Source organism: Peromyscus maniculatus, chromosome 5 (assembly GCF_049852395.1).
Source record: "Peromyscus maniculatus bairdii isolate BWxNUB_F1_BW_parent chromosome 5, HU_Pman_BW_mat_3.1, whole genome shotgun sequence".
In the NCBI taxonomy this organism is placed as follows: Eukaryota; Metazoa; Chordata; class Mammalia; order Rodentia; family Cricetidae; genus Peromyscus; species Peromyscus maniculatus.
This window is the reverse complement of record NC_134856.1, coordinates 83822879-83894967: the sequence shown is the minus strand read 5'-3', so window position 1 is coordinate 83894967 and position 72089 is coordinate 83822879.

Sequence of the window (72089 nt, the reverse complement as noted above, 5' to 3'; positions counted from 1 at the left end):
AGGGCTTCTCTCCAGGTTCCCCAAGCCCCGCAGTCCCACAATCCACTTATAAAATAATCACTCAGACGCTTGTATCACTTATAAACTGTATGGCCGTGGCAGGCTTCTTGCTAACTGTTCTTTTATCTTAAATTAACTCATTTTTATAAATCTATACCTTGCCACGTGGCTGGTGGCTTACCGGTGTCTTTACATGATCTTCTCCTGGCGGTGGCTGCAGTGTCTCTCCCCCCTTCTTCCTGTTTCCCCAATTCTCCTCTCTCTTTGTCCCGCCTATACTTCCTGCCTGGTCACTGGCCATCAGTGTTTTATTTACATAGAGTAATATCCACAGCACTTCCCCTTTTCTTCTTTTTTTAAAAAGGAAGGTTTTAACTTTAACATAGTAAAATTACATATAACAAAACAATTATCAAGCAAGAATTACAGTTACAATATTAAAGAAGATGTCCTATCTATCTTATATTTGTGAGTTTAAGGTTTTATATCTAACTTATCTTTTATCATAACTGAGGAAATTACAACTATCTAGTCTTCAACCACATCAAAGACCTGAGAAGGAACATAATGGTACCTGAGAAATGGTAGATGGATGCAAGCAACTTCGGGAATCTTGTAAGAGTAGACCAAGACAGCTGGCAGCCTGGACAGTCACCTAATGTTTCTTAGCATTGTTGGTGCATTTAAATTGGCTACAGGCCTAGAGTATCTGACAGACCATTTTCAGAAGCAGGATTTCTGAAAGACCATCTTACCCTGTCTTGGCAGAGTACAGTGGTCGCTTTCCTTGTGTCCCGCTTGTCCAGAAAGGACAGCATTGCATTCGTACTGTCAGCCATCAAGGCAAGGGCAGTTCTTTGTCCAGTAGGCCATTTTGTGCCAAGAAGACAAACTTCCAAATGGAAATGTCTTAGAAGCCCAACATTCTCTCGGGATCAAATTGGTGCAGCCAGGAGCAATTGTGTCTCATGTCAACAGAATTCTAAGTTATTTAAATGCCATATTCTCTAGGTCTATGAAGTGTTTGAAGATTACCTATCTATCTGAAATATATCTATGTATACCTAGAAGACTTAACTAACATGGTTACAAATATGATTATCATAAATGACTAATTATTAATCTATTTTTAATTATCCATTACAATTTTAAATGAGTTACATAAACATAATACCTCAAACAAGAATAGAAATATATATATACAGTATAACAAAATTAACTTCAAGTTTGTATCAATAAACTAAAATTTATACCAATGTAAAACATTTTAAGCATAAACTAAAATCTATACCAATGTAAAACATTTTAAACAAGTTGTTCTTTAAAAGTAGGTTGATTAATCTATCCTTTTATCTTATCATCTCTATATCCTCCTATATATCTATATCATATCCCCTTTTCTTTTTTAGAAAGAGATCATATTTATAATCAACCTATTTTAAATAAAAATATTGGTTTTTCTCTGTCCCACACCAGAGGGCTCTTCTGATTTGGGACACAAGAATATCTTAACCATTTTTTTTTTAAAGCAATATGTCTGGGTTTAGAGGGGGAGTGAGCCAATTCCACCTCTAAAGCCAGCTTGGTATATTTGGGAATTTGGGCATAGCATCTCTTACTACTTCCTGCTGGAGGGGGGCGCTGTATCATATGGGGACGCAAAGAAAACTTTAGGCCTATGGGGTAGTCCTTGAGGCTGTATTGTGTGACCCAGTTGCCTTGAAACCACTCTGGATGTTGGATCATCTGGGCCATGGTGTCATCGGAGACCTTTCAGGGGGTCTTAGCTGGTGAAACCTGATGTATCTTAATCTGGAACAAATCCATAGCCTCTGGCTTTCTGTGAAAACAAAAGTAGAACTTCTTTTCCAAAGCAACATATCCTTAAATCTAAATTTTGAAGTCAAGTTACCTTTAAAATATATATATTGGTTTAATTCAACATCTTTTTTGATCAAATGTTTTTTTGCAGTTAAAAATCCCAAAGACAACACAATCCAGATTGTCTGTGTAATATTCATGTTTACGTGGCTTTTTATATTAATTTTTTTGTCTCTTTCAAGCCTATGTATATTTTATACACATTGTAAACGATGTTATCTGTATCAGTCTTTTTGTGAGCCTATTGCTTTAAACTGCATCCTTCTAAGCCTGAAAGAGCGCTGTGGCTGTTGGCTCCACCCACTTCAGCTTCCCAACATGGCGGTGGTACGTTTTTCGCCAGCTCTGGGAATCATTAAGTCTCAGAAATAGTAGGTCTACGCTCTTATCAAAGCAGCGTGTAGCCCAGAAACCTTTTTTTTTTTTTTTTTTTTTTAAATACTAGTAAAGAATAAATCTACCACACAGCGTAATGTGCCGCTGGCAGATGCCTCATTTACGCCATACTGCTGGTCAAACGTACACGCCAGGAACCCGCCGGTGTTCAAACCTGCGTTTTGCAGCGTCTAGCTGCCCGTATGAGACAAGAAGCAGGAACCTGGTTTTGGCTCTGTTTAGAATTGGTTATTAAATATTTCAGGTTTAAGGTGGAAACTTGAGCCGTTGGGCGCCATTTGTTGCTGGAGGGCTTCTCTCCAGGTTCCCCAAGCCCCGCAGTCCCACAATCCACTTATAAAATAATCACTCAGACGCTTGTATCACTTATAAACTGTATGGCCGTGGCAGGCTTCTTGCTAACTGTTCTTTTATCTTAAATTAACCCATTTTTATAAATCTATACCTTGCCACGTGGCTGGTGGCTTACCGGTGTCTTTACATGATCTTCTCCTGGCGGTGGCTGCAGTGTCTCTCCCCCCTTCTTCCTGTTTCCCCAATTCTCCTCTCTCTTTGTCCCGCCTATACTTCCTGCCTGGTCACTGGCCATCAGTGTTTTATTTACATAGAGTAATATCCACAGCAGCTAGTCTTCAAATAATGACTAGTTTTACTTCATAACAAGTAGCAACTATTGAATCCACACAGGTTCATTCTGCTAAGAATTGTATTTTTGGACTAGGGCCAGTTTGTGACTGGGATCTATAATTACTATGTACAAGGTAAGGCACTTGGCCTGAGCTGATGCTGGGACCAAGGTAAGCCCTTCCATACAAGATACACAGATGTGGATTCAGACCCATGACTGTGGGTCACTTTAAAAAGGCTCCTAAACCTCATGCTGCTTCCCTGGAAGGCCAATTAACCAAAATTCTGACTAAGGTCAGTCAAATCCACCATAGGGGCTTGGTAGAACCAGAAATTGCATCCCAAGAACAGATCCATGAGCCAGCAATATAGCAGGCAGCAGCTCAAAGCACAGGCTGGCCATCAGACCGTAGTTCAGAGTACAGGCTGGCCAGCAGGTAGCTGGTCTATTAGCAAGCCAAAGCAAGGGAAGAAAGGCACCCAGGGTGATGGTCATTTCCCAACATCTCTTTCACAGCAGCAGTTATTATAAAAAGAGGATAGACGCCAGGCAAATTTTGACTTGGATGTCAGGATTGATGACACCACACACATATCATGAAGGTATGAAAAGTTTTATTACTTACATAATGAAGGCTTTTGGGTCAGAGCACAGCGGGCTACCAGAACTGGGTAGCAATGAAAGATATAAGAAATGAAAAGAGATAGACTTTGGACTTCTTTATAGAGAGAATGCCTGGCATTGGTTGAGGTGTTTTCCATGTAGATAGGGACTCATGTCTTTGATTTTTCTTGCCAGTGTGAAAATAAAAAGTAGTGAGCTGACTTACTCAAATATATGATAATGAGGGGATGAAACTTCCAAACTGTTAATAGTTATAGCATCAAAAACTAGAATCACACTCAACTGCAGAGATACATGCAAACTTTAAACTGTAAACCCTCCCTAAGAAAAGACAGAGTCTAGGCAGCCTAGCATTGGTGAGCAGCATTTTTGGTAAAGCACCAAAAGCATGAACCACAAAAGACAAAACTGCAGTATTGTGCACTGTTGGAATTTAAAACTTCTACTTTGTGAATGAGCAGGTAAAAGGAGGGAAGGAAAAGCCACTGATCTCTAGACATAAACTCAGTTGGTCAAGCATGGGTTCAAACCTCAACATTAAATAAACCAAGTCTGTACGTGTCTGTCCTTCCATCATTCAAGAGATTGAGGCAGGAGGATGAGAAATTCAATGTTGTTCTCATCAACATAGTAAGTTTGATCCAGTCTGGATTATATGATACCTTGTCTCAAAAAAGAAAATAGGTTTGGGAGGCTGGAGTTAGCTCAGTTAGTTTGCAAACACCAGCACCTCAGAATCCACATGAAAAAGAAAGTGGGCATGGTTGCAGGAGTTTATAACCTCAGCACTGTAGAAGACGAGACAAGGAAATTGGTATGGCACATTGACCAGCTGGCATGTATGGTGATATTTTATTTGTACTGAAATGTGATTTTATTTGTATGTTAATAAATAAAGTTGCCTGGGGGTCAGAGTTAATAGCAAGCCATAGCAGAGCCGGGCGTTGGTGGCGCACACCTTTAATCCCAGCTCTTGGGAGGCAGAGCTAGGCAGATCTCTGTGTGTTCAAGGATACAGCCACCATGGAGACCCACGCCTTTAATCTCAATACCAACTATAGAAGCCCTGGAGGTCTGTACAGATGGGCAGTGACGAGGAGGTCATGTGGTTGGGTTTATAACTAATGAGAAGGCAGAATAGAAAGAAAAAAAAAAGCACAAACACACAGGAAGCAGGTCTCTTTTGGAGAGGTAGGACAACAGCGACAGTGAAGGGTAAGGTTTTTAGCTCTTAGCTATTGCTCTGACCTCTTGGCTTTCATCTCTGTATTAGCTCTGTATTTCTTATTTAATAAGCCGGTTACATCTACAGTCATGGACTCCTTGGTGATTACCAGGCCAATGTAAAGGTGATTACCAGGCCACCTGTCTCAAAGGATAAGGTGAATAGAAGTTAAGAAGCAATAGTCAAAGTGTGCCTTCACACATGTACACATACATCCACATGAATATGCACAAATATCCATTTTATAAATGAGTATAATAAGTTGTCTTTTAAAATGCTTTTAGAGTTTTAACATTTTTATTTATTAATTAGTGGGGATGAAGCATGGTGTTCATGTGGAGATTGAAGAACAATATACAGGGAATGCTTCTTTCCTTCCATCATTGAAGTTCAAGGGATTTAACTCACATTGTTGTTGTCAAGGTTAGCAGCAGGCTGAGCCATCTTGCTAGCTCAGGCATTTTACTGCATTGAAGGTTTGATTTCAAGAAATGCATTGAATTATTTATGTAGTTTACTTGATGAACATATATAATGGCTACTTAAGGGGCACTGAGGTTTTTTTCCTTAACATAAAACTTTGAGATATTTAAGTCCTTATTTTTCTGTGTACTATAAAGCATAGGTCTAGTTTCCAAGATTCTGTCTCTACACTAGTAATAGTTAAGGAGAATTCACATATGTAAAGTTTTGCCTTCTGGTTTCAGGATACAGTTTAGCCTTTTCATTGCCTTTTTTTTTTATCATGTATAAGCTCAGTTTTCTAATCATCTTAAGTCTTGTACATGATGTTGCTGACTCATTCTTATATTTGCTTTTGTATTTTGTAGCATGTTTATAACATGTTTATTGAGCATCTGCTATAAACCAATGAAAAGGAAATATCTCATGCTTTCTCTTGTTTGTGAATCCTAGGTTGTGGCCCATATATATGTGTGTGTATATGTTATATATCACATGTTTACATATATATAGTATTGATGCATTATATCATCAATAAACCATATATATGTAGAAACATGAAAACAGAAGGAAAAGTGGAGAAAGAAACTGGTAGGAGGGGAAAGGAGAATAAGAGAGTGTAAGAAGATGAATATGATCAAGGGAGAGGAGTTATCATTCAGAAAGTCAGTGCATATAGAATGAATATATACTTCATTTTCTTTAAGTAAAATGATCTTGGCTACTCACGCATTTGATAGTATCTGGAAGCAGAGCACAGTTCTATGATTAGATCTGTTAATAAATCTTACCTAGTGGCAGGACAGAGTAAAGTACTAAGGATGTCATTGATCACAATGCAGCAGTTAGTTGCATTAGCCAGCAAGTGGTTTTTACACTGTGGTGTAATGTACACAGTGGCCTTACCCTTATCTCCTAGACAAAATACAAAGTGGTTTTGGTGCTGTTCTCATTTTATCCTCATCACAGGATGGCCTTGTCATGATGTTCTTTGAAAGTGTGTATGTTCTTCACCATGATGTCACCTTCTGTCTGTAGGTGGATTATGAAATATAACTGTACCATATATACATACCCACACATAATGTAAACATTTCACAATGCAGGCATAACAATAAAAACAACTAAACTAAATAGTATGATCACTAAAACAGAACAATGGCAAAGAACCTTTTGGAGCTTGAGCACGCTTTCTTGAGACAACTGATAACATAAACCCCGGCTCATGGGGCCTTCAAAGTAAGAGCTACAGTCTCTTATTTTTATTTGTTCTAAGAAAAAGGGAGCCAATGTTGCAAGTCTACACTGATAAACTGAGAAGACAAAGTAGGAAATCTGCATAGTTTTCTGGAACCAAATAGGGAAAAGTGAAAGCTTTTAATAGGGAGGTGGAAAAAAGAAATTTTTAGCTTATGAAAATGGCTGTGAGGAGGCTGGAGAGATTGCTCAGGATTTTCACAGGTCCTGATCTCCCAGCTTCCATATCAGATGACTCACACCCACCTGTAACTCCACTTCCAGGTATTCTAATACCCTCTTCTGATCAGGTACTGTCTGAAGACAATTTGTCATTGTATCATGTATCATTGTATCCTTATTTCTGTCCAATCATGCAGATTGTAATAGGAAATTATTGAAATATAGAGAGAAACTTCCGGCCAATTCTGACTCATGGATGGAGCCAATAATGGTCCTCCAATGCATGAAATACCTTCTACAATTCACACAGGTCTTCCTCTGGCATTAGTACTCTTTCTTAAACAGATTACCATCCAAACCTGAGTACAACCCTGTCTGAATGGCCATCTTCAAAGGTGCACACTTTCCCTTTTGTGTTTTCTGTGAGTCCCAATGTCTTGTTTATATTTAGCACTTCAAGATAATAAAAATAAATAGACACACTCTTGAATGCCTTTTCTTCCATCAGTTCCTGAAAGTGTTAAATCATCCATACAGCAGTACCATCTAAGATCTTTTCTTGAGCACCACATTACAGGAAACTAGGGATTAAAAAAGGAGCTTTAGTATCTTGGGCCTGACTTCAGAATCTTAGATGGTCAGACTGGAGAAAGGTCAGCATCACTAGCAGAAATTATGGAAAATTCCATAAAGCTCTATGATAAAGTGAAGTTGAATCCATATCTTGTAATGTAATACCCAAAGTAACAAAAGAACAATTGACAATTGACTCATCATGGTGGTATTTTGGAATTTGGCTCCTATAAATGATCATTTGGTAAAATGTGGGAGAGGAAAAGATTTTCAAAAATCTAAAAGATGAAGGCTCATCTGTCATCTGCAAATGTTATTAGTAAAAATCATAGCAGCATTTATGACATGTTGGGCTCTGTAAGAGGATCTTATAATTTTTAGAAGAATCATCCAGAATTTTATAGATGCTAAAAATAAAGTTGAAAGAGGTTAAGTAAATTATGCAGTGTAGCAGTAACATAATTGGTAAGCAATGTTCATAACTGATCTAGGTAAGTATGGAATTTGCTCTAATTTATGCCAGTATATTGCTATTCTGATAGATTTCTTTTAAAATGACTTTTAACTTAATAACTATTTATTGAGCATGAGATGAATGTTTAGTATCAGTTATTAAGAGGTGTGTGTGTGTGTGTGTGTGTGTGTGTGTGCACGTGCGCGCGCATATATGTACATATGTGTTTGTACTCTGGGCAAGTAGGCATGTATTTAGTTTAGTTGTTAGAGGTCAATTGGTGTCTTCCTCAGTCACTATCTATTTTATTTTCTTAAGATATAGTCTCTCATTGAATCTGAGGCTTACTGATTGGCTAGACAAGCTGGCCAGCCAGCCTCAAGGTTCATCCTGTGTCCATCCTCCAGCACTGGGGTTGTTCTATAACAAGTCGCACCACTGTGCTGACATTTTACATGGGTGCTAGGGATTAGAATTCAGGACCTATTGGTTGCATGGTAAGCACTTGATTCACTGAGTAGTTTCCCTAGACCTACAAGGATGATTTTTTAAATTACATGTATAATGCACAAACAGAATGGTTTGAATAAAATTCTGTGACGATTGTGGCAATCATTCTGGCATAACCACTCATGAGAAGGTGCCAGTCATGTGTCAAACCTGGACAAGAGTTTGGAGGACAAGGCTTTCAGGAGTTCTATGCAATATCTATATGCCTATCCATCCTGCACATCAGTTATACAACTGAGAGCAGACACGGTTTATACCCCTGGGAAGTGATCTTTCTGAGATAGTACAAAAAGAAAATGCTCCACAAATAAGCTGCAGTGGTCCCAGGGTACAAAGTGTTAAATTGCTGCATTTTCCCTCCTCTGATTTGCTACACACAAAAATCTTCCCTATTGCTTTCATAAAACCAAAAACAATGTGAATAAAACATACCTATATGCTTGAGAAATTACCAAGCAGAGTTCCTGTGTGCTCACAATTAGATTTCCCCAGCGGCCCATGCACAGATTTGTGAGTAGATAAGGTCTTCTGATAGCCTTTCTTTGAATACTCCCAGTGCTGAAAACCAGTTTTGTGAGTTTCATATATCTGTCTTTCCACATGAATAGCTTTCCTATTTTTGATCACACAGACCTTGGAAGGTAGCTCTCCCAAATCTCAGAGACTGGCTCCCCTATTCTGATATGGCACTTTAAAGATAAAAAGATAGCTTTTCCCTTCCTAGTTTATTTCAAGACTAAGTGTTTGCTTTCTAATCATGAAAGCCTGGAGAACTCTGACCTGGATATTTTCCCTCTGACATGGCTGTCTTTTTATTCCTGGTTTTCATCATCCCTTTCCTTTCTGTGTAACAATAACCAAGTGCTACCTGCTCAGCTCGAAAATAGGAGATTTGAATGACTATGCTCTCAAAACTCTTTAACACTTCTTTCTCTACTTTAATCAATTTAGAAGCTGCAAAAAAATTGAAAGCTTAGACTTTTTTAAAGTGCTACCTTCAAAAACCAATTTCTGACATTAAATGAAAATCATATCTGGCATAATGGCTGACTTAATAAACCTATTATGTTTATAGAAATCTCTATTTTTATATCTAATATCTATTCTTCTTCTGCAAGCACGAAATATACACAGCATTAGAAACAATTCCTAATTCCCAGATTACTAATTCTGAAAGTAAAAATGGTCATTCTACTTTTCACCCAGTTTTATTCATACCTTCTGTAAAAATGGAACTTCAAACACATGCTGACTTGCTGTGGGATGGTCTGTATGTCACATTGCTCTGATTGGTCAATAAATAAAACACTGATTGGCTAGTGGCCAGGCAGGAAGTAGGTGGGACAAGGAGAGAGGAGAATTCTGGGAAGCGGAAGGCGGAGGAGAGAGACACTACCAGCCACTGCCATGACCAGCAGCATGTGAAGACGCCGGTAAGCCACCAGCCACGTGGCAAGGTATAGATTTATGGAAATGGATTAGCAAGAAGCCTGCCACAGCCATACAGTTTGTATGCAATATAAGTCTCTGTGTTTACTTGGTTGGGTCTGAGCGGCTGTGGGACTGGCACGTGACAAAGATTTGTCCTGACTGTGGGCAAGGCAGGAAAACTCTAGCTACACTGACTTTAGCTGTTGATCAAACTATACATATATTGGACTATTCCAATCAGAACACATTTTAGAATTATCGTAATCTTGTTCATAAATGACTATTAAATCAACTTACTTGAGTTGGTTTCTTATTTCCATATTTACATTATTGTTTCGTGTGGCCTTTTTACTAATTTTAGATAACATTGTAATGTTTGCTTCCATTATTTATATTACTAGAATTCCTAAATTTTAGTTTTGATTTACTTTTGATAATTTATTTCATTATTGCCATTCTGCCTAAAATAATGTGCATAATTTAATTTAGTCTAATACACAATTGGTACAAACACTATTCACTCTCTATTAATATATTATAGATAGAAAAACAAGAAATATTTTATACCCTTACAGCATAATTTTGTACCATGTGTGGTATGTATGAGTGATATGATATGCAAATGAACTGGTTATATGTTCCTTAGATTTAACAGTAAAAATTCATGGTTAAATGAGCATATATTATCATTTTGCTATAATTTTTAATATCAATTAAGAAAATATAGTAGTATGTGGGAATAGCTCAGCCAGTAGTGCTTGCCACATAAACCTAAGTTGCTGAATTTGATCCCTAAGACCCAAGTAAAAAGCTAGGCATTGTGGTATGCTCTTTAATTCAGGCTTCAAGAAGGTGATGACAGCAAGATATCTGGACTTGCCCAACAGGCAACTTAGCCTAGTTAGTGATTCCTAGGTCCTAGTGAGAGACCCTTTCTCCAAAACAAGGTAAATGGTTCCTGAGGAGTGACAACTGAAGATGATTGATCTCTGTCTTCTATATACATGTGCGCACACGGACACACACACATAGACGCACACACACTCATGAATTAGAACACAGAAGAAGAAAAGGCAGATGAGGAGTGAAATAGACAGATGGAGGCATGGTATAAACTATAAGAATTTAGAATTCATATAAATGAGTTATTTGGAATAGCACTTACTGCTGACTTGTCTTTTCAGTTAACTGATCACTTCAGACTTTCTGAACTAGCATCTTGAACAAATTTATACTCTTTGACTTAAGATGTCTCATTTGGCATCTATGTCCATAACTGGCTAAAAGCTTTTGTACCTTTATGTGGATAATCCCGGCAGCAGTCCAGACAAGACTTTAGCTTCTTATTAGAGTAGTGTGTTATGGAAAAACCATATCCCCCAAAGACAGAAAAAATACAAATTGTAAAGTAGGACATATAAAATTCTAAAAGTATAAAAATGGACCAAGGTTTCTGGAAGAGAACTGATGAATGTAAGCCAACATTCCCCGAGCCATGTAATTCTGATCATCAGATGCTAATGCTTGGTGCAGATGCATGTCACTAGAGACCAAGAATCAAATATTTCCTGGACTCTGAGAAGAAACAGTCATGCAGCAAAAATATAGACTGCTTCAAGGAAGTGGAAATACAAATTGGAAGTTATGGTCACCAGGGCAGCTAGGTCTTGGAGCACAAAAATTTTGTTGAAAAGTTCAGAGACCTAGCTGTGGATATGGTAGACATCTACAAAAACAATTCATTCATTTTATTCCTAAGACCAAAAAGATACTGAAAATTTGCATAATGATTAAATATTATTATAATTTCACAAGTAAAAAATTTCTGAAGTTTTAGTACAGAAGCTGCTATTAGGATGTGGGTAAGAATCTGGTGAACACTACTAACTCACATTTGAGACTGTGGACTATATTCTGCAAATGGAAATCAGTTAAAGCCTTAGAGGAGACAAAGCGATCATGAGTCAGCTTAGATCTGAATGATGTTCAAGTGATTGATCTTGAATAGGCATGTTGTCACCATTAGAATAAAAACCCTTTTTTAAGGAGGACAATTTATCAAATGACATGTGATATACACTCATCAAATAATTTAACATAACAAGGGCTAGGCATAAAGGAAATCCCAGATAAGAGATATAGGTACACAAAAGATCTAAACACAGAAATTTAAGAGAGAGGCTAAAGAGAGGGCTTGGAGGGTAAAGGCACATGATAATCTTGCAGAGGGCCTCACGTTGGTTCCCATCATCCGCACTGGGTAGCTTACACCCTCCTGTAACTCCAGTTGCAGTGGTCTGATGGAGTTCAAGTGTCTGAGGAGCATCAGAGCTTATGATGTAAGTTAAAATGTGAGTCCAGGTCCAAAGGTAGAAGAAAGCAAATATGCTGTATCAGTTAGTCAGGAAGAAGCTTCACTCATTCATCCTTAGCTCATTCTAGTCTTTGACAGCTTGAAGTTCATCTACAGTGAAGAGGACAATCTATCCTACTCAATCTACCCAATCAAATGGTAACTTCACCTTGAAAAACCCATGTAGGTAAAACGACAAATAACATTTAACCAAACATCTGGGTAACCCATAACCCAGTAAGTTAGTAAAAATATTATCCACCATATTCTTCTATGCCTTTCACTTTAATATCTTTTCAGGAAACTCAGGTATAAACGACCCTAGGCTTCTAAGAACTGCCTTACAACCTTGCCTCATCCCATTAGTGTCTTTATAGGGTATTATATTATGTATATTCATGATAGACACAAAAATGGATAAAATTTTGTTTACTGAGCCTTAAATTGCAACATCTCAGTCAAGCACCCTAAAATACAACCACAGAAAACTTCACCATCTCCTGCTGGTAGATACCAACTGACTCTATTATTTCCTCATTGACAGCATGTTTTTGTAGACCCAGCACGAGAGTCCAGTTTATGCTATGATTTTAACCTGTTTATCAGACTGACATCTAGAACAAAAGCTGGGCAGCTCTGAGGAAACACCCATTGCTTTTCTTATCTTTGAAATATATTCCTTAGAGTCTCTCAGTGTACTGTGTCCATTCCTATCAATGCTAGCCTACCTCTAGATATTCAAATCAGATGGCCTAGGAGATATCTAGTCAACTCATAAGAGATATTCAAGTAAATAGCTTTTTCCCGGTTCTTAGGACCCTAAATTCTTCCTTCCAGGCTCTGTCCTCCATGTAAGAGACCTGCTGTGGCCAAGAATTCAAACAACTCTAGAAATTTTCTCTTGCAATTAAGTCTTCAGCATGTTGTTCCTCTGTTTGTCTACTCAGTACAGGTGGTAAGGACTTTTAAACATATCAAGCAGGCTCTCTGGCCAACACAATTAACCGTCAACAGCTGCCTGTTCCAAACTCCCAATCTCTCATTTTCCTTCCACAGGGAGCCAGCACAATTTGGCAGAGAATAGCTAACGTTGCCTTATTTATAGAGTTTGTTACCACCTACACTTGAAGTATCATATCATGGAGTCCATGCTCCACTGGAGCGATTCTCAAGGCAGTAATGGTGAGATCTTTAATAATGAAGTTCATAGTTTAACCTACATCTACATCCCATCCTGTGTTGGAGCCAGCTCCAGGTATGTACCTTACTTCAGTTTTCTCAGACCATTTTTAGAATTGCTTATGTTAGTTCAGGTCTTCTGAGAAGCAAATGCCAAAACAAGATTAACATACACTTTTGTGGGGAAAATATCTATGCAGGAGAAATAGTGAAGAAACCAAAGAAATTTGAGGACACTGTCATACTAGGATACAATTTTGATCCTGATTCTTAGTCAAGGGGAAAGGCAAAAAGGGAATATAGAAGTGCCCTCGACTACAGCTCATCTCAGGAATGGTGGGCAAAGATGAAGGGAGTTGCCAAGGCATGGCTAGCTTTTATAAGAGTATGATGTCTATCTTAATATTCCTGTGACCCTTGGTCACTAAATTATAGAAGCCAATGAGGTCATGGACTTGTGGCAAATTATGAGCTATATTGAAATTTGATAGTGTAGTAGACTGAGAGAGTCTGACACAGTATGTTGACAGGTATAAGGGACCCATTAAGCAGTTATACTAGGGGTTCATAATAGTTTGGGGCAAAACAGGCCAATAATGTATCCCCTATAAGCATGAAGTACTTGCTCTGTAGAAGGGAAACTGTTTTCATTAGTACTATAGATCAGTTTCTGAAAAAAATTAGAAGACTATGTGGATTAATCTGATGGAACTCTTTGGCACTAACTCTATAATTAAGCATAAACCATATAATTGTAGAATGGATTGAGTAACTGAGAGACAGAACTATACCAAAACCTTTAAATGTGAATTTAAGTGAATGGTGAGTTATTTTCTAGGCATGAAAAGCTTACAAAATCCAAAATATCTAAAGTTATATTTGAAACCATCATACAATAGAGACCACTGATCATTTATAGGGAAAATTACGGAGGGTAAAAGCACTACCACAATTCCATGAATAAAAGCTGTAGAACAGACACACTTGATGTTTCCCAGTGCATTTGCATATGTGAGTACTGACAACACTATGTGGACACATGGTTTCATTAGTCAGCATCCTCTTACTAGTTCATACTGTGCTATCTACTTCACCTTCTAGAGAGATTGTCACCTGCTTCCCCTTGGGGAGAAAATGGCCTTATAAAACTGACAGAATTCCTTTCTATTTTTGTCTTTGTTCTTTTCTTTAAATGCAGTCATTGCATTCATGCAGATTTTTTTTCTGCAGAGCTACTGAACTAACAATGTTTCAATAATATCAACTTCATGGACACTAACTCCCAAGAGTTTGGTTGTGGATTTTTTTAATTTTTTAAACTTTTTCCCCACTTTGCTTTTTATAAAATTTAACAAACCTCTTTTCCATAATTTTATCAATACCTCTAAATAAAATATTCAGTTTCTATCTCACATAAAATTCAGTCTTGTTGTTTCTATAGTAGCTTTGTTTATAGTACTTTGTTCTATAGTAGTTGTTTATAGTACTTTGTTTCTATAGTAGCTTTAAATAAAACATATAATTTGTATTATATATATAAATTGAATACTGGACTAGATGAAAATCAACACTAGTAAATCAAATGAAAATTACCAGGTTCAAGAAAGCTACAATTCACAACAAAATATCTGAACAAAATTTAGAAGAGTAAACCAGAAGTTTTAGAAATTTAAAGTGAATTTTATCACACTAGGATTCTTAGAAATATTATCTATTAAAAGTGGGGAATTCTTTTTCTGACTAAAGAAAATCCAAGTTAAACTTAACACACACCATCCATTCTAAGCAGAGAACTCAAATCCCCATATGTTCCTTTATGGTATTGGTGACTAGGCCAGAGAAAAAAATGCAGATTGATGAAGCCAAAGGGAGAGATTCAGCAAAAGCACAAAGAACGCTTCGATAAGATAACTCATTTTAAAACATCACATCCCATGGTTATGTCAAAGTCCTATTTGTCCCTCCTAACTCTGAAAAATGAAATATTAGTCAGAAAGTTTGGTACTTCAGGACTATTGCCTGATTTAAAGAATTCAATTACTTCATTTCTTGCCTAAAACCAGTATATGTACTCTAGACAATAAAACGGCCACTGTCTTTGGAAATTACATTCTTTATGGCAAACATAGTTTACCAAATTTCATTTGATGAATGAGACTTTACTTGATAAAGGAAAATGGCTAGTAGAATAGTCATTCATTTTATTGATGATTAATAAATACTTTTAAAGACATCTCTGTCACATGCACATGATTGTCCATAGCTGAGTAAAGTTGAGCATTAATAGTGCTTCATCTGAATATTAAATATTAGTATTGAGAATCATATTAGTATACCACAGTATTACTGGACTCATTGTGTTGTTAGCTCATGTTTCATTTATATTTTATATTTGCTACTCATTTCATTGATTTATTATAAGGAAAAACAAACTAATTTTAGACAGATGTTTAAAATGTTTTATTGACCTTTGAGAATATAAAAGGAAATCTCATATTAGTCGTTTATACAACAAGCAGACTGTATTTTCTTACCCAGACTTCCGCATCTTTAAATCATTGTGACTAAGGGGCTAATTAAAACATTATTTTAAAATCCACCATTTGAATAAATTTGCTTCTAGTTATCAGTCTCCCATGAAATGTGTGTTCTCTGAAATCTACCCTCCTTAAATATTTTGAAAAATTTATACCAACAACATGCGGTTTTAATTACAATTTATAGGCTTGTGTTTAAATCGCATTTTAAACTAATTTGGTTTGTTCTTAAAGTTAATTAACTAATCGAGAGAATGTTTCTTGGTGCAATTGAGATAATAGAGCAGATGCAGAGATTTATTGGCATCTCTTGGAAGCATCCCAAACTTAGACATTTTCTTTTGTCATGCTTGACTAACCTTTAAAATCACATGCCTTCTCCAGGAGAAATGTCATTTGTATGGTTTTTAGTGGACACAAAGTGAAAGTCAGGTAGGCTACGTTGAGGTTACTGTCTTCAGATGTTCATGTGTGAGTTAGTGTAAGTAGTACTTCCTACCTGAACTCTGTCATCAGAGGCTAACATCCCACAAATAGGCATGGGAATAGGGGTTCATGCTTTTAACTTAACGACATGAATTGGTTATTTCTTCTGCCCAGATTTACTCTCCTTCAGTTGTTCAATCCTGTTTCCTTCAGGCAATAAAGACCTATTAAAGAAGTTTCCTGATTAAAACAAGGAGCCTCTGGGGAGAAAAAAGCAAGCATTTGGTCCTTTTGCTATTGCACAGCCTTCAAGCTCACACTTTCCTGTTCATTTGCATTCAGTGGCTCAGTGAATGGTGGGGGTGATGTGGGGGGATTGTTCTCATCAGCATGCTCCTCAAGTACTGAAGAAGTAGTCAGTAAATATTTATTATGCCTGAGCTTCATGGCAGTGGTTCCCTGAAGTGCTGCATTGGGATCATCGTGGTTAACTGTCATAACAGCATATTGTCCTAGTTAGTACTCATTTCCTATCTACAGTTGAAGCCAGGGAAGCACAGGAAAGGTAAATAAGCTGTCTAAGAACCCACTGGAAGTAAGTCTTTAACTCAGGATTTAAACTGTGGATGCCGAGTCTCCTCGTTGTAGTAATCCTAGTAGCAGTGGGAGCTGCTGGTGATTTTCATTATGCAAGCATCAGACCTGGAGCCTCAATCCAAGTGATCTTCCACTGAATTTACACCCTACCCAGTCATAAGAAAAAAAAATAATAAGAGACATAAGCTTTCTTAGATATTATACACAATATTTCACAACTGACTATTTTCACTTACAGTGACAATGACATTCAAATTGTTATGTCCACCAGAATGATTCTTCATAGATGTTTACTTCATAGGTTTGGGTTGTAGATCAGCTGGGAAATATGACTATCATATGTAATATCCTGGATTCCAACTCCAGTGCAGAAAAATAAAATTTCAACTGGTTTAAATACCTCAAATTATTATGTAAATTCATTATATTCACCCACAACTACAAGAAAATAGCAGTATTATATCATTTATTTTCATGTGTCTGGGAGAGTATGCATATGTATGAGGATGGATGTATGTAGAGGTCAGAGGACAATCTCAGGTGTTATTCCTTGGGCCCCCTGATATCTTTTGTATGACATAGGGTCTTACATTGGCCTAGAATTTCACCAACTAGCTGACTAGCAAGCTCCAGGGAGTCACCTCTCTCTGCCTCCAGTCTTGCTACAGCTAAGATTACAAGTTCACACCACTGTGCCCACCTTTTTCAAAACTATTTTTTTAGAATCTTTTACATAAATACTGTATTTACATCATTTCCATGCCTCAGTCTTCTGCCTCCACCTTGTGCATTGGCCACTGACTCCCTCTCTAATTTATGACCCCTTCTACAATTATTATTTTTACACACACATACACAAACACACACAATTTAGTCCACTTAGTATTGCTCATATATATGTGCTTAGAGCTGACCACTTGGAATTGGACAGCCTATTTGGGGTTTGTCCCTAAAGAAAACTTATTCTCCCTTCCTCAGCAACAATTGGTTGCCTGTAGCTCTTCAAGTATGGTTGAGACCCTGTGAAATTTCCCCTATTGTCTTGGCATGTCAACTAGTGGTGTCATTGTGGTGGTGTTGCTTAGGCAGCCATATTGTCTGCTGATATTTAATGGCATGATAGCATCTCTGTCATGTCTAGAAGACACTATATAGCAGGAGGCATCCTGGCCCTCTGGCTCTTAACAGTCTCTCTGCTTCTATTCCCTGATGTTTCCTGAACCTTATATGTTGGAGTTGTACTGAAGATATATCAACTGGGGCTGGGCATCCCATGGTCAGATCGTCTCTGAATTTTGAACAAGTAAGGATCTCTGTAATAGCCTCTGTCTTCTGCAAAAAGATTTTTGATGAAGTGTGAGAGCTAGCTACACTTATCTGTGGGTTTATGAATGAGTATTTAGAATAGCAATTGTTAGAACTTATTATGGCCTTAGGAAAACAGAAATAGTAGGTTCTCCTCTAGGGTCTATAACCTCTCCAGCCAAGGATAGTTGGCTAGATTTGCAATACTGAGCATGAATTGCCTCCAACTGAATGGACCTTAACTCCCCCAAGATGAAAGTACCACCATTGGATTATCTTACCATCCAAGTCTTTATGGCTCATAGGGTTTATAGCTAGGTAGGACTATTAATTGCTTTTATACATTGGCAGGTTACATAATACCATCTGATACTATAAATTTGTTCCCAGCTATAAATTTGTTCAGTTCCAGCTCAATTCCTATGGCCAAAGTATGTGATATCTTCAGCAGTAGAGTATCTTCAAGTTCTTGGGGGCAACCAAATGCACCCTCCTTTTTATACAGCTACTAAGGAACCAGCTCAGGTTCTCACACTTGTGGAACAAGTGCTTTATTGATTGAACCATTTCCCCAGCCTAGGACATTATTTATCATATATGTATATGTGTATCTTAATACAAATGAAATGGTTCAATCAGTAAAGGCAATTCATGCATGTCAAATTTTATATGTCTGGCCATGGTTTTTATATTAATCAACTAAAGAGAAAAATAAAGAGTGACCAAGTGACTCATTCACACAGGGGGTAGAAAGCAAAGACAGTACCATTTGCTACAGGATGAGATATTTCGACTCAAATCACTATCACAGAGGCTGGCACTCAATAGTTCAGTTGTTTTGATTTACTGTTTGGTTTTGCTTTTATAAACAGGGTCTTTATAGCCATGGATGCTCATGAACTTCTAATCCTTCTGTTATGATTGATTATTTCAGGAATTATTCTTATAGAATTCAATCCACTAGGAAAAAAAGCACAGTTTTCCATAGGAAGAGTCATATAAGGTTCCCAGACAGTCAGTAGCCCAAGGGACATTTTTTACCACTAATATAGTATGTTTTGGGCATTGGCAACATCGACAAATTGTCTGCATATTTGTTTGCTGAAAGTCTAGGAATTTATAGTATTTTAATGTTGATAATTAAAATCCCTCTATAACATAATAACCTCTTGCAATACTCATACTAGAGAAATAAAATGTTAATACTCATTATAATGCAAATGGACCATATACAGCAGAATATATATATATATATATATATATATATATATATGCATGTGTTATGGGTCAAAGGAAGTAGTTTTATCTTCAGAAAAAGTAAATATATTTTAATTGCCAGGGAATTATTGGTTGTAGTATTAAGGCAACTCCATGTAGTTAAAAGGGAGGTTTTTGTGGGGTAACTTACAAGTAAAGGGATAGGTTACAGGGTCCAGGAAAGGTGTAGCTCAGTCCAGCAGTGTTCTCTGGAAAACTCTGCTCGGTCTACCTCCAGTGTCCAGAATCCAGGAACCAAGAGAGCTGGCACATTTGGATCTTGGGTCTTAAGGGTTCCTGTCTCGGCCCCGCCTTATAAGCGTGACAGTTACTGAAGCCTCAATGAGGGGTAGTACTTCCAGATCAAAGCTGGAACAGCTACCCACTACAGGGAATAGTTGAATATGATTTGGTCTTTGATTTTAAATATACTAACAAGGATATGAAAGTGAAGATATATTGGTTCTACATACAAATCACCAATTCAGAACTGAATATTTTTAGAGTCTAGAACTATAGTTACTGTGTATCTTTGATACCCTCACTTTGGAGGCAAATGCTGGAGGGTAGTAAGCTTGAGACTAGCTGTGCTGTGGGTTTTTGACTAGCGCAGGCTATGTAGAAAGACCCTGTTTCAAACAAAAGCAGCACAATACTTATTAATTCAATAGCATCTTTATTGAAAAGTCATAAAACAGCACATCATTGTTCCCTAAATACAACAATAAAAATATTTAGAATTGACATGTTATTGGGTGTTACAAGTAATATAGACATAATTTTAAGTGTTCTGGGGGATGGTAATAAGAATTATAGGCAAATACTTGAGCATTTTCTGTAAAGGACTTGAACTCCAGCAGCTTTCAGTATCCACAGATGATTCTAGGCTCAATCCCTCATAACCTTGAAGGATGACTCTGCAAGCTGTTTTCTTCCCAGCACTGGCTTTCATCAAGCAAATCTGCTTTCATAACTGACACACAAAAGGATTATTTATAATTGAAGGACTTCATATAGTAAGTATTCTAGGGTATGCTGTAAGTCACCAAACCTAAAACCTTTCGGTTTTGCCTTTTAAAAATCAGTGTCATGGCAGCTTGACCCTTTAGAGGACTTCATTATAAAGATGACTAAATGTTCCACTAAATGTTCTAAAGCTAAGGCATTTAGGTGGTAAATAACCATCATTAACAAATTCCTGAGGGCTGCCAAAAAGCAGGTGCACAAAATAACAAGCCAAAAGGTAAGGTTGTTATGACCATTCAAATAAATGTTCCATTTTAACCCAATACAGCACAATCTGGCTGCCTACCAGACCGCACAGGTGGGGTCAGTGTCTGGAAAGTCACTAGAACTGTGATCCAAGATCAGAGTACATTGGAGTTGGCCTTGGGTTCTGTGATTGTAGTAGAAGCAAGTTTACCAGTTTCCTGGTGAATTTTGAGCTTGTTTTGATAGCCCAGGGCTAGTGCTCTCATTTCATTGGCATACACAAAGCTGACTCCCAGAGACACACATCTTAAGCATTCGTGTGTGTCAGGTTTAGTTCTCACACTGTCATACTCACAGACCCACTAAATGATTGTGCATTGATCCAGAAGCAACTATTCTTATTCTCTGCCAGGGGTGGAGGATTCGGGCATAGTATACTAGGGAATGGATTTTTATTTTGGTAACATTTATGTTCATATTTAAATGTCTGTGTACTCTTTTCCCATCAGCTGACATTTGTTTTTTTTTATGTATCTCAAAAATATCTATTACCAATCACATATGTAGAAAAATAGTGGTATATTACCAAGGTGCACTAAACTTAAATCTAGTAAACCTAGAAAATTTATGGTTATATACACTTTAATTTACTTATAATTGGGCAGAATATTAGTACCTAACATATACTTACCTGAAAAATGAAAAGTATAATACATGTTAAGTATATAATTAATGCTGAGTAAAAGCAATGAAAATAACTAGTAAAAGAGTATTCTCAGATTATCTGTAGAGTAAAGTATTCTTCTCAGGTAATATACATTGCTGAATCTGGTGGAACCCACTCTTTGATTCTAAATGTAATGAAACATAGACCTTGAGATTAACTTTAACTCTAATGAAACATAAAATACACGATTATATAGAATGAGGTAAGTGGACAAGAGAGAGAAAACATACCAAAAGATTTGTGTTAATTTAAATGAAAGATGAGTTGACTGGCTAGATATATGAAAAGCTTACAAAAGCTATGAGACATAAAATGACATTTTGAATCTTCATACAAGAGAGACTACTGATCACTTATGCAGAAAGTTAGTGAGGGAAAAATAGTGCCACAATAATCCCATGAGTAAAAGCTGTAGAACAGACCACACTTGATGCCTTCTAATGGATTTGCATACATGAGTACTGACAATGCTGTCTAAATACATGGTATAATTATTCAGCATCCTTACAGTTTTAACATGAAAGTTCAGTCGACTGCCCCATGAGGGCTACTTATGAGACTTCCTTATGGTGTGATTATGATATAATTTAGCCCTTAAGTACATATCTGAGCCAAAAGGCTCCATTTTATAGACTCATTATTACCAGCTTGAGTAGGAACATCACAATTATCATCTGGGAATTTGAGATGGTATTTGAAAAGTGTAAGTGAGTAATGATAATATATTCATTTTTGTAGCAGAAAATATCGCCAAGCCTTGATTTTTACTCATTTTGAAGATACAGCATTCCATTGAATCTTTTGGTTTATCAATCCTGACAATCCAACAGACTTGGAAGTACTTGGTATTTTGAGAGCAAATAGGTTCAATTATCTCTCATTGCTAATGAGACCATAAAAGAGAAAAATAAAAAGACAAAACACAGGGGGATGAAATGAACACTTTTTCAATGAATTGAAAATCTAGAAACACAATTAATGGGCCTCTGAGATAACTCATTAAAGATAAGAATTGGGCCCTTTTTCACATATTATTGTCAAGTATTCTTACACTGCCCCTGTCCAGAGTTCATTCACAAAAAAAAAAAAAAAACCCACAGACTATTAAATGTTCAGTTGTGTGCTAGAAAGATGCCTTGCAAGCATGAGACTGAGTTTGGATCCCAACAGCCACATCTTAAGTCAGGAGTCCCACAGAGGCCTGTAACTCCAACCCTAAGAGATCTGATGTCCCCTTGTAATGTTAATATACACATGAACATATATTCTCAAATATATATGTGCACATACATTCAAAAATAAATACACGCATACATTCAAATAGATAAGCATATAAACATATGCATAAATATGAAGGAATAATTTGAAAAGGAGTTAAATATTCAATGCATTTCACCTTTTTTTCCTTTAGAAATGGTGCGGGTACTGAGTTTTTAATGACTGCATTATTGTACATTGCCCATAGAAGAAGTTAAATATTAGTCAATATTACAGAGTGCTCTGCCTATGGCAATATCATCTATCAGCTGTGCTCTCAGCTAAGTTGAAGGAATTAATCACCTGCCATGCTACAGCATAAGAAGTATTAGTGGAATTCCTGTAGGAATCAGGAAAATGATATCAGAGAAAAATATAGTCTCGTATAAGGTAATATAAAACAGAAATAGCAACAAAAGACTAAATATACAGTGTTTTTCTTATATAATATGCTTCTGAAAGATAAAATGATAGCTTAAAACAAAACCACAATGTACGATGAATTTTAAGAACTATAATCAGTCTAGGACAACACTAACAAAAATACTAAGTAGGGAAAATTTAAAATATGTGGTCAAAGGGTTTTTATACCTATAAAAACCTATAGGAAGTGATGTAATACCAATTCACATAGGCTTTACTAAGCTAAAGGTACAGATTCTATACATTACATTACAAAAAATAATACAACAATTTCAAAAATAGCAAATGTGCAAAAAATGTTTATTACTAATATAAAACAAAGGAGTTCAAATGGATCAGAACGGGTGAGACAGTCATTTGGCTTGATCTGTTTGGGAGGCAGCTGTGTGTTGGTGCCGGGTCCTGGGCTCGTTGCATGAGTTGGCTGTTTGAATCCTGGGACCTATGCAGGGACGCTTGGCTTGGTCTGGGAGAGGGGGACTGGACCTGGCTGGACTGAGTCTACCAGGTTGATCCCGGTCCTCGGGGGAGACCTTGATCTTGGAGGAGGTGGGAATGGGGGGTGGGGTGGGGGGAGGGGGAGGGGGGGCGAGAGTTGGAGAACAGGGGAATCTGTGGCTATTATGTTGAACTAAATGATGTTAATGATGTTGTAAAATAAATTTACTAAAAAAAATGTAATCTAGTAATAGGAAAGAAAGTAAAATATAATGAAACAAATATAAATGGACAAACAGAAATAAGAGAACAAGGCATAACAAAACTTGATCAGCAGCGACATTAAATGTACACACCTAAAGATACCATGGGCTTAGATTTCATAACAGCATTCAGAGCAGGTGAGATGCTTCAGCAGGCCAAGGTACCTGCCACGGAGCCTGACAGTCTGCATTTGATCCCCGGGAACCATTAGAAGGAAGAAAACAACTCTTATATCAAGTTGTTCTCTGACCTTCACATGTGTACCACTCTACACACAGAATAAATAAATAAATAAATAAATAAATAAATAAATAAATAAATAAATAAATAAATAAATAAATAAAATTTTTAAGCAGCCATAATAATCATGCAGGAGCCCTAGATATACATACACTACAGGGAGACTTATGAAAATCATTCAATAATGCAGAAATTTACTAATGCACTTCCAAATAAGATATGGTTCAAAAATGTTTAAAGAATAGAAGACATTTTTATAATGATAAAAGATAATGATAAAAAGGAAACAAAATTTTGTAACAGTAGATGTAGAAATGTTTAAATAGAATCTTATAACATTAAACACCTATATTAGAAAAATAGGTGAATTCTCAAATCAATTATCACACTTTCTTGATTAATAAATTGCAAAAAAGTATGTAAAGAACAAATGGCCCTGAATAATAATCAAATGAAGAAAATAATAAATCACAGGAAGTAAAGTTAAGTAACACAAAAAGATGATTCTCTAGAAAACATTTCAATCCATGGGCCTCTTGACCGAAGAATGACAATGAAGGAGAAAACACAGATTATTATTGTAAAGAACATGGAGTGATGTGACCAAAGCTTACTCAGAAGACAAAGGGACAAGTAACATAATTAACACATGTCTGTCAGGAAATGCCACCGCAGAGATGCAGTGAATAGACTTTGTAAAGATATCAATTACTTGTTATGGAAATATAATACAAATGAAGCAGCCTTGCTTCTTTCTGTGAAGTTGAATTTACAGGAGGAAAAGAAATGACAGAGAACCTGTAACTCCAACTCCAGGGGCTCTAAAGGGTTTAGCTTCCATGACCACTCATGTATACATATCCCCACACTCCCCTACACACATACCCACCCACAGACAAACACAAACACACTCATACACATACACACATACCCCTCCCACACACACATACTCACCCACATACAAGCACAGACACACACACACATACAAATATAAACACAAACACACAAGAAATAGATGATAGGATAGATAGATAGATAGATAGATAGATAGATAGATAGATAGATAGATGATAGATTCATATATATATATATATATATATATATATATATATATATATATATATATATAAACTAGACCAAACTAGAGGATTTAAAGAAACTGTAGGATTCAAGGAAAATAAGCAGAAACCAGCTGGACTATCTATGGCAATAGCAAATGGCAGAAAGTGAATTTAGTAACGTTACCATTTGGAAGAGCAGATCTCACTACATTTAAATAAAAGTATTATACCACTTGAAACCTGATTTAAGTGGATTTATTTCTCTTTTCATGTGAGATAACTATGAATTATTATTTTAACTGGTAGGAATTCATTTTGAAGAGAAAGTGCTAGGCCGTATTTGGTTTGTCAAGAGAAAGTTTACCAAGCACAAGGTCCTGGGTTCAGACCCAAGCTCCGAACCAAAGAAGAAAAACAAAACAAGAATATGTGTAGCATATTAAGATGATAACACATATAACAGTAGCAAAACTAGTCACCCAAAGCTGATCTGTAAATTGTTCTCCAAACACAAATCCAGACTGGCCAGGTCCTCCAGTCTCAAATGAAATGCATTGTCTGGTTTTGGCTAATTCTGTCTGTTTATATTTGTCCCGGTCTCTCTGCCTCTTCTCCATTTGTTTCCCTTTTTCTTCTTCTCCTCACCTTCTCACGCTCTCTTCCATATCCCTCTGTTTCTTAATGTTTCTTTCTATTGTAATGATTATCTCTCAATCTGTCATTCTTTGTTTCTCTTTTTCTGTTTCTCTATATGTTGTTCTCTGTGTGTTTCTTCTCTTTTCCTCCCTCTGTTCTTCTCTCTCCCCTTCTTCCTATTCCATTATCATCATCATTAATTATTCCCTCTCTTGTGCATCTGTATCTTCAATCTGCTATCTACTGGGACATTTCTATAAACGTAACCATAGTGCTTTCACACATTAATATCTTTATATTGAAAACCTCTCTCCACTCTATTCAACATCTCAGTGCATGCATTCTTGCTTCCCTGACTCCTAATCACTAGCCAGGATTTTGCAGCTATCTACACCCTAAGTTCTTATGAGGATCAACATATTTTCCTGCCTGTTGAATTGAGTCATTCTCCTCTTTGTTTTTCTTTAAAGGTAATTAGCTTTTGTCATTATTGGTCACTTCTTTGTGGACAGAATTGTAAAAGTCCACTTCTAGAAAACATACTTTCTCTTCCTTCCTTTGTCACTGTCCATTACCGTGTTTGATTGATGTCAATCTCTGTCCGGCCTCATATATACATGCACACGCACTCATGAACAAATTGACACATACAAACACACAGACATACTCAGATACACTCAGATACATAGATAGCCACACACACACACACACACACACACACACACACACACACACAAGATGGGAAGCAACTCATGCCATACATTGTCTGCCTGGCTGATGCTGCTTTCAAATGAACAGACCTTCCAAATCTTCTGGAAAGACTGACCAGTAACCTTAGTTGTATCTACAAAGCAGAAGTAGATGAAGGATACCTACTGCTTTGTCTGCCTTCTTTTGTCTTGGTTCTTGGATCTAAGTTCACATCAAAATGAACTCACTTTTGATGACCATCTGAGTTACATTTCTAGGCATTCAGCTACTTCTCGGTAAGCCATACTCTGTGCTCCAGAGTGAGCATAATAAAGAACAGTAGACCTGTGGAATGAGAGCCAAGGAGCCATTCAAAACAGAAAGAAGGAAAAACTCAAGGGATTCTGAGAATAAAAACATGATTGATGTCCAGTGCTGTACATCAAGCACTTGATATGTTTGGATCTGTTTCTGAGTTCTCTCTTCTAGTTAATTACTCCATCCACCCCAGGGACAATGCTCAACTATTTTAATTACCATAGATTTATGGTGAAATGTCTGTTACATAGTAAGCCTTAATCTTTATGGACTTTTATAAACATTTTAGAATCAGTCTTTCAAATTGCAGTAGAGTAAAACTACTTTATGTTAATGGTTCTCACCATATCCTATTTATAAACTGTGAAAAAAATAACAGCTTAATGGAACAGTACCTTTCTATCAAATATGATGCTTCAGAATTTTCAAAATCATTTGAAATATTCAAGTTGTATTTATTCTTCTTGGTTCTGCTATTATTTTGAAGGGTTTTCTTTAACTTCCATTTATTAGTTTGTTATGCAGATAGATTAGAAGTCCTTATATCCATAGCCCCATCTTTACTAATCAAATTTGTGGAATCTACATTATGCCTTCAGTGTTTTATTGTTACTCTTTTGAACTTCCTATCTACATGATCCTCACTGCATAGGAGTCTTTCTTTATGCTCCCTAAGCCTGTCACATCCCCTAAGTTTCTTCTAAATATTCCATTTGAGATTTTCAGCATGGTGTTGAGTGAATGCACTGATGGGAATCATCTTTGCCTTATTTCTCTATTCACTAGATTTGATGACTTCTAATGCTTCACAATTAAAGGTGATTTTAATAAGTACACTGTATCAGGCAAGGCGACTCCTTTTGATTCAGAGTCTGATTTTCATGAATTGATTATTAATTGTATCAAATGATCTTGAATATGTTTACATGATCAAATATTTCCCATTTGGCCTGTTAATGTGATGAATTACATTATTCAGCTTTCTAATATTTGAATGCTTTTCTGTAAGAACTCTACAGTTTCATGGTGAATTAAAGAACATGTTTCTGCTGGAGTCAGTTCTTGAAATTTTTCATCTATTTGAATGTTAACTAGATTCTTTTTATTTGTTTCATCAGGACTCTTATGTACACAAACCTCCAGACTTCTTATTACATCCTGCCTAGTTCTATGCTTGTATGATCTTTATCCATTTATACTGCCATGCACATTCTCAGTGCTTTATTTATATTTATACTGAAGCCCATGATTTTTTTCCCTTTGCTATGGATATCTAATCTTAAAGCAAGCTATCCATTCTGTTAATTACTTTTAGTATATTTTAATTATTTTGACTATTAATTTGACATAGTCTAGAATCACCTAGGAAGAGTGTCTCACTGAGAGATGATATAGATCAGGTTGGTCTGTGAGGATCATCTTGATTGATGTGGGAAGACCCAGCCCACTGTGGGCAGCACCATTCCTTGTATGTAATTTTGGAGTGTATAAACGTGGCGAGGGGCCTGAACAAGAGTGAGCATGTACTTTTTCCCTACTCTTGATTTTGAATGTGACTAGCTGCTTCAAGTTCCTGCCTTCACTTTCCCACAGTGATGGATTATAATCTGGGATTATAATCCAAATAAGCTCCTTTCCCTTTAAATTGCTTTTGTCTGGGTATATTATCACAGAGACAGAACTGAAAATAAAACTCCAGTGTATTTTTAACTTATTTTAATGTTTGACAATATCATATTTATATACAATATATCGTGAGTCCTTTCATCACTCACTACCAACTCTCAACCCCTTCTTAGCCCCACCAGATCTCTTCTTGCCCCTAACTGGTTGCCCTTTACCTGCTTAGGTCCTTAGGTCCTGGTACATATAAACTACACATGTATGAAGCACCATAATGTTTTGATAGTTCTATGCCTAATAGAGCGTTTAAGAGTAAACACATTTATCTCTTCAAACTTGTTAAATCTTAGTCACTGTTTTTATTGCTTTAAATTTTGGTTCACTTTCATACACAATGTTACTTTTTTCTTATTCTTTCATGATGGTTTCTACCCCCTTTTAGATATCTCTGGTAAACTTATCTTATATCTTTCAGACGTCTTATTATTGATTGTTTTGATTATAAAAGTCCGTCATCCCTTATGTCAACTTGTTCTTATTTTTGGTGAATGATTTTTCTAACTTTACAATTTTTATAAGGTTATTTTCAATAAGGAATAAATTCTTGTTTGGGGGTCTGGTGTCTCTAGGCCATTAACATATCTCTTCAGAATACCTTTGAGTTTGTTCTTAGAGTGATTTTTTTCCATGACAAGTTGCAGAGTTGGTTGCTGTTTGACTTCAGATGTCCATGCCAACAAATAATTACAATGTTGTTATTGTTGTGGCCTCCAAACCTGATTTGCCATAGGCTCTAGGTTTTCATATCCACATACTTGATTTATAAAATTGTTAATTCATTTTTATGTTCTGTGTAAGTAGGAATCAAACACTGCCACTTACATTCTGCATTAATAGAATGTATTTTATAGCCACAGATATATGCTGGACTTTTATAGCCAAAACAAACATTTAAGTTTCTATGTAGCGTTTAGTTACAGCTCTCTATCTCCTAAGGCCTTAAGGCTTTTGTGGTAACTATCAGCACTCAAGTCCTTCAACTTATGTTCTATTTACATTCAGTATAGTTTTTACTACTAAGGCAACAATTTCAGTCTGTCACATTGTATTTGAGTTCCCTCCTCATTTATAGTTTAGCATATAATCATTTCTTAGCTGCATGTGTAGTGTCGTCCTAGTCACATTATACTCTGTGTTCATATTGAGAAGAAACAGCTAACTTCATGATTGCCAAAAGCTCTGGTCAAAAGAGCTCATTTTCATGCTTTTCATTTCCACACTTGAGTAAACTGTGTTTGTATCATTTCTTAACTCCCAGTTACTCATGAATGTATCTCTTGCTGCTACAAGGTGATTACTATAGTACTTGGGGTATAAGTACTTAGGCTGGGTTGTTCAAACAAAAGTACCACACACACACTAGATTAAGCCACATAAAATGATATTTCTCTACTATCAAAAGAAAGTCTTAAAGGGCAGAATGTCCTATGCCTTGCTGATTGTCCATGGGCCATTTTTTAAATTTTTTTTTAATTTATCTATTTTTCTTTCATACAATACATGAGGATTGCGGTTTCTTCTCCCTCCCTCCACCCCCTCACAGTTCTCCCCATTTCCCTTCTTCCCCAGATCCACTCCCATTCCCCGCCCCAAGAAAGAAGTAGGCCTCCCAGGGACATAACGAAACACAACACAACAAGATACCATAATACCAAGCCGGGCGTTGGTGGCGCACGCCTTTAATCCCAGCACTCGGGAGGCAGAGGCAGGCGGATCTCTGTGAGTTCGAGGCCAGCCTGGGCTACCAAGTGAGCTCCAGGAAAGGCGCAAAGCTACACAGAGAAACCCTGTCTCGAAAAACCAAAAAAAAAAAAAAAAAAAAAAAAGATACCATAATACCAACCACAAACTCTCATATCAAGGCTGAGCAAGGCAACCCAGTAGGAGGAAAAGGGTCCTCAAGAGCAAGCAAAAACAGTTAGAGAAACCCCCACTTCCACTTTTAGGAGTCACCCCAAAAACATCAAGCCAACAACCATAACATATAAGCAGAGGACCTAGCTCAGACCCATGCAGGATCTTTGATGGCCATTTTAGTCTCTGTGAGACCCCATGAGACCCACTTAGTTGATTCTGAGGTCTATGCTTTCGTGGAATCCTCAACCCCTCTAGCTTCCACAATTCCTCCCCCTTTCGTCCATGGGGGTTCTCCAAGCTCCTAGGGCAGGGACACAGTGAAGACCTCCAACGCTGGTTTTCTTTCCACCTAACATTTAGTTTTGGATCTCTGCATCTGCTCTCATCAGCTGCCAGAGGCAACCTCTCTGATAGTGACTGGACTAGGCATTGATCTATGAGTATAGCAGAACATCATTAGGAATCATTTCACTTATTTATTTATTTATTTATTTATTTTGGCAAGTCTTGTTTGGTTCTACCCTAGGTCTCTGAGCTACACAGCCTCCTGTTCCTGGCCATTCAGGTAGTATCCAGCATGGGCTCTCTCTTTTGGCATGGGCCTCAAATTAAACTAGTCATTGGTTGGCCACTCCTACAAGCTCTGAGCCACCATTTCCCCAGCACATTCAGGCAAAACATATTGTAGATTGAAGGATTTGTGGCTGGGTTGATGTCCCAGTCCCACCACTGGAAGCCTTGCCTGGTTATAGAAGATGGACGGATCTTCTATTACTATGAGTTCTCACTAGGGTCACCTTCATCGATTCCACTACAAATAATGGTACTTTGACTTCTTCCTTTCCAAACTGAATCCCCGTGGTCTCCTTTAGTTGTCTTACTGCTACAGCTAAACTCCAAGAATTATATTGAATAGATGTGGGGAGAGTGAACAGCCTCATCTTGCTCCTGATTTTAGTGGAATTGCATTGAGTTTCTCTCCATTTAATTTGATGTTGGCTATAGGTTGCTGTAAATTGCCTTTATTATGTTAGGTGTATCCCTAATCTCCCCAGGCCTTTTATCATGAAGAGTTGTTGGATTTTGTCAAAGGCTTTTTCTGCATCTAATGAGATCATCATGTAGGTTTTTTTTTTCATTCAGTGTGTTTATGTGGTGCATTATGTTGACTTATTTTCACATGTTGGAACCATCCCTACAACTCTGGGATGAAGCCTTCTTGATCATGGCAGATGATCTTTTTAATGTGTTCTTGGATCTGGTTTGCAAGTATTTAATTAATTAATTTTGCATCCTAACCAGTTTCCCCTCCTTCTTCCCCTCTTCTCCTCCCATTACCTCCCTCCACCCACCTCAATTCATGCCTCCTCTATTTCTATTCAGAAATGGGCAGGCCTCTCATAGGTATCAACAAAGCATAACATATCATGTTACAGTAAGACTAAGCACCTCCCCTTGTATTTTGGCTGGGCAAAGCAATCCAGAAGAATAGGTTCCCAAGACCCAGCCAAAGCATCAGGGACACTCCCTGCTCCCATTTTTATGAGTCCCAAAAGTAGACCTTGCTACACAACTGTTATATGTGTGTAGAGGGCCTAGGTTTGTCCCATGCAGGCTCCCTGGTTGTTGGTTCAGACTCTGTGAGTTCCTATGAGCCAGGTTAGTTGTTTCTGTGGGTTTATTTTTTTCTTGTGATATCCTTGACCCCTCTGATTCCTACAATCCTCCCTTCCTTTCTTCAGCGGGATTCCCTGAGCTCAGCCTAATGTTTGGCTGTGAATCTCTGTATCTGTTTCCATCAGTTACTAGATGAAGGCTTTATGATGACAATTGGGGCAGTAACCAATCTGATCACAGGTGATGGCCAGCTTAGACTGTGTATCCATTATTGCTAGAAGTTTTATCTGGCGTCATCCTTGTGGATTCATGGGTCGTCTCCCATGCATGAGGTTTCTACATGACCCCCAAAAGTCCTTCCATTTCCAGTCATCTCTTTCAGTACTGTTTCCCCTCCATGTACCCCTGAACCCAATCCCTCAAGTTCCAGTCCCCACCTGCTCCTAGTTCACCCAGGAGATCTGTTCTATTTCCTCTTCCCAGGGAGATCCATGCTTTCCCACTTGGGCCATCCTTGTTATCTAGTCTCTCTGGGTCTGTGGTTTGTAAAATGGTCATCCTTTACTTTATGGCAAATATCCATGGTGCATGAATCCTAAATGGTCTTTAATAAAGACCTGGAGCCAGATATTAGGGTAAATGCTGAAAGATCAGAGAGAGAAAGGAACAAGCCACTTCTCACCACTACTGAATCCTCAGGCCGAGTGGAAAGTGAGACCCTATCTGCATGAATCCTCTGACTGAAAGCCTCTGAATCCTCAGCCAAAAAAGCCTCCAGTTCCTGTCTCCTCGTGCCTTATATACCTTGCTCCACCCAGCCATCACCTCCTTTTTAATGCTGGGATTAATGGCATGTGTGATTCCCAAATACTGGCAGCAAAGACATGAGATCTCAAGTGATGGGATTAAAGGTGTGTAATTCTCAAGTACTGGGATTAAAGGTGTGTGCCACCATTGCCTGGCTCTGTTTCTCTCCTAGACTGAATGAATCTCCTGTAGTCCAGGGAGGCCTTGACCTGGATCTCTGCTTCCTGAGTGCTAGGATTAAAGGTGTGTGTCACCACTGCCTGGACTCTATATTTAATCTAGTGGCTGGTTCTGTCCTCTGATACTATGCAAGCTTTATTTGATACACAATGTATCACCACATATCCATTTATGAGTGAGTACACACCATGTTTGTCTTTCTGGGTCAGGGTTGCCTCACTCAGGGTGATTTTTTTTCTTCCAGTTCTATCCATTTGCCTTCAAATTTCCTGATATCATTGTTTTTAACAGCTGAGTATTACACCATTGTGTAATGGTACCACATTTTCTTTATTCTTTAGATGATGGCCATCCAGGTTATTTCCAGGTTCTGGCTATTACAAATAAAGCTACTATGAACAAATAAATCATACTTGTGGTATGACTGAGCATCCTTTGGGTATATATGCTCAAGAGTGGTATCACTAGGTCTTGAGGTAGATTGACTCCCAATTTTCTGAGAAATTGCCATATTAATTTCCAAAGTGGCTGTACAATTTTGCACTACAGAGAGAGTTTATGAGTATTTTATTGATTATTTCTGCATCGATGTTCATGAGGGAAATTCGTCTGTAATTCTTGTTCTTTGTTCAGTCTTTGTGTGTTGTTTGGTGTAAGTTTGACCCTGGCCTCATGAAATGAATTGGGCTATGTTCCTTCTGTTTCTATTTTGTGGCATAATTTGAGGAGCATTGACATTAGTACTTCTTTGAAAGCCTGGTAGAATTCTGAGCTAAAAATGTCTGGTCTGGCCCTGGGCTTTATTTTGGTTGGAAGACTTATAATGATTTCTTCTATTTCCTTAGGGGATATAGGTATTATTTAAATTGTTTATCTGATCTTGAATTAAGTTTGGTCAGTGGTACCTATTAATGAAATTATCTGTTTCTTTTAGATTTTCCAATTTTGTAGACTCTAGGTTTTTAAAATATGACCTAATGATTCCTTGAATTTCCAAGGTGTCTGTTGTTATGCCCCACTTTTATTTCTGATTTTGTTAATTTGGTTATTCTCTCTGTATCTTTTAGTTAGTTTGGATAAAGATTTGTCTATCTTGTTGATTTTCTCAAAGAACCAATTCTTTGCTCTTTTGATTCCTTGAATTGTTCTCTTCATAGCTATGTTATTGATTTCAGCCCTCAGTTTGATTATTTCAAGTCATCTACTCCTTTTGGGTATGCTTACTTCTTTTTGTTCTAGAGCTTTCAGATGTGCTGTTAAGTTGCCAGTATGAGATCTCTCCAGTTTTTTATTTAGGCAGTTACTGTTATGAATTTGGGCTTTTTTTCCTTGAAGTTTTTAATATTCTTTCTCTGTTCTGTATGTTTAGTGTTTAGATTATTATGTGGGGAAGAGATTTCCATTTCTTGTCCAATCTATTTGTTGTCAGTATGCTTCTTGTATCTTTATAAGTATCTCCTTTAGATTAGGAAGATTTTCTTCTATGATTTTTTAAAATACTTTCTGTGCCTTTAATCTGGGTTTCTTTTCCTTGTTCTATTCCTATTATTCTTGGGTTTGGTCTTTTCATAGTATCTCAGATTTCCTGAAGAGCTTGTGTCAGGAGTTTTATAGATTTAACATTTTCTTTGATGAACATATCTATTTCTTCTATTATATCTTCAATCCTGAGGTTTTTCGATCTCTTGCATTCTGTTTGTGAAGCTTGCCTTTGTAGTTCCTGTTCACTTGCCTAGATGTTTCATTTTCACAATTCCTTCAATTTGTGTTTTCTTTGTTGCTTCTATTTCCATTTTCATGTTTTAAACAGTTTTATATGTTTTCTTCAACTGTTTTCTTTTTCCTGGCTTTATTTATGGGATTTATTCATTTCTTCTTTAAGGACCTCTTATAGCTTGAATCCTAATTGGTCTTAATAATAAAAACCTGGAATCAGATATTGGGGTAAATACTGAAAGATCAGAGAAGTAAAGGAGCCAGCCACTAGAAAGATGTTTTTTTTTACCTCTAGGAGTCCACAGACTGAAAGTGGTTGAGCTCCTGTCTCCTCCCTGCCTTATAACTTCCTCTCTCTGCCCAGCCATATCACTTCCTTTATGTTGTTTATACAGACCTACAGACCTCAATGGGTAGATAATCGCTAGTCCCACCCTCTGATCTTCAGGATAGCTCTATTTGTTAGAAAACAAGCAAAATATCACCACAACCTCTATCATCTTCATAGTTTGTTTTAAGGTTTTTTTTCCTTGTATTTCAGCTGTGTTGGAATATTCAGGGCTTGCTGTAGTAGGATAGCTGGTCTCTAGTGGTAACATATTGCCTTAGCTGTTGTTGATTACATTCTTACACTGATGTCTAGGCATCTGGGTTTGGGGTGATTATTGGTCTCGGTGCTGATTCCTAAGTTTATGTTTGTTGGATAGGTGTTTTGATCCTTAGTTTCTGTTTCCTGTCTGGTCTTCTGGCCATATGGCCTGTAGTTGAGCAGGAGGTCTCTACCCAAGTTGCGGGCCAAACTTCTGGTGGCCGGAGTGGCCTCTGGTCAAACAGGCAGTCTCTGCCTGAATTGGAGGCTGGGACATGATGATGATGAGGAGAGGGTTGATTGGTATTGGGAGGCGCTGACAGACCAAGGGCATTCCATTGGCAGGTGGCCTACCTGGATTTTTGTGGCCTTTGCGGCTTCTGGTCAAGCAGGGCATCTCTGCCAGAGTTGGGGCTTAGGATATAGCAATGAGGGAGGTGGGGTGAGGGTATTCTGGGGGTGGGAACTCTGATAGAATCGGGGGAGTCTGTGGGTGGATGGCTTATCTGAACTTCTGGCCCTACACAATCATAGAATAATGAATATTTACACAACAAATAGTGTGTGTATAATTATATATGTGTGTGTGTGTGTGTGTGTGTGTGTGTGTGTGTGTGTATACATGTATATATTTGTGATTAACAGATGAAACAAATCACCTTTTAACTAGAACTGAATAATAAATGGGTCATCAGCAAAGTAGAATGCTATTTATTACTAAAAATAGTTAAGCAGAATTAAGAGTGCCATTTGCAGAAGAAATTCCAAGATCAGTACTTTCCCTTCGTGGTAGGTTCAAAGACATTGCTATTGGGGTTTCTGATATATAATTTTATGGTTCTTTTAATTTTCTTACCAGGGTTTGAATCCAGTTATGTTCCGTAAGCCACTGAACTACATTGCCATCTACCCCATTATATGTCATATATGTGGGGGGGGGGAGGGAGAGAGGGAGAGAGGGAGGAAGAGAGGAGATTTGTATCATGTAACACCTGCCTTGAAAGTAAAGATAGTATCTGTTTTAAAGTCAGTTCTACATCAGTAAACGTTAGAAGAATACACAAAAGATAATAAGTAAGTAATAAGTAAAGGCACACTTGTTGAATAAAGGAATTAATGGCTACTTTAAAAGGTAGTTGGAGGCTGGGAAGATAATACAGTAGTTGATAAGCGCTTGCTTTACATGCTTGAAAACCCAAGATTAATTCCCTGAGCTCACATAAAAAGGTAGACATGCATATGTGCTTATAATGCCAGCAGTGGGGAAGGAGAAATAGTGGTCTCTTTAGGATTGGGTGGCCAAGCAGCCTAATCTAATTGGTGAGTTCTGGGGCTGTGATAAACAATGTCTTAAAAGGGGGAAAAATAAGATAGTTGTCCTCATATTTCCACATACATAAGTATATATGTGCATGTGCACTGACCTGACACACACCCACACACACATACAAATGATTGATGGAAAATGAAAACACTAGGAAATGTTCTTGTAGTTTGTTAGAGAATTTTGGATTGAATTTAATACTTTAAATGATTAGTTTTGCTTTACAGCATATTATACTGCATTGGGAGAGGTATTGCATAAACATGAAACATGAGTATACAATGAGTGTATTTTTGTTATTTCTTACATGCTGACAGTAGTTTCTTCTCTTGGGAGTCACAGAAATGATGGATGTTGTTTCTTGGGTTTTGATTTTCAGTACAAATTCATTCTTGACTCATTGTTACACATAAGTATCCCACACTTGAATTTGAGTCTTTTTCAGTTTATAAATTCTGCTATTTAAATTTAAAATTATTCCAAAGTAAATAACTTAAAATAATGTCAGTGTCCTTAGAGGATAATGTTTCCAGCCTTCCTTGTAAATCTCAGTTTTAGATAATTAATATTCTTTTCATTTCTGAGACTTACATTGGGGATTGTGTAGCAAAGAATAAATATATCACCAATTTAGAGTCCTCTCTCTCACACACACCCAAAGCACTCACACAATCACACAGCATTCTATTCTTCTTCCCCTCCCCTTCTTTCTTTCTTTCCTCTTTCCCTTCCTCTTCTTCATTCCCTCACCCCTACCAACTTCTTGCCATTCATCCTATTTATATGCCCTGTCCACCTCTTTGGCTGTTACATGCATGTTATTGATCCTCCAAGCCTGCTTTTCCCCACTGCTTGTCACTCTTAAGTATAGCCTTCATAGGAGCTAAACAACAACAGCAAAACAAAACCCCATGGATCAGTGATAACAAAACGACACAGAAGCAAAGAGAAGCAACAAGAGTTTATTCTGTATTTAACAACTAGTACTGTCATCCAGAAACAATGCCCCTGCCAGAAAGTTTTTTTCTCTTTCATTTTTTTTATTCCTTTATCCTATCTTTTTTACCCACATTACTTAAGAACATGTGTTAAAATGACAGTTGAGCATATGATGATCTATAATATACTCACATAATAATACATATGTGATTGTTATAGCAGCTATAACTCATGCTCTCTATTAATTCAGGATAGATGAAAACCTGCTTAACTCTGCCATATTGAATGGAAAAAATGCATTCTCTAAACAAGTAATATCAAAAACTCAAACATATCCTGAAGCAACAACTATGGTTTTATAGCAGACTATGAGATTTTTTTAAATGACTTGTCTCTTTCAAAAGAATAAGACCATGCTCATATGAGAGTAATATTGAATTGTTTCTTCAAAGGCCTCTTGAAAAAGAACAGGGGCTGACTTTGCTGTCAGAGCTATTTGAGAAGTAGATGAAATCACAGAGCAGAACCCATCATTCAGTGATCGATGGGAAGGCTACCTATGGCCTAGTGAGTAGAGAAATTGGTTGTGTCATTTCATGTGCACCACTGATGTCCCAAGTCACTGTCCAGAGAACCTCTATTTTTCACCATGCTAACTTGACTGCTGCATTTACTTAACATCACCCCCATCAGAGCAGCACTTGACTCTGATCAGACTCAGCCTATTAATTTGATAATTCTCAAATACATCCATGGTAGAAGCATATATATATATCACCAGGATAGACTCTCATGTATAATCTGCACTAGTTTGTGTCTAAAGGAGTCTTTCTACTCATATGAATACTATATTTTCCTCACCTGTGAATCATCTCCTAAGGCTACTGAACTGGCTTCTCACATCCACCTTACAAATGGCTTGTGTGACCCTGACTAAATTAATTTTCCTGACTCATTATTACTTCTATTAAAAAGATAAAGTTAAAATAGATAATTTCTGTGGATTCTCCTAGATACTCCTTCCCTTAAAAGATTGCCTGTTCCAAGGTGAAGCAAGTCACACATAAAATGAAAAGGAATTTTCAACAATAGAAGTATGTGATTCTTATTCACATTTCCTTCTTAAGAAATAAATGTAATGATAAGACAGAGTGAGATTGTGCACATGGCATACTGCAGTTTGCTGCATCAATAGAGAATAATGAGGATATGTCACATGTGAACTGCAATTTTTTTAACCTTTGGGATAATAATTCTTCAAAACTTGAGCATGATCCATATTAGAATTAAAGGATGGTATATATGTTATCTACCCTCAAGCAATGTAGAATAAAATTCTATAATTAATGATCTATTTTTCAAGCTTTAACTTATTGTTAATTGACAAGGGATAGTTGCTTGTGTTTGGAGGTACAAGGGTATTTTTAAATACACATTTTATAGATTACCAAACATGACTAACTAGCAAGTGTAGCTGAAATTTTTCTGTGTCCCTCCCAGTCCGTAGCCACTCAGACCCAAGTAAACACACAGGGGTTTATATTAATTAAAATTGCTTGGCCATTAGCTCAGGCTTTCCACTGACTTGCTCTTACACTTAAACTCAGCCCATTTCTGTTAATCTACATGTTGCCATATGTTCCATGGCTTTACCTGTGTGCCACTACATGCTGCTCCCTGGATGGCAAGATGGTGTCTCCTGACTCAGTCTTTCTCTTCCCAGCATTCTTTTTGTCTGCTTATCCTGCCTGTACTTCCTGCCTGGTTACTGGCCAATCAACATTTTATTAAACCAGTGTATAATAGCATCATCCCACAGCAAGCAAATATCATCACTTCAAATATTTATTATTCCTTGTGACACCCTTATTGGTTCTTCAGTTTCTTGTTTTATTTTGTTTTTGCTTACTAGGTAGTATCATGTGCTAGGGATTCTTTACAAGAATGGTAATGGGATGTGAAACAGACTGAATTCTTTTTGGCTCGAGAATAGTTTTTGTATTATTTAGGAATTTCCCTTAAATGCATTTTAAAGTCCCAATTGAAAAGATTTCAACCAATACCCAGCATGACAAAATGTGGAACAGACTGACATAAAGGCTGCTGGGAAAACACCAGAATTTCCAGCCTAGCCACACAGCACCAATGATAATCTGGAACAACAGATTATAAGCCATTCCAATTCAAGAGAATACTGAAGGTGAAGGACAGCTCAGCACAGTATACATAACTCAGATTCATAGAATGTGATAGTGACAAGGGTGTGATAGTTTATTTTGAGATGTCTCTAATTTGGAAAACACCCAAAGATCATTTTAGCTATGCCCCTCATCTGTACTTTCTCCAAATCCAAGTAGGCTGCTATAGATATCAGTCACCTAATTTATTTCATACCAAGATTACACTGCATGATTCTTTATAATTCTTTGTCAATTCATCTAAAATTTAGGAAACTAAGGGGCACATACATAAAGGGAATTATAAATTACTCAAGTAATAGTTCCAAATTATGTGTGTTTACCATGTACATGCCAAGGACTCTCAGAGGCCAGAAGTATGTGTCCGATCCCCTAGAACTAGAGTTACACATGGTTCTGATTGCTATCTGGTTGCTGGGAACTTAAACCAAGTTCTCTGTAATATCAGGAAGTACTCTTAACCACAGAGCCATATATCTAATTCTGTGGGTATTTTGTTGTTGTTCTTGATTTTTTTTGAGAAGGAATAAAACAAACCCTTTTTAAAATTATTTACCAAGCACTTAGATATTTCTTTGCAGAGAAGACAGAGTATTCATATAGTTCCTGGGACTGAAAAAAAAAAACAGGTACTTAACTTTTATTTCTAGTCAAGTAGTTTCTTTTCCTGGGAGAATTCTAAAGCTGAATTTCATCTAAAATATCATTAACTTACAAGTTGATTCTATAACTTTCCTAAACAATGTGACTCAGAGCATGTTCTTATGAAAAGTTCTGTGATTTTGGCCAAAGTGGACAAAGTACAGTCATAGAACAGATAAAAAGTTTGCATAATTTGTGAAATGAAAATTATGGCATTAAAAATTACCACGGAAGAATAACCCAATAAATAAAGTAGACAGGGACCACTGGCCATTTTGTATAGAAAATAATATTAACTTCATGTTTTGAAACAGGCAGGAAATACCAACTAATCCTGAATATTAATGGGAAGGTGGCTGGTGACATGGTACATCTGTATAGTTCTTCATTTGTGAGCATTAGGATCAGAGTTCTGATGCCCAGAATCCATGTAAAAGCTGAGTGGGCATGGCAGACTGCCTGCAATCCCAGTGTGCAGGACATGGACAGGGAATTCCTGGAGCAAGTGGCTAGGCAAACTCACTGGCATGGCAAGCTCTGGTTTGGGAGAAAGACCTTCAATAAATATAATCAAGAGTGACCAAGGAAGACATCAGCTTGGAACACACACTCACACAAATATATGTCCACATATCTGCATGCTTACAGACCACACATGTACATAATTTGCATAAATATATAATAAGAAAAACTAGACTATATATGACATTAATTTCATAAGAAAAATTATGTATTATCTTCACTTCTAATAATCAATCCCTAATGATTAGACATTTTTAATGACATTGAAATATAGAAGTCTAGTATGGAAATATGCCGTATATGAGATTATACAAGGAGTAAAATTAAAGGAAATATTTTATAACAAATAAAACAAATATAAATTAATATTGAGAATAGGTATTAAAATGCACAGTGGCTAATTAAATCAGGTCATAAATTAATATGTTAAATAACAGTAGAAAATATGGTTAGCATACATAGTATATATATATATATATAATATGTAAAAGCAAGCAATGAAAATAGCATTCTTAACAATTAATTTTAATGAAATATAAGAAAAGTAAAAATATACACTGACTCAAAATGTAAAGATTTATAAAAACAAGCAATAAATCAAGTGTTGTGGAAATAAATCTACATTAGAAAAGGCCATGTAGCTGTTTTAAAGAAAGTAGTAACACACACCCATGCATGAAAAAGATCCCAAAGGCAAATAGTTTCAGCTCTAGCAGGTCAGATCCAATACATTCTAAGGGGAATACTTTTTCCTACTGCATGCTATATTAGGAATATGAACCAAAAATTCTGGGGCTCAGAGGAATGTTTTATAATGACAGAATGGCCAAAGACATGGCCTTGGAGCAAGTACACAAAATATGAATGACTATTTTACTATTATAAAACGAATGAATAGGACCCCATGGAAGAGTCCAGTCTCGCCAGATTCCGTCTTACTGTTCCTCACTCTTGCCTATCAGCCCCACCAGTTTACCTATATATTGACTCCTCAAGCACCTACTTTAGTAAGGCTGGCTCTTTGATGCTCTCCTGCCTTTTACCAATCCATTTGTTTCCACCTAATACCTGTCCTTTTCTCTATTCAGTTTCTCCCTCCCCATGCCTGGCTAGTGATTCCTCTCTCCTTAGCCAGGGCTGCCCTTTCTCAGAGCAGTTAATGACCTTCATCATCTATAGATTTCTTTAGCTCCCCACACTTCCTTCCTATCGACTGCATTCTGTTTTTTGATATTCAGAATGAAAATGGATTCCAGAAATATACGTCTGCAAAGATAGTCAAACTCTGTGCTAGTTTTCTCATTGTGTTAGACTTGGCAGAATTTCCAGAAGTAACTGGGGTTGGGGATGCTCATTGTAGCTCACAGTTTCAGACACATTTCAGTCTATCACCCTATGATAAGCATGGCACTAGGACTGTCCTGGTGCGGGGAGATGGAGCATGTGGGAACACCTCACATGGTGGAGAAGAGAAGCAGGCTGGAATCAGGAGTGGGTCCTGCTTTTTCTACTGACCTACATCTACCAGCCAAGTACCATATCCTAAAGGACGCACAGCCTTCAAAGTAACACTGGCACTTGGGGTGAAGCAGTCAAAGCATGACTCTGTATGGGATGTTTTAGGCTCAAACCAAAACAAATACTAATAATATAACATTAGTTAAATTCATCAGATTTTTTTTGGTATTTTTCAATGAGCAGATAAGGAATATAAAATACCAATGAAAACTGGAAGACTCCTATGTTACACAAGTTCATTGTGCAAATGACATCATACTAAAATTAGTATAGGTGTGTCATTTACCATATATGTCCCAGTTGTAGATAGATTGACAACATAATGTCACTTTTCCTTCACATATACACATATATTACCTATTTTTCCTTTTTGTGGAACTCCTATTTTTTAGATGATGTATGTATGTATGCATTTGTTTGTTTATTTTAAGAAAGGGGGAAGAAATTAATAGTGTAAAATTAAGAACATGCTGCAGAGCTCCTTGGGCATTACATTTCAAAACTAAAAATGAAACAACCCAAAAATTTCAAGAAAGGAAAACAGAGGTATATACATTTTTTTTAAATCAAGGTGTGAACAAGAAACTACTGAAGTTTTTTTTTTTTTTTTTTTTTTTTTTTTTTTTTTTTAAATAAAAAGCAACACATGAACTATAAACCAAAGGCTGAGGGGCCCCCAACTGGATCAGGCCCTCTGAATGGGTGAGACAGTCATTTGGCTTGATCTGTTTGGGAGGCAGCTGTGCAGTGGTGTCAGGTCCTGGGCTCGTTGCATGAGTTGGCTGTTTGAATCCTGGGACTTATGCAGGGACGCTTGGCTCCGTCTGGGAGGGGGGGACTGGACCTGCCTAGACTGAGTCTATCAGGTCGATCCCGGTCCTTGGGGGAGACCTTGATCTGGAATCTGTGGCTATTATGTGGAACTGAATGGTGTTGTAAAATTAAAATAATAATAATAATAAAATAAATAAATAAATAAATAAATAAGCAAAATAAATGTGATCATCAGTTCATCAGTTAAGTATGCTCATCATATTTCATAATGCATGCAATTTATCTAATATTAATCATCTAGCTTTCCACTGTCTAGTAGAAAGGGAATTTACGCAAGCCAGAGAATTCAGCACTCAAGAGAATAAGGACTACAAACAAGAAAATAAATTAGGAGATTTGTCTTTAAAATAAACGTGAGAGATGTAAAAAGTTAAATACTTTAAAATATTTAACAACTTAAAATTTCAAAAATGAGATAAGTCATGTTTTTGTTTAGAATTAAATACCTGAGGAAAAATCAAAGGAAAGACATAGGCATTAAAGTCCCCTGTACTTAAGGTATAAGAAACACCAACAGAAATGTATCTAAATAGGTCATTTGTTTCAGACATTATAAGTTCCTCTCAGTCATCTTATTTGATTAATCCAGGTCAAGAATTCATTTATTGAGGCATAAATTCAAATTATACAGGTTGGGGCCCTTGTCTCTTAAAGGAATGAATGCAACTTACATTTCTCTATTCCTCCATGCTAATTCCCAGGCCACAGCCACCGATGGCTAAAGCATATCAATGTCTTGACTTGAATATTGAAATTCTGTGTTTAAGGCATATTTCCAAGGAGCTTATTCTTCCTCCCTCAGAAGAGCATTTGTGTTGACTGGATCTAATGGAGGGTTCATGTTTAGTGAACCTGTATATACCTAAATTAATATGTCAGGAGCTGAGATAGCTTTCAGTCCAGATAGAGGTTAGTAAATTAGCAGATTGCTAAACAAATTACCTTTATGATTTAGGGAAAAAAATGAAAAGATCAGCAACTTCAAAGCAGTGATTTGAAAGGGTGATATATTGATTCTGCTGCTGAAGTAGATTTCAATGTACAAAATACAACAGAAATCAATACCTCCTTTCTTTTCAGAGTGTATCTTTAAGAGCATCATTCAGTTCTTCAAAGGTTGGCTATTCCATTCCAGCCATGTAACAGTTGCTGTCTTAGATAATAAAATACAATGCAGGTTGGCAGAAGAGGGTGGGGAGGTGCTGAATCACCAAGGCCTTCTTGCATCCCAAGATCCACTTATGAAGCCCACCCCCAAAGACGAAGGATGAACGAACGAAGACGGCAAACACTGGCATTGTGTCTCAAGTCCAAGTTTAAGCTGTAAAAAAATCAGCCTTTCATCATAAATGAACTTGTTGATTTTTAGCTTCAGTTTCTGGAAGAATGTAGCTCACATATCCATGAAATGAAAAAGTTTTCTTTACAATCCATTTATTAAGAAACCAGAGAGTTTGGTAGGCCCTGCCTCACTAAAGGAATGATCATATTATAAAACAGCTTGCATCCTATCTTCTGTTCTCTGTTAAACAAAGGTACACAGCCTGTCTGGCCTCATGTAATATAACTCTTTCCCTCCTTCTTTCCCCCCTTTCCTCTTCCCTCCTTTTCTTCTTTCTCCCTTCTATTCCTGGGCTACAATTATGTAGACCAGACTGGATTCAAACTCTCTACATAGCCAAGACTGACTTTAAATTCTCCATCCTCCTGCCTCTGCTTCCCACCCAAGACCTTGGATTCTAGTCATAAGCTGCAAGGTCCAGATTTCATGGCCTGCTTTAGGACAAAATCAAAATTATTTTTTCTCTAAAACATCCTTTAAACAAAAATATGTAAAAAAAATTCAATTTGTTCACAGAAGAGTCCCTTAATGTCATTTATAACTGTATTTTGCGTTATCAAAAATACTTATTTTTACCTTTACAATATATCTGAAGTGTGAAGACTACATATCAAATAAAATTGAGAATGTTTATTTCCATTAGTAAGAAATGTAATAAAAATTAATTTAAAAATATTTGCTACAAGTTCCAAAAATGGAAGCTCATGGTTCCTTTATTTTGAAACTCTGATACCTTTACTTACATAATCAAAAAGACATGCTAAACACCCCTGGAAGAAATGTGTTTTATTTTTAGTGACTCTACAATTTAATATTTTTCCCCATTTGTTTTCCTAAAGAAAAGATCCATGAGGTGCTTTAGCTTGTTTCCATGATAACTCAGAGGAGAATAACTAGCTAGAGGCATGAGAATGTTTATGAAGAGAAACGGGGGCCAACCAGATGACTCAGCTGCTTAAGGTTCTGGCTACAAAGCCTGGTGGCCTAAACTCAGTCCCAGGGTACACATAGTAGAAGGAGAGTATCAACTCCTATAAGTTAGTTATCCTTTGACCACTACAGGCATGTTGAATACATGTGTGCAAACACAGCCATATATACACACAAAGAAATGTAAAAGCAAAAATGTTTCAAAGAAGAAGAGGGTAGGGGATGAGGTGCTAGAGAAGTTTCCAGGAGTCCACAAGGATGACCCCAGAAATAGTGGAGATGGTGCCTGACCTGGCTTACCCCAGTAATCAGATCAGTGAATACATTAACTGTCATTATAGAGCCTTCATCCAGTAACTGATGGAGGCAGATGCAGAGATCCACAGCCAAGCACCAGGCTGAGGTCCAGGAGTCCAATCAAAGAGAGAGAAGAGGGATTCTATGAGCAAGGGGCATCAAGATCATGATAAGGAAACCTACAGAGACAACCAAACTTAAATGAGTGGGAACTCATGAACTTTAGCCTAACAGCTGTTGAGCCTCCATGGGACTGGACTAGGCCCTCTGCATAAGTGAAACAGTTATGTAAGTTGATCTGCTTAAGGAACCCCTTGGTGGTAGGATCAGGATCCATTACTGGTCAATGAGCTGGATTTTTGGAAGCCACTACCTATGGGGGGACATCTTGCATAGCTTTGATGCAGAGGGAGGTCTTTGACCTGCCTCATCTGAATGTACCAGGTTCTGTTGACTCCCCATGGGAGGCCTGACCTTGTTGGAGGAGGGGATGGGGGGTGTGTTGGTGGGGAAGGCTGGAGGGGTAAGAGGAGGAAAGAGAGGGGGATCTGTGGTTGATATGTAAAATGAATAAAAAATTTCAATTAAAAAAAGAAGAAAAAGAAGAAGAGGGCTGGAGAGATGGCTCCGGTGAAGCATGCCAACTGTTCTTTCAGTGGACCTGGGCTCCATGTCCAGCACCCACATCAGGCATCTCACAGCCCCTCATAACTCTAGATGCAAAGTGTCTGACACCTCTGGCCTCTACAGCATCTGTACGCAAGTGGTACATGAAAATTGTTTTCAAGCCCACATACATACACATTAGAAATAAATAATATTTTAAAAAGAAAAAATAATAAAACATTAATATTATTTATAATACAAAACTTTACTTTTTAAAAGAATTCCATAGATTGATGGTTATTCATAATTTGTAAAATATTAATCATTTAAACGTTATTTAACAATCTAGGTCAGAGCCATCCTTTACTACAGATGGAGGGGATCTGAAGCCTCCTTCTAACCTCCACGGGTACCAGTCATGCACATGTTGCTCAAACATACATGCAGGTAGAACGCTCATATGCATAAAGTAAAATAAATCCCAAAAATATAAACCTGGCAGGTTACTGTGCTCTACCTGAAAGATCCATGGGTTCAGATGGAGCTGTCTGTTAATCTTTCATTTTCCACTGAGAAAAAAAGTTTTGAGCCTCAGTTTCATTATCTGTAAAGCTGTAAAATTGGTATTAGCTTTGATTTCAGGCTGATATGAATCATTTGGCCCAGTCTATTAGCATTCTTTTCCTAGCTATTACCATAATTGTAGGCTAGAAAGTCCCAACAACCCTACACACACACACACACACACACACACACACACACATTCACATATGCACGTTTGTGAATCCCAGTAATGTATGAGTGATACAGAATTTGTTCGCTATGGCTATACTAGGAAGGATATGGATGCTGGCAATCTTTGCCCTACCTTTAAGTTTCTGACAATAGCTCTAGAGTTATATAAAGGAAAGAGTTTTGGTAATTGTGATAGACATTATACTATCAACATATGAAGGTACCAAGAAGCCTTAGCTATACTGAGGTCAGGGTGATCTGGTTCTATGGCTGGCTGTAGGGACTTCACTATTGTTTGAGAGGATCATGATTCAGTTCCATAAATAAATAATAACTGCCTGCTTGTCTTGCTGTTCTTGGAACTTGAGATAAACTGAGGACTCAAAGAAAGAACAAACTAGCATCAGAATAGGGCCAGTTAGGACAATAACTGACTCCACCCTTAAATCCCAATTAATAAGCAACCCTTGGTATATGTCCTTTAAGTAGCGATAACACAAAGGTTAGTAAAGTAAAAGACAGAAAAATAAAGATGAGCTTTATAGTGTTCCATGGTACCTTGATCTTTTCCGTGTGTGTGTGTGTGTGTGTGTGTGTGTGTGTGTGTGTGTGAGAGAGAGAGAGAGAGAGAGAGAGTTAGAGAGAGACAAAGACAGAGACAGAGACAGAGACAGAGACAGAGGGGGGAACCAGGCTACATACTCAGAAAGAAAGTTGCTGAAGACTGACTGGTTGTTCCATCAACCCTCTTGGTGAAGAACACAATGTCAGTGCCACATAAAGATATCTGAGAAGATTGTGTCACTCAAGGTCATGCTGGCAGGGTATTGTATTGTTAAATCTAGAACCATACAATAAGATTGTAAAAATGGATTTCATTCAGAAACTATTGCAAGAGAGCAAGAACCCCACTAGGAAATGGGGCTTACTTGAATATAACCATTATATATGGGAATTTATAGCCAACAAGCAGATTGGCATCACATGGTAATGGGATCCTGGGGAGAGGTGATATGCAGAGGTGATATGCAGAGGTGCCACTAGTAGACACAGGTTCCCTTTTGCAGGTTCTTGCTCTTCATAATAAAACAATTTAAAAACATATAAGGTACCTCAAGGGGAATTCATTGGAATTCATGAGAGTTTTCTGACCACTGAAGCTAAAGGTTGAAGAGACAGGGGGTAGAAAGTTATACCTTTAACAGAGTAAACATAAAGAGATAAGCCTTATAGGGCATGAAGGGCGTGGGGGCAGGGGAGAAACCAAAGTGCCCAGCACTATTTTTCCTTGTAGTTTGTATTAAAGGGGCATAAAGCAGTCCATTTTCCACAGTGACAAGGGTTTTATGTGTGAATACAGCACTCCATCATTCAGGTCAAACAAAGAGAGCATATTGATGTTAATGGTATGTGTTGTAGCCTTGCAGTGAGCTGAGCTGAGATTGCTAGATGTGGCCTGAAACTCAGCATGTGTCTAAGGGAGGAAAAATGCAAAACTAACTGTGTTTATGGGTATCAGTTCATCGCTTAGCTTTGCGGCCACGACAGAAAAGCTAACACCAGTTCACCTTTTAATTTCGCCTGAATTGAGCTGGGAAGGAATAGCTCACCATGCTTGCTGGCATCACTTTCCCCTTTAGCTTTGCGGCAAATTTAATGCTCTACTGCTGGAAAATCTTTAACCCTGCAATTAGTGGCGAATGGCCTGTAGACCTTCATCCTTTTGCCCAAGGCCAGCACTGCTTTATTTTGAATCTGGCAATGGAAGGCCAGTTGGCAAGGCCCGACTTACAAATGGATTGCTGGTTTTCTTTTTCCATGTTTGAAATCTACCACTTTTTTATTTTATTATTTTTTTTAAATTCTCTTATCTACCAAGGAATCATTAGCCATGGATCATGCCATTTGTCCTAAAGGAGGCTAGCAAGCCGGTTATTCCTATGCCTCCACTGGAAAGGAGATGCCTGTAAAGGGAGGGAGGGTCTATCCACTCCTCTTCCTCCTGTCTGAATGGTCTTAGGTCTGGATTTCAAGGAAGACACTGCAGAAGGCTATCTTTTAGACTAAAGGATGTGTTAGAAGAGTTATTGATGCCACATATGGATCCAGAGACAGCACAATGCCAGGGCTTTAAGAAGAGTTCAGGCTCACAGGGCAGAATAGGGCTCTTAAAGGACTCAAAAAGGGCAAATTTCATGCCATTGTATGGCCTGAGTCAAACTGCCTCTGATTCTGGAGGGCAAGGGCAGGGCAGGGTAAGGGAATTAGGGTCTTGCATTATGAGGAAAGGGGGAAGGATTTGTCAATATGTTACTTAGAGGATATGGAGGAAAAGAGGAGGGAAACAACTAGCTAGGGTCTAACCATTATGCAGGTAGGCCTGTGACATTGGCAGCCCTCTGAGGTCTTGGAGTCTGGGAGGGAGTGCAGATTCATAACCAGGCTTTTGGTAGTGGCTTTATTATTTCCTTCACATGTGCTGTAAGGGAAGCGGGGAAGGAGCCCCTGCAGGTATATGTGGCATATTTAGCACCTAGCCCCAAACCTAACTTTTCCAGGCTTTTTGTTTGTATGCACGAAATAGGGGGTTGAAGTTGAAGAAATGATTTCATAGAAGAGGACACACGAGGGATAACTCAAGAGTAGCTTCTTCCTGCCAAATTTGAGGCATCATAGAATTAGGTTAGGATCTCCTCATCCTGAGAAAATAGCCAAATGCCAGAGATGAAAGGGTCTAAAAGATTTAAGTTCTTCATTTTAAAGGAGATTCTTTGGAGTCATCAGAAAGAACAGATATGTTCTAATAGAGTCATCCTAGATCTCCATAAGATTAATCCCTAATGGGTCACAAGAATGTTAAGTCACATAGAAAGGAGAGTAATTGGTTGGATATTATTCTTAAGGCTAAGATGGACCAAGACATCATTTTTTGCAATGGCCCTATAGCATTCTAACTCTACACTCACAGAAGTCTGTCCTTGAAATTCTAGCAACACATTTGCAGCTAGTTGAAGTTCATCAGACATTTGGCTTTCTTTGGAGGCCTCAGCTTTTAGTATGTAATGGCCCATGTTCCTGGGGCCAGGAGCTTGTGCTAGAATCAGGAAGGCAGGTCTTCAGGAGAAGTACCTGTGTTGTATCATGCCCTTGTCTAATGGTTTGCTTTGTCCTTTGTATCTAATATATTCTGATGTAATAGAAAGACTCTATTCTTAAAATAATAGTAGATAAAGTATGTCTCCAAGAAGCAAATATATCAAATGAAGAGTACCTATTCTAATTTAGACTGGAAGACTTCATCTAAATCTTTGCTTATCCCCAACTAAAGTAAATGGAGTCAAAGATAGAAAAGTATTAGTCTAATTTGTTGGTCTCTTTTAGTGTTTTCCTTCTTTAGAGGGAAAGGTTTGGTTTTGACTCTAAGAGTTTGGTTTTTAAAATATAAGCATCTCCATAAAGAATTTAGTTTGGAATTTTTTAAAAAAAAATCTGTCAGTTTAAAATTAGATCTCTGTTATCTAAACTATAATAAGTAATGAAAAAATCTTTTAAAAGACATTTCAAGTTTTGAACATTATTAAACATGAAGACTTAGTTCAAGCAAGCTAGAGGGTCTGGCTAAGGAAAGAGTTATATCAAAAACGCAATTAAAGAACATGATATCACCTTGTGGCAGCAGGCTAGGGTGTAAAGAAAAAGCAACAAGATTGACATTTGAAGGAGTCAGTTTTGCAGACAACAAGAGAGCCCTTCCTTAACTGCATTTCATCAAAGGAACAGAACATGTTCCAAAATTTGTATTAAAAGAGGAAAGAAAGAAAACCCTGGGGAATATGAGCAGGAGAGATGGGGACTGTGCACTCCCTGGATATTTGGGGGGCTCTTTGCTCAGCTCATACTCCACTCCTGTTCTTGGGAGTACTTTTTCTTCATTAATAAACTCTCTATGTTTCTAATTGTGTCTCTGGTTCAGTCTTTTACCCTGGGGAACAAGATTCAGGATGCCCTCTGTAGTTAGATCTGTGGGTTAGCAGTCCTGAAATACACTCTGGGTCTTCTCTCTGCACTCTTTGGCTATTTAAAAGGCATGATGATTTCTCCATTGGCCCTTCTCCTGACAGCTGCTGTAATTTTCAGCTTGATTTTATTGTTTTTGTTTTTTTCTCTTCTCAAATTCTAATAAAATTATCCCAAGCTTCCTTCTGAGTTCATTTTAAAATTATTTTAATAATGAATCTAAGAACCTAAGGAAAAAAAAAAAACTACAGTTTCCCTGGTAACAATTTTTACCTGTAACCTTACCAAAATCAAAATTAACATTACTTTATCATTTGGGAATGAATCAAGCAAAATTGTAGACACTGCTCAGCTCTGCCTCCAGAAGGATCCTTGCCAAACTGGCTTGATAGGATTCCTGTTGAAGGCAGACCCAAGGGAGGATGTGGGGAAGGAACTGGGCCAGATGGTCCTGGTTTCACTCTAACTGACAGAGAAAGAATGACTGGAAAGCTCAGAAAGGAATGGCCAAAGTCAATGCATAGTCAAAGACATAACTTGAAGGGGTCAGACAAAGTTTGTACAAACAAAAGGCCACACAGAGAAACAAGAATGACAGAGCCACCGACTGCAGTGAGGACAATGGAGCATCAGATGGAAATTGTTTATGAACAGAAAAGAAATCCTTACACAAATATGTGGATCTATTAGCAATTATCCACAGCCAAGGCAGAGTTGTACATGGTAGTTGCCTTTTATCCAGTGGGAAAAATTCAGTTGTAAGCTTTATAACTGTTAAATTATACACATTTAAACAGATGCCCTCATTAAAAATTCAGATTCTAGAAGCTCTTTCTACAAAGAACAAGACCAGTGCCCATTTCAATATTTCACAGACATAAAAATGTGACTATGATTTCCTTGTCTAGGTGGAATGTTCAATAGAGAAATGAGAGAGTAACTTATTCAATGAAAGTGTTAAATATTCTCTACCATCTAAGATAGCAACTTCTCGGCATGGGTTGAGCTGAATTTCAAAACCATTGTCATTCCAAGACAACCTGTAGTTTTAAATGACTAGGCTGTCAGCCTCTAAGTTCTCTGCTGTTGCCTTTTCTGCTTTACTGAATAGTAACAATTACATTGCAAACAGCATGTTATTTCCAACTGTTTTTTTGACAGAAATCTTTGTGTTACAAAGATCGCAAACTTGAGTTCCTTTGCATGATTCATTTTTTATGTAAATCTAAAGGGTGGAGTGTTTTTTTAAAGGTTTCTATAAATTTGTCCTTGAAAATAGTAGACTTATCTTTCTCTCACATAGAAAAATACTTGCTGAGCAGAATGGTGAGGATTTGTGTAGACGTGGACACCGTTTTTAACATACTATTGTTAGCTTCATATAGCAAGGACTTTTTTTAATGGTTAACCTGAACTGATTTAGGGAACTTGATGCCATTTGGCAAAAGGAACCAGGTAATTGTGTGTGTGTGTGTGTGTGTGTGTGTGTGTGTGTGTGTGTGTGTGTGTGTTCCCTCTCTAAAGAACTTGCTCCATTTAAGAACTGAGCGCTAACCAGTTGTGCCACTGGAGCTCCAAAAATGTGTATCCCAGGCTGTTCTCGAACTCCAGATCCACCTGTCTCTGCCTCCTTCAGCAAATCCTACTGGCCCGCGCCACCAGAACCGGCACTGTTAGGAAGGGTAGCCAACAAATCTCCCATTGGATTTCAGATCTATTCTATGGAAAATAATCTACATCTAACTTTAATTGTGCTTCCAAGACAAACAATGTTATTCTTCTTCGAGTTGAAACAGTCCAGGACTAAACTTCAAAGCTGGATATATATAATATTGCTAATAGTAAGTCATAATGTACTGTAGCAGGGTCCTATGCTGTTGTTCCCTTTAGGGGAGGGGGCCAAGTAGGCCCAGAGTCAAACTACACAGACTCTGGGAGAATGTTGAAACAACAAGCTCAGTTTATTCAGGAAGAGGCAAGCATTATATACCCTACACCTCACCCTGGCGGGGGGGGGGGGGGGTGTCTGATGAATACGCCTCTGCTGGTGTAACATGGCTACATGGCTGCTCTCATTGGTTCAGGTCATCTCCAGATCATGTCTCAGCTGCTGTTGCTAAGGCCCTTAGGCAGACCCAGGTTGGGTCTCAGAAAGTATATTTTTTACTTGTTTGGGTCCGCTGGCCCTCAAGCCTGTTAGGAATGAGTCATCCCACAATATACTTCAAATTGAAATTAATTAATTAAACTATTTGAATATATAAAAAACGAACTTGCTCCAATGTCCTCACTCTGAAAATGAACAAAAAAAAAATTGGTTTGTCTTAGATAGAACACACCAAAAATATCTCTTAAGAAAGAGGAAAAACTTGTGTTAAAAGTATGCTTGGCCAGGGAATGTAATAGGCATGACCCAGACTCTTGAAGATAGTTATATTTGAAACTGATTTAAACTTTCAACATCAGCTGAATGTTTGAATATCTAAGGCAAAACCAGTACAATCCAAGCCTATGTTCTGGTTTTTAAAAATACCTTTATCAGAAACAGGTTTTTTTCTCAGTACCAAAACATCGTTTTAAAATCATATCCAGCATTTTTAATGTACAGTAATTTATTATCTCTATCTACCTATCTATCAATACATCTATTTTCTGAGCATTAAATAGGCATTGTTTTCCCAAAGAGGAACAAGTGAATGGTAGATAGAAATGTCTTAGCTCTAGGCCTATATTCAGCCATGAGTGAGTCAACTGGAGACAGACATTTTCATGCCTCTAGCCCCCTGCTGTCGCTTTTCTTAGAACGTTTACTTTACAAAACTCTTTCTTGTACCTTCTTTCTCTGTTTCTTTGTGATGTAAATCTTCCAGCCACTTTAAGTTTTACAACCCAGAAATGTCTTTTGCAAGAGCTTGGAAAATAGAACCACTGAAAGGTTCTCCCACCTTCCTGGTTCTGTCCCTACTTTTTTTTTTTTTTTTTTTTTTTTTTTTTTTTTTTTTTTTTTTGGTTTTTTGGTTTTTTGTGACAGGGTTTCTCTGTGTAGCTTTGCAACTTTCCTGGGACTCACTTGGTAGACCAGGCTGGCCTCGAACTCACAGAGATCCACCTGGCTCTGCCTCCCAAGTGCTGGGATTAAAGGCGTGTACCACCACTGCCCAGCTCTGTCCCTACTTTGATCAGGGACAATTAGCAAACACTGGTGCTTAATCACATTGGTCACCTTCCTATCTCACATCGTCCATTATTTTTCTATCAGCTGATTCTGAGGTAGATTAGAAAGGCATAAGAAAAAAAATTAAAAAGACTGACTGAACCCTGGGTAGATACTGACTACAGAGTAGTACACTAGCAGTTCATCATATGGCTCCTCAAACAGTGAAGGCAAGAGACCCTCTAGTACCTGCTTCGAGCAATATGACCAAGTGCAATGACTGCTAGCTCTCCCCTGCTGCACAAGAATGGAGTCTCCGTACAATCAGTCTTCCAGAATTGCCAGCTCCCATCATTCACACATGCCTTACCACATTCAAAAAACATATAATAGGACAAAAAAGATTAACCCTACTCTGAATAGTCAATAGCTAAGCAGGAAGTATAGGTGGGACTTCCAGGAACAGAGAGGACTCTGGGAAGAAGAAATGCGGAGACACCAGGAGACAAAGCAAGGGGCAAGCAGGACATTCATAACAGCCACAAGCCACATGGCAGAACGTAGATTAATGTAAATGGGTTCATTTAAGTTATAAGAGCTAGTTAGAAATAAGCCTAAGCTATATGGCTGAACTTTCACAATTTATAATAAATCTCCATGTCGTTTTTTTCTGTGGGCTGGCAGCCCCAATGAGAAAGGACTACCTTACTTACATCCTCCTTCAGGGTCTTGTGCCACGAGTTCCCCTGAACTCGCCATCTACTTCTTTTCTGGATGTACTAGATCTATCTTGCATTCGACAACCTAGTCTAGTCCCACAACCAGCCTAGTCTGGGCTTCCCTGCCTGCATCCCTAAGGAGCTCTAGACTACACTGAGACTGCTATCCAGTGTGTTCAATTTCTTGTCACCATTAAAGTAAGAATTTGGAGATAACACAAAATAGGGAATTGGAATTTGTTATAGAGCAAAGATACATACTCAAGGTGTGTGTGTGTGTATGTGTGTGTGTGTGTGTGTGTGTGTGTGTGTGTGAAGTTTTTAAGAGAGAGTTGTATTCCTAGGATATTGGATAACCTGTTACAGAACAAAGATACATACTCAAGGTGTGTGTGTGTGTGTGTGTGTGTGTGTGTGTGTGTGTGTGTGTGTGAAGTTTTTAAGAGAGAGTTGTATTCCTGGGATATTGGATAACCTGTTTTAGTGGCAAATATCAATGCAAGGGATGATTATTCATGACTTAACCAGAGGTAAGGGTGGGAGACTTCAGGGGTGGGAGGATGTAAGTGAGGTAGTCCTTTCTCATTGGGGCTGCCAGCCCACAGAAAAAAACGACATGGAGACTTATTATAAATTGTGAAAGTTCAGCCATATAGCTTAGGCTTATTTCTAACTAGCTCTTATAACTTAAATGAACCCATTTACATTCATCTACATTCTGCCATGTGACTTGTAGCTGTTGCCTCTTCTCCTGCATGTCCTGCTTGCTCTTACTTTGTTTCCTGGTGTCTCCACATTTCTTCTTCCCAGAGTCCTCTCTGTCCCCGGAAGTCCCACCTATACCTCCTGCCTAGCTATTGGCTGTTCAACTTTTTAATACACCAACCACAAACACACATCTTCACAAAGTGTGCAAATATTCCACAACACGTGAGCTTTTTGGGTTCGAAGGGGGATGTTGGAAGATGTTCACAAGAGACCTGTGGGTGGTTGCTGTAGAGGAGTCCTGGCAGAAGTCTAAAGGTTGGCTGTGGCATGGGTGGTGTGGAGGGATGAAGGGGTTGACAGACTAGGCCAAGGCAGAGGATGTGGGAATGGTAGGCTGGGGCAGGGATGTAGGACACACTAGAGGCTGGCTGATGTGAAGGTTGACATTGTCAGATTGATACCAATTGTGGCACCAGGTCTAGGTCTAGAAAGTTGCGGAAATGGTATGGACCAGGAGACTATGAGGAATAAGCAGGCTAGAACCTGGAAAAAGACATGGTAAGTGTGGTTACTGAGTTGGGTGGTAGAAGAAGCACAGAAGGGACCTATGGGGGGTTACAGGTAAGGCAGGTGCTGGCAAAGCCTAGAGGTTGGCTGTACCTAAGCTGGGTGGTCACTAGGCTGGGAGAAGGATCTCGGGCCCAGGCTAGGTGTGACAGGTTGAACAAAATGGGAGGTCATCATGCTCTGGGAACCCATGCTTTTGTTTTGACTTTCTCTAAGAAAAAAGAACTTTTGACATCGTCTCTTTCCAGGTTATTTTAGATGTTTTCTGTGTCCTATATTCTCTACATTATGGGAACTTAATTTAAGATTGCACATGGTAAATTATGCTGTGGCTTTTCTAATCTAGGCAGTTTACCTGATAGAAAGCCATCTTTAAAAGGGGAAATTTACCCTAAGTGCTTTCATGTTTACTTCTTATCTAGATTGAGAAATATAATAGGGATTGACAGATTACAAATTTGAAGAAAATGTTCAAAGGGAATATTTAAAGTTAATCTTGGAAGTTTAACTTAAAAGGGAGCAAATACCCTCCCTATGTTATACAATCACTAAAAGTTAACTGATTTCTTCAGTATGTGAGGATGGAGATATATATTATTTATATATATCATGGGTTTTGCTAGTTAAGGATTGTCCTAATTAGGGTTACTGTTAATGTGATAAAAACAACAACAACAACAACAACAAAAAAAAAAAAACGCCATGAACAAAACAACTTGGGGAAGGAAGAGCTTATTTGGCTTAAACATCCACATAACTGTTCATCATCAAAAGAAGTCAGGACAGGAGCTCAAATGGGGCAGGAACCTGGAGACAGAAGCTGATGCATAAGCCATAGAGGAGTGTTGTTTACTGGCTTGCTCTCTATGGCTTGTTCAGCCTGCTTTCTTATAGAACTTAGGGTCACCTGTACATAATCCCACCCACAACATTCCAGGCCCTCCCAAATCAATTACTAATTAAGAAATTGCACAACAGACCAATATTATGGAAACATTTTCTCCATTGAGGCTCCATGTTCTCCAGTGACTCTAGCTTGTGTCAAGTTGACATAAAACTATTCAGCACAAGGATCCAGCACAAACAAGTTAAAATCATCCAGAGAAAAATACAGAGAGAATTCTGTAAGGTCACAGCATTAAAGAGTCACAAGTGTAGGAGTGGATAATCTGAACAGACTCATTCTTCTTTGTGGTCCCTAATGAAGAAGCAGAAGATATAGGTATCCAAACCTATATCAGTAATGCAACCAATCTGTCAGATTTCTTCTTTTCTCATGGCTATTCATGAGAAGAGTAAGAGCTAGTAGCTCTCCAGAGTGTTCTCTGGAGAGTGAGGAAAAGAAGATATGGAAGACATTTCAGTCTACTTCTTTCTTAAAAGATATATCATTTTAGAGTATATTTCCATTTCTTAGTCTTTTCAGCTCACTCTGTATTTATTCCGATATTTTATAAATCAGAAATAAAAATTTTCACCCAAAACCGCCCTTTCTCTCTTTAAAATATACACTTATTTTGAAATAATTTTTAAGATCAAAGAAAAATCAAGGAGATGATGTTTGGAGTTTCCGTATATCATCTTCCCTCAATATGTATAATTTTCTCATAATCAATCTCTCCTACCACATTAAAATACTAGTCATAAAAGAATCTGGATTAATATATCATAATTATCCACAGTCCACCATTGACAGCAGGGCTCACTCAGTGTTTTACATTTGGACAAATGTGAAAAGGCAGGTATCTATCAGGTATTATCAGACAGGATAGTCCCACTGCCCTTAAATATTCTACATATTTCTCCATTTCTTTTTCCTTTTCCACTGCTCTGTGAGATCCATTCATGATTTTAGCATCTACATAGCTGTATCTTTTCCAAGTGCCAAATAGTTAGAATCACATAAAATGTATCTGTTTCATATTGCCTGAATTTAATTAGTAATTTGCATTTAAGTTTCTATATATGAGGCTGATGCAGATGGCTCATTGGATGTAAGCATTTGTCACCAAATCTGATGACCTGACCTGGGTTGATCCTGACAATCCAATAACTGCATTAGAAAACTGACTCCACAAGTTCTCCTCAGACCTCTACACATACACTCTATGGCAAAGGCCATCACATAAATAAAATATAATTTCTTCTTAAATTCTCTACATGTATGTTCATGACTTGATGGCTCATTTGTTTTTAATATTGCCTTCTCTGAATGTACATACCACAGTTGACCCACTCATCTACTGAAAGATATCTTAATCATATTAGAATTTGAGCATTTGTTAATGCAGCTACTATAAAAATCCTTTTGGAAGCTTCTGTGTGGACATGACTTTCCTATACATTTAGTTGAATACCACCAGAGCATGCTAAGAGTTTGCTTATATTTGAGGGAGGTCTCCAGATTGTATTCCAAAGTGGGTGTTCCATTTTTCAGGCCCAATTGTAATGATGCAAATTTCATATTTTTGACAGTAGTTGGTTTTGTCAATGTAGGTCTGATTCAGCATATAATTATTTTAATTTATAATTTCCTAATGGTAGATAATGTCAGATACCTTTGCATATGATTTTTTTTTCTACATATAGGTCTTGGTGTTATATAAATTTTTTTATCTGGATTTTTTTTTTTAGTTTGTGTTTTCTCCATCTTTTGGTACATTCTGTTTAGGACCACTAAATAATTATAAATATAGTCATTCATGCACCAGTGGATAAGTTTAGTGTCTTCATAATTTTGTATAGATCTACATATTCCTATCATGTAATTCTCTATTTTTGACATGGGATGCGTCCTGTTAGAGTTGGCTTCTTTCACTCAGCCTCTCTGTGTTTAAAGAGCACCCACTTTGCTCTTCATTTCCAAAAAACACTTCCAAAGCCTCTAGGCATCTAAGATGACAGCTTCTTTGTTTTAATCATTCCAGTCTTGAATTTGTTTCCATACTTTTTGACAGGCATTGTTTCTGTTAAAAAGTTGGCTGTCATCCCTATTGCAATGTTATTTTGTTAATTTTTTGTCATTGCTATTTTCTTCATAGAGATTTCTAAAACAGATTATTGTTTTTCCTAGATTTGGAAATTCAAAGCTTTTTTCTTCATATATTTCATTCTAGGACCCTTTTTCCTTTGTGGGTTCTAGTTATGTTGTTTGAAGTATCTGTAATCTATATAGAATTTGTATTTGTATGTGATTTGTGTTATTTTCTCTACACATTTCATTTTGTATGGACATGCTTTCATTGCTATATATTTTTATGTTTACTATTTTCTGTACTTTGCTTTTTTGTTTGTTTGTTTGGTTGGTTGGTTGGTTTTTCGAGACAGGGTTTCTCTGTGTAGCTTTGTGCCTTTCCTGGAACTCACTCTGTAACCCAGGCTGGCCTCAAACTCACAAAGGTCCGCCTGCCTCTGCCTCCCAAGTGCTAGGATTAAAGGCGTGCACCACCACCACCCAGCCTGTACTTTGGTTTTTAATACACTTGTGTGTGTGTGTGTGTGTGTGTGTGTGTGTGCGCACACTACTGCTTTCATCTCTGGAAGATAGAGTTCAATCTTTCCCTCTTTCCTATTGTGACTTTTTTTTTAAACCATTCTTAGTCATCCTTTTTTTTTCTTGGTCTTCTTCCATAGTTATAATTCTATAAATGCCCCTATCTACTTTCTCATATGTGTACATCTTAGTTTTGACAACTTGTTATTTTTGTTAATTTCTCCTCCTTAGCACATCTAATAATTTGTCATTAGATTCCCTCTATATGCTCGATATTTTTATGTTCCTATAAATATTACAAAGTATTTGATTGTGAATTCATCAAATTGCTAGGAAATTTGATCTTTTCAGGTCCTAGTGTTTTAAGTTTGTTAGATGGGACCTAGAAGCAGTGCTCATAGTTCTCCACTTCTGAGGCTAAACTTCTCCAGACGGTATATGTGATAGCCTGTGCATCGTAAAATTTCCCACTTTCACTGTAGAAAAAGGAATTATTCTCAGAAATGCTTGAGCACCAGAAATTGATCTCTCTAATCCTGCCAATATAGTAGTTGTCCCTATCGCAGTTCATGTACACACACACACACACACACACACACACACACACAAACACGCGCGTATTCAGCAAAGGACTTTTTACATACTTTACACCTTGAGCTCTTCTATCTATCTCTGTCTCTCTCTGGTGTTGGTGCTTTCTCTCTGCGTGTGTCTCTAATGCTGGCACCCTTTCTCTAGCTTGCTTACTCAATCTTGTTCTTGTTCTCACTCATTCCAGCTCTCTCATTCTCTCTTGTGAATGGAAACATCTTTCATAACCAGAATTCCCACCTTTCATCTCATCTCAGAGTCCTTGGACACTGTAATACTTCCACTTCATTCTTGTGGCCTGAAAACCCTCACTGAGCAATGAGCTGAGGTTTGAGGAGTGCTGTGCTTCTTGCTTCCTACGAGTTATTGGGGTTTTTTTGTTTGCTTTTTTAATTTCGTATTAGTTCATTTCTTTAAAATGATTGGTAATATATTTTAGCTATTTGTTTGGATTTTGTTTCAGGTACAAAGCTGTATTATGGTCTGTAATTCTTTTTCAAATAATATTTTTATGGGAAAACAATATTTTCAAGAAAAGAAAAAATATTTTTACTATTTCTTTGAGGATTTCCTAGAATATATTTTGCTCATAAATACCCTCTTTCCCCAACTCTTCCCGGATACACCCCTTCCTCATCCAGTTTCTAAGTTTCCTTTCTCTCTTTCTCCTCATCCAGTCCAATCTGTGTTGGCCAGCAGCTACCTTTGGTGTGGGGCTTGGCCTGGAGTACAGTTGATTAAAGAAGTCACACCATTAAATAAAACTGAATCTTCCTTGCCTTTGTGCTGTTACATCCCAATATCTCCTCTGGTAAGGGTGGAACTATGTGTCTTCCTCCACCCTACCCTGGAATTTTGTCTGATTTGAGCCACTATGGAGATAATATACTTTTCCTTCCCAGGATTCCTGTAGGCATGAGAAAGCTGTCCTGAGGCTCTATTAGGTATGCCTGACCCTCCAAATACTGATTCAGAAAGGCATACTTTTTAAAAAATTAATTAAACTTATTCATTTATTTTACATTCCGACTTGAGTTCCCCACCACCACTCTCTTCCCATTCCCTGCCCCTCTCCTTTGCCCCTTCCCCCAAGTCCACCCCTCTTCTGTTTCTGTTCAGAAAGGGACAGGCCTCCCATGGGTGTCATCAAGTTGAGGTAGGACTAAGCTCATCACCTTGTATCAAGGCAGGGCAAGGCAACCCATACTTTTTAACTTCTTCTTTTCTGTCTCTTTAGTAGCTGCCCAGAGTCCGTGTATGTTATGTCTTGTGGGTTTCATTTTTCTTTAGCTCCATCTCTGAAGCTACTTTCCTTTTGCCATGTGGCTGCCTGAGGAGCCTAAACTGCTGAACCCAAAAAGGCACGGATGTCTCTCTTTTTGTCTTCACCATGCCTGCCCTGTGGTTTTTCTTTTAAAGGCTGATAAAAATGTCCTCAACCTCCTCTGTTCTTAAATTCTTTAATTGATGAACTCAAGAACCCTAAGGGAGCTCCTTAGAATTTCTGGTGACAGCATGAAACATTCAGAGAGATGTACACAGGATGCCTTGGTCATCTTCTCAATTGACAGTGCAAGAACTAGTTTTAGATTTCTGCAGGTGTGTTTCTCACAAACATATACTCAATGGACAATTTCCCAGAGCAATTATTTAGCTAGCTGAGGAATAAAATGCCCTCTTTCATGTGACATTTTAAGTAACTAAAAAAAGAAGTAGTTTGAAAAATTGTTTTTACTGAAGTTAGTCAGCTGTATTCCCCCTCTCCACTGTGCTTTGGGATACAAATATGCCTTGATTGTTCCCAGGCCCTTTCACCCCAGTGAGGTGAAAACAAATCTAAGCTCCAGGACTGGCAATTTTACATCTGTAATTACACATTTGCAACCAATCAATTATCAAATGCTAAAATGATCTTTGACAAATGACAAATCTGAAGAATGTCCTCTCTTGAGGAGTGGCTAAGCTAAAACAAACATGTAGATTAGTCAGCCTTAAAATTGGGAAGAGTGTCTATGAGTGAGTGTGATCTTTTTAAAAGGATCTCTAGTCTCAGTTTTTAAAGTTTTAAAGTTTCCATCCACCAAGCAACAGATGCTGTTTATCGTGTCTTTGCCTCTTCCAAATTGATGTTAATTTTAGAAGTCAATGAGAGCCATTAATTCCAAAAGCTGAAATCCTTTGTCAAGTTAAACATGGAACAGTAGATATCAGAATGCTATAAACGTGTATTGGAAATATATATGCCCGTTGGCTTCTGCCTGGCTTCTTCCTGCAGAGATCTATATTTATACATATTCCTTCTTTTCTCCCTTGGAAATCTATAAATTATATCTATATCTGTCAGTCTGACAAATGTTATTACCTTATACACCAAAGGAGAAGTTTATCAGGAGAATTTTAATGGCCTATAGCAATTGAACACCGCTTGTGACAACCATTTCTTCTGTTATTGATCACAGATTTAAATGCTATCAAAACAGCATTCAAGGAAACCAGGACACTGGGTACTGGGTGCACCTTCCTTTAAGATAAGGGGCCATTTGTATAGCAAAAGGGCGTATACTCTCAATTTTAATACTACATTCAAATTGTAGCTAATGAATAACTGTCATATTTTGCCTATTTGCTCCTTTAAAGAAATATTTTAATTTCTTCATTGAGAAAAGATGTCATAAAATTATACTACTTGACAGAATTGAAGAGTGGAGGTGGCACTTATCCCTAACCCTTCACATGCATGAAGTACATGCAGAATTTTGGAGTTTTCTGAAATATTATACTTGATTCTGTTTCCAGTACTTTAATACATACTTTATTCTATATATGCAACATGAGATAGCCAAAATCATCACTGTTTTATGAACAATCATTCAAAGTAATTCAATGATTATATTGACCAGATGTGTACAGTAGACATTTGAACTGTCACCCTTTCATTCTTACTGACTGATTTTTAGGTCAATATAAAAAGGAATGGGTTTCGATATGACATTTTGATGCATATGTATCATTTAATTTCATTCTAATTTGTGATTATCTCTATTTCTGTGTACCCTGCCCTCCTCTGGCTGGCTCTCCTCTTTTCTGAGCTAGAATTTCTCAGCAATAAAATTTATTTTTCAGTTACACTGTATGCTCTCAGCTGAGTTGTTGAATATGAAAATATAAATGAGGACTGTATTTCAGTAAATCAGAAAGAAGAGAAACACAAAGCATTCACAGGTTCCCTGGTAGTCAGTCCCACTTTCTTTCTTTTCTTAGCATTTTTGTTTGTTTGTTCATTTGTTTGTTTTAAAACATTTAAAACAACCATTCAGTGTTGAGGGATAATCTTTTTGTGCACTGTAAAGATGTTTCTCTGCCTAAGGCACCCTCTGATTGGTTTAATAAAGAGCTGAATGGCCAATAGCTAGGCAGGAGAGAACAGGCAGGATTTCCAGGGAGAGAAAGGAACTTAGGATTGGAATCTAGGCATACAGGAGACACCAGTGAGACACTGAGGAAGTCTGACATATGGAATGGAGGAGAAGTAAAAATCCACATGGCAAAATGTAGATTAATAAAAACAGGTTAAGCCGGGTGGTGGTGGCACACACCTTTAATCCTTGCACTCAGGAGGCAGAGACAGGCAGATCTCTGTGAGTTAGAGGCCAGCCTGGTCTACAAAGTGAGTTCCAGGGAAGGCACAAAGCTACACAGAGAAACCCTGTCTTGAAAAATCAAATAAAAAATAAAAAATAAATAAATAAAAACAGGTTCATTTAAGTTATAAGAGCTAGTTGGGAAGAAGCCTAAGCTAAAGGCCAAGTTTTCATAATTAAAAAAAAAATGTCTCTGTGTCATTATTTGGAAGCTGGCAGTGCAAAGAAAGTTTGACAAAAAAGACTAACAGCAATTCTTCTCTTGTATAATACATCCCAACCACAGTTTCCCTTCCTTCCATCCTTTCCAGGTCCCTACCTCCTACGTCCCCTCTCCCCAATACATCTCACATCAGAAAAGAGCAGGCCTCCAAGAGACAACAGCCAAATATAGAAAACCAAAATACAATAAGTCAGTGCAAAAGACCTCACACTGAAGCTAAACAAGGCAACCCAATAGGAGGAAAAGAGTCTGAAGAGCAGGCAAAGGAGTCAGAGATACACCCACTCCCACTGTTAAGAGTCCCATAAAACACCAACCTAAAAGCCATATTATATGCAAAGAGAATCTGGTGCAGACCCATGCTGCTCCCAGACTTGCTACTTCAGTCTCTGTGAGCCCTAAGTTGACTTTGTGGGTCATATTTTCCCAATGTCCTCCATCCCTTCTGACTCCTACAATATTTCCTCTCTCTCTCTCCCAAGGGGTTTCCAATCTCCAAGGGAAAGGATCCAATAGAGACCTCCAATTAAGATATTCTCTACATAATGTCTGGCTGTGGATCTTGGTACCCACTCCCATCTGCTTCCAGAGAAAGTGTCTCTGATGATGACTAGACAAGGCACCAATCTATGAGCATAGCAGAATATCTTTAGAAGTTTTTTCATTGATTTTTCTCCCCAGTCATGTTTGGTTATGCCCTAGGTCTGGACTATCTAATCTCTGGTTATTGGCCACCCAGGCAATGTAAGGACATGGACACTCTTTTGCATGGCCCTCCTGTTAAATTAAACATTGGTTGGTCACCCTAAAAGTTCTTTGCCACCATTGCCCCAGCACATCTTGCAGACAGGACAAATTATAGGTGGATGATTTTATGGCTGGGTTGGTATCCAGGTTTCTCTTTCTATAGCCTGCAAAATACTTTCACACACCAAAGAGACTAGAACATAGGGTAAAAGGCTCCATGCGTGCACCACCTCAACCTCTCCTCTCTACTTCTCCTTTCTACATTCAGTGAGCTATGTAGATATTGTCCTCAGCAAGCCCTCCCCCCACACACACACGCCTCCATCAGTTTTCAGAGAGTGATCCTCTATCCTAGTATCAGCCTGGGTTATTCAGGGATTTCCACAGGACTCCCTCCACCAACAACTCAAAAGAATGTAACCCAGTTCCACTACCGGAAGCCTTGCCTGGCTACAAAAATGACCAGTTCAGACTCCAGATCCTCCATTACTGAAGTCTTCACTAGGGTCACCCTCACAGATTCCATGAAGTTTCCACTACACTAAGTTTCACTACACTATACCCCCCAATTAAAACTGTCTTTCCCCACGTTCTATTCCTCCATGCCCTCATCCCTGCCTGATCCTTCTCACTCCTATCCCCACCAGCCCACAATCTGCCAGTAAAATCTATTCTATTTCTCCTTCCCAGGGAGATCCCTGCATTCTCCCCCAACCGCCCCCCTCTTTTTTGCCTAACCTCTTTGGGACTATAGATTATAGCTTGGTTATCATTTACTTAGCTGCTAATATCCACTTACAAGTGAATATACACCATATTTGTCTTTCTGGGTCTGGGTTACCTCACTCAGGGTGATTTTTTTTCTAGTTCCATCCATTTGCCTGCAAATTTCATGATGCCATTTTTTAACAGCTGAGTAATACTCCATTGTATAAGTGTACCATATTTTCTTTATCTATTCTTCTGTTAAGGTTCTAAGTTTTCTGTCTAGGTTATTTCCAGTTTCTGACTATTACAAATAAGGCTGCAATAAACATAGTTGAGCAAGTGTTTTGGTGATAGGATGGAACATTCCTTGTGTATAGGCCCAAGTCGTACAGCTGGGTCTTGAGGTAGACCTATTCCCAATTTTCTGAGAAATTGCCATATTGACTTCCATAGTGGCTGTACAAGTTTGCATTCCCACTAACAATGGAGGAGTGTTCCCCTTGCTCAACATCCTTGCCAACATGAGCTGTCACTTGTGTTATTGATTTTAGCCATTCTTACAGGTGTAGATTGGATGGCTAAGAATGCTGGACATTTCTTTAAATGTTTCTCAGCCATTTAAGATTCCTCTATTGAGAATTCTCTATTTGGATCTGTACACCATTTTAATATAGGATTACTTGTTTGTTTGTTTTTTGATATCAAGTTTCTTAAGTTCTTTATATACTTTTGATATGAGAACTCTATTAGATGTGGTGTTATTAAACATGTTTTCCCATTCTGCAGGCTGTTGCTTTATCCAATTGACAGTGCTATTTACCTTACAGAAGACTTTCAGTTTCATGAGGTCCCATTTATTAATTGTTAATCTTAGTGCCTGTGCTAGCAATGTTCTGTTCAAGAAGTTGTCTCCTCTGCCAATGTGCTAAAGGCTATTTCCTACTTTCTTTTCTATCAGGTTCAGTGTATTTGGTTTTATGTTGAGGTCTTTGATCCACTTAGTCTTGAGTTTTCTGAAGGATGATAAATGTGGATTTACTTGCATTCTTCTTCAAAAATGCAGACATTTAGTTTGATCAACACCATTTGTTGAAGATGCTTTCTTTTTTCCCAGGGTGCATTTCTTGCTTTATCAAAAATTAAGTGTCCATAGGTATGTGGATTTATGTCTAGGTCTTCATTTAAATTCCATTGATCAGCATGTCTGCTTTTATGCCAATACTATGTGTATATTTTTATTACTATTGTTCTGTAATACAACTTGAAGTTAGGGACAGTGATACCTCCAGCAGTCCTTTTATTGTTCAGAATTGTTATAGCTATCCTGGTTATTTATTTATTTATTTATTTATTTATTTATTTATTTTTTGTATTGTTCGATATGAAGTTGAGAATTGTCCTTTCAAGTTTTGTAAAGAATTATGTTGGAATTTTGATGCAGATTGCTTGAACCTGTAGACTGCTTTTGGTAAGATGACAATTTTCACTATGTTAGTCCTACCAATCCAGGACCATGGAGATCTTTCTATCTTCTGATAACATCTTCAATTTCTTTCTTCAAAGACTTGAAGTTTTTTATCATACCTGTCTTTCACTTGCTTGGTTAGTGTTACTCCAAGGTATTTTATATTACTTGACACCATTATGAAAGGTGTTGTTTCCTTGATTTCTTTCACTGTCAATTTGCATATAGGAGGATTACTGTTTGTTTGTTTTTTGTTTTTTTTTCAGTTATTCTTGTAGGGGCTCCTTTTTGGAAAAGTATTTATCAACTACATGACTTTTCTGATAGAATTTTTAGTATCACCTATGTATACTATCATATCACCTACAAATAACTATTCTTTGACTTCTTCCTTTCCAGTTTGTAACCTTTTGATCTGCTTCAGTTGTCTTATTGCTCTATTTAAGACTTCAAGTACTATATTAAATAAACATGGGGATAGTGGACAATTTTGTCATGTTCCTGAGTTTAGTGGAATTTCTTCAAGTTTCTCTCCAATTAATTAGATATTGGCTATAGGCTTATTGTAAATTGCTTTTATTATGTTTAGGTATGTCCCTTGTATCCCTAATTTCTCCAGGACTTTTATCACGAAGGGGTGTTGGATTTTTGGAAGAGACCTTTTCCATATCTAATGAGATGATCAAGTTTTTTTTCTTTCAGTTTGTTTATATGGTGGATTACATTTACTAATTTTTGTTTATTGAACCATCCTTGTATATCTGGAATGAAACCCACTTGATCATCTTTTAGATGTGTTCTTGGATTTGGTTTCCAAGAATTTTATTGAGTATTTTTGCATCAGGGTATCAGGGCAAAATTGTGGCCTCATAAAAAGAATTTGGAAATGTTCCTTTTGCTTCTTTTAATTTGGTGAAATAATTTGAGGAGTGAGTGTTGTATTTAATTGCTCTTTGAAGGTCTAATAGAATTCTGAATTAAAACCATCTGGACCTGGGCCTTTTTTGGTTGGAAGACTTAACTGCTTCTATTTCACTTGGGGTTATAGATCCATTTAAATTGATTATTTGATCTTGATTCAACTTTGGTAAGTGATACCTATGGAAAAAAATATCCATTTCTTTTAGGTTTTCCAATTTGGTGGAATACAGGTTTTTAAAGTTTGTCCTTATGAATCTCTGGATTTCCTTGTTATCTGTTATTATCTCTCTCTCTCTCTCTTTGATTTTATTAATTTGTATATTCTCTGCCTTTTAGTTAGTTTGGATAAGGATTTGTTTATCTTGTTGATTTTCTCAAAGAAACAACTCCATGCTTCTTTGATCTTTTTTTATTGTTCTTTTTTAACTGTTCCTACTTCATTGATTTCAGACCTCAGTTTGATTGTTTATTGCCATCTACTACTCTTGGGTATGCTTACTTTTTTGTGTTCTACAGATTTTAGGTATGCTGTTCATTTGCTAGTATGACATCTCGCCAGTTTTTGATGTAGGCACTTACTGCTACGAAACTTCTTAGCACTGCTTTCATTGTGTCCCATAAGATTGGATAAGTTGTGTATTCATTTTCATTGAATTCTACAAACTTTAATTTCTTTCTCTATTTCTGCCTTAACCCACTTTTTCATTCAGTAGACAGTTGTTCAGTTTCTATGAGTTTGTATGCTTTCTGTTGTTTCTCTTGGGGTTTATATCCCATTTTAATCCATGGTGGTCCGATAGAGTGCAGGGAGTTATTTCACTTTTCTTATATTTGTTGAGACTTGCTTTGTGACTGAGTATATGGTCAGTTTTGGAGAACGTTCCATGAAGTACTGAAAAGAATATTCTGTAGATGTCTGTTAAGTCCACTTAATTTAATAATATCTGTGAGCTCCAGTATTTCTCTGTTTAATTTTTGTCTGGATGATCTGTTCTTTGGTGAGAATAGGGTATTGAAGTCTCCCACTATCAGTGTGTGAGGGTTACTATGTGTTTTAAGCTCTTGATATTTCCTTGACGAAAGTCGGTTTCCTGGGTCTTGGGGTATAGATGTTAAGAACTGAAATATCATTTTGGTGGATTTTTCCTTTGATGAGTATGCAGTGTCCTTCCCCATGTTTTTTGATTAATTTTGACTTGCAGACTATTTTGTTATATATTAAAATGGCTATACCAGATTGCTTCTTAGGTCCATTTCCTTGGAATATCTTTTTCTAAACTTTCATCTTGAGATAATGTCTATCCTTGATATTCAAGTGTGCTTTTTATATGCATCAGAAGGATGGGTACTATTTTTGCATCCATTCTATTAGTCTATGTCTTTTTATTGAGACCATTGTGTAGTGGGGAGCCAGTCCAGCTTTGACCTGGAAGTACCACCCCCATTGAGGCTTCGGTAACTGTCATGCCTACAAGGCAGAGACGAGACAGAACCCCTGAAGACCCTAGATCCAGGTGGGCTGGCTCTCTTGGTTCCTGGATCCTGGATGCTGGAGGTAGACCAAGCAGAGTTCTCCAGAGAACACCACTTGACTGCGCCTTACCTTTCCTGGACCCTGTTACCTATCCCTTCACTTGTAAGTTACCCCACAAAATAAACCTCCCTTTTAACTACATAGAGTTGCCTTAATATTTAAACCAATACCATTGATATTGAGAGATAGCAATGACCAGTGATGGCTGATTTTTGTTATTTTGTTGTTGTTGTTAGTGGTGATGGTAGAAAAGGTGTGGGTATGGGGGTGTTTCCCTTTTTTTGACTTTGCTGGTGTGAGGTTATTTATTTTCTGTGTTTTTGTGAATATAGTTAACTTCCTTGATTTGGAGTTTTCCTTCTAGCACCTACTGTAGGGCTGGATTTGTAAACAGATTTTGTTTAAATATGATTTATCATAAAATATCTTATTTCCTCCACCTATGATTGAAAGTTTTGCTGGGTGTAGTAGTCTGGGCTGGCATCTGTGCTCTCGTAGAGTCTCAAGCACATCTGTTCATGTCTTTCTGGCTTTTAGAGTCTCCATTGAGAAGTCAGGTGTAATTCTCATAGATCTGCCTTTATGTGATGTTTGATCTTTTTTCCTTGCAGAATTTAATATTCTGTCTCCACTCTGTATGTTTAGTGTTTAAATTATTATTTGGGGGAGAGAATTCTTTTCTGGGCCAATCTATTTGGTGTTCTATATGATTCTTGTAGCTTTATAGCTATCTCCTCATTTAGGTTAGGAAATTTTTCTTCTATGATTTTGTTGAAAATATTTTCTATGTCTTTGACCTGAAATTCTTCTGCTTCCTCTATTCTTATTATTCTTAGATTTGGTCTCTTCACAGTGTCCCAGATTTCCTGGATGTTTTGTGTTAGTAATTATTTAGATTTAACATTTTCTTTGAAGTATGTATCTATTTATTCTATCTTGTCTTCAATGCCTGAGATTGTCTATTCTATCTCTTATATTCTATTGCTTAGCATAGCTTGCCTCCTTAGTTCTTTTATGAATTCCTAAATTTTTCATTTCCAGAATTCTTGGCCTTTTTAAGAGATTTATTCATTTGCCTCGATTATTCATTTTATTCATATAGTTGGTTTTAAGGCCGTGTGTGTGTGTGTGTGTGTGTGTGTGTGTGTGTGTGTGTTTCAGTTGTGCTGGAAAATGCAGGGACCACTGCAGTAGGATAGCTGGGTTCTAGGGAAGAAATATTGTCCTGGCTATTATTGATTGCATTCTTATGCTAGCACCTAGGCATCTGTATTTGTGGTGATTATTGGTCTAGGTGCTGATTTCTTGATTCGTCTTTGTTGGGGGGAATGCTCCTTGTTTTCTGCTTCCTTTCTGGATTTTTCAGATGGTTGTATATTGTCTCTTTCAATGGACTCTTCAGCTGGTGTGTTCAGAGGAGATGCCTGCTGGTGTTAGGGGTTGGTATGCAGCTTGAGTGGAGGAAGGGATGTCAGGAGGGCATGGTTTGTGGGATACACAGGAGATGTGGCTAAGTGGGAAGGGAGGCTGTAGCTAGTGTTCTGTTATAGCACTAGGGATGAGCCTGAGGAATTGGGGTCTACAAACAGAGAGAAGTCTTCTCTCTCTCTCTCTCTCTCTCTCTCTCTCTCTCTCTCTCTCTCTCTTTCTCCCTCTCCCTCTCCCTCTCCCTCTCCCTCTCCCTCTCCCTCTCATTCAGTATTTAACAATGCATCACTCTAAGAAAATAAAACTAACATGAAAGTTCACACTACAGGCCTTCCAGAACCCAGTGTTGCACATATTTTAAATTCAATTCATTTCACAGTAATTTTCAATCACTGCTTTTGAGAATTTGCTGTGCATTTTTTAGAATCAAAAGCTAAAAGTCTCAGATTTTTGTTGTTGTTATTTATGGGCAGAATTAATACATAAATGACCCCCCCATTAATTGTAACATTGCACTGAGTTTTAGTAAAGTAATTTACTTTTCTATTATATTCTTTAGAGTGCCCTATTTATAATCCAATTATTACCTTTTCCTTAAGCTTTGGTCAAAGCTAAACTCTAAAGACAACTAACTTGATTAATAAAAGTACTTTTACTATTTCCAATGCACAGCTACACTGCAAATACATGTTTTTCCCTACCCAAAGTAAGGATTATATATGCTTGTTTATAATGACAGAAAAATTGAGTTTCTTATTTATGCTTTTGAAATTAATGCATTTGTGTACTCCTGATTTTTTCTTTTTTAATCTGGTACACATATTAAAGATAATTATTCCTTGTACATAATGAAATGATTATGAAATAAATTTTCTTAAGCCTATCTGTACAGTTTCCATTTATCTTAGGTTTTCATTCATTCATGAGATATTATTGAAGGTCTCTTATTTGCCTCCTAGGGTGCTAGGATATAATAATGAAACAAGATAGACACAGCCTTGGCAGCATGTTGTGGTATGTTGACCTCAATGGTATTATCCAATATAATCATCAATGTGTTATGATGAATTGTGTTAAGTGCTCTGAAGAAAACAGCAGGGTATTCCATGAATATGTAGTCAGGAGACTGAGTCTGCATGGAGAATTTGGCTAAGAAAATATTTCCAGAAAATAATGTTAAAACTGATTTTGAAAGAAATTGAAACAAGAGAAGCAATTGAATAGAAGAAAGGGGACAGCAAAATTCAGAAAGAGACATGGAACAGAGGCTCCTGAAGTGATAAGGAGCCTTGATGACTTGGAAGGGAAGTGAGG